This window comes from Lithobates pipiens, unplaced genomic scaffold (assembly GCF_037356315.1).
Source record: "Lithobates pipiens isolate NorthernLeopardFrog02 unplaced genomic scaffold, aLitPip1_a1.2 Scaffold_16, whole genome shotgun sequence".
Lineage (NCBI taxonomy): Eukaryota > Metazoa > Chordata > Amphibia > Anura > Ranidae > Lithobates > Lithobates pipiens.
Window position 1 is genome coordinate 357,918,389 of NW_027507748.1, and position 72,089 is coordinate 357,990,477.

Below are 72,089 nucleotides of genomic sequence, written 5' to 3' on the forward strand. Positions count from 1 at the left end.
TTTAGCTGAAATATCACTGGATGGATAGCCCCTTCAAATATTAAAAAAGTGTAGCTAAACACACACACACGCACACGCGCACACACACACACACACACACACACACACACACACACACACACACACACATCATATGCTCCCACTTAGTGGCATTGAAGCCTATATGCTTTTCCCCTTGTGTCGGGGAGGGGTGAAATGTACCCCCTGTAGCTGCCCCAAATATATATATATATATATATATATATATATATATATATATATATATATATATACACACACACACATATACACATACACATACACACACACACACACACACACACACACACACACACAAGCAGAGGGGGAAATCGTATGCAATTCTTGCAGAAATCGCAAGGCATTCCTGTTCAAACTGTATGCGATTCTTTGCAGTGTGACTTTTGCCCACTCATTTTGTATTGATGCAAATCGCACCGCAAAGCATCGGTTTCGGCATACTCACAAGTACTTGTGAAAATACTCTTTAGCGGCTAGGGGTGCAACGGATCAAAAAACTCACAAATCGGATTGTTCCCCGGATCAGATTAACGGATCGGATCATTTTTCGGATCAGCAAATAATAATTGAATTTGCAAAAACCTGTGAAAATTCCACCACCGTATAGTCCCCACTGTAATATCCACAATCTCCCCCCCTGTAATATTGGCTGAGTATGGCTGGGTATTGCAGGGTATGGCAGAGTATTGGCAGGGTATTGCAGAGTATGGCATGGTATTGAGGGATGGCTGCTTCCATCAGATCTATACCCTCCACTGTACAGATTAGTACTGGGAGAGGAGAGAGAAACCAGCGTCATGACATGACGCCGGTTTGTTTACAATAGATCGCTCCGTCGGAGCGATCACACTGTAAACGCCTGGGTGTAGAAAGATGGCCACCCCTTTGGAGCTAGGCCAAAGCCGTGGCATTTCCTAAGGCCGAGACCGCGGAGCGCGGCATGTGCTGATCCGAGCGGGGTGATCCGTTCGGAAAACAGATCGGCGACAATCCGTTGCACCCCTATTAGCGGCGCATCCCTAATACATACATTTAAAACAAATACATCCCATACATATATACAGTATATTTATATACCCATACATAGTATTATATGATAAATAATATCTCTGGTAGCACACACAAAAAAGAGACACAGTTTTAGTTATCTCCTTACATGTACATGTTTTTATTTATTTATAGAGAAACCCATTTTCCTGAAAAGCTCAGGGGCCTTAAAAAGCTTTGGCAAATACAAATGACAACTTTTTTAGGTTTTATACAAAACGATACCGCAGTTTAACAAATAAAACTCCAAGCAGCTGTTTGCCTCCTTATACCTGAAACAAATTGGTCAAGTACATAAAATATTGTTGGAATATAAAAACTTTAAAGCGAAACTAAACAATATCCTTATTCTCCAAAAAAATCACATGCATCCAGTATTAATAGCTCTGTAGTCTATTTTTATGAAATTGCATCTGTGTTTCGTAACATTGTCTGTGAGATCCTGAACATCTCCTTTTCCCCTCTTACTTGTTTTATTTATTTATTTTTGAGACAAGCAGTGCACATTAGTTAGGAGTCATGTGCACTGCCCTATGCACACTACACACCCCATAGTCCATGGTCATGGTCCCTAGTCTCGGGAGCGAGCAAGAGAGCATGGCTATGGTCTTACATTAAACTGGGACCATAAAGAACGTAGACACCCCTCTAACAGAAAGTTTTAAAGGTTTACAGCAGCAAAAAAAAAGGAAGGAATGTGGAGATTTGTAAGCAGCTGAAAAAATAGAAGGTACTTTGAGAATACATGCTAGAAGTTTCCTTTTTTTTACCACAGTGCTTAATGGCATTTTAAAACTGGAGACCATACAAAATAAAAATAAAGTGTTTATGCAAGTATTGCACAAAATCTAATTTATTGCAAATCAAAATGAATTAAAATAGCTTTAATATATTACTGTATAAATGTTTTTAAAATGAATGTACACATGGTGGTTACTAAAACTGGAGTGCGCAAAATTTGGTGCAGCTGTGCATGGTAGCCAATCAGCTTCTAACTTCAGCTTGTTCAATTCAAACCTGGAAGCTGATGCAGAGCTGCACCAGATTTTGCACTCTCCAGCGTTAGTAAATCAACCTCCATGGTGCCTTCATACTAACGTTCTGGGTTTGTCTTGGCACATTCACACATGGGGTTGTACCTTCAGTGAGCATTTACAGGACCCTGTCTGAGACCCATGTTTAAAACAACACTGTGATAAAGAAAGGGACAATGTCAGCTTTTATACATAAATTGGTAGTCCAGTTTTCGTATAACCGTTTTGCACCAACCGCCTCCCAGCTCTCTAAAGGGCAAGTTCACCTTTACAGAAAATCTGTAAGGTGAATTTACACTGGACCCTCTCTCCTCACCCCCCCCCCCCCCCCCCCCCGTCCAGCTGACCTTGAATGCCACAATCTCCCTCTGTAACACATTGTATAGCCGCTTTACCGGTCCAGGAATTTGAAATCCCCACAGCTCAATCTTCTAAAACCTCGTAAAAGGTACTATGGGTGGCATTTTAACTGGTCAGGGTCCAATTAGAACCTGTGTAGACCGTCCTGTCAGCAGGGGAGAAGAGAAGAGGAGAGAAAGCTGAAGAGATTACAAATCCTGGACCAAGCGGATATACGATGTGCCAGGGCGGGAGATCGCAGAACTCAAGGTCAGTGGGACTGAAGGATCAGGATGGGGAGAGGGTCCAGTGTAAGTTCACCTTACAGATTTTCTGTAAAAGGTGAATTTACCCTTTAAGAGTTCTAAAAGCCGGGAGGAGACAGGCAGTCGGCTGTCCCATGACACGAAAGCTCACAATCGCAAGTATGCATCGGGAGCCAACCAATCCCCGCCAGCTACTGTGCTGCGAGGATGCAGGGAACGCTCTCCAAGCATGGAAAGTTGATTTAAGAGGGCCGCATATATGCGGCCGATCCACATTAAGGCCCGCCCCCCAAGTGGCTGAATATATGCGTGTGGCTGCCTTCAAGAGGTACATTAAATAAGAAGCTGCTTTTGCTTTGCCAATTCTGCTCAATTTCATATATTAAAGAACTGGTAGCTTCCTACATTACTAGACCCCATGGGCAAGCTAGGAATGTTATTTGCCAATAGTCATCTTCTCAATGTCTTTGCTATTGAGTTTTGAGCTTGGAAATGATTTCTATGCAGGTAATATACTTTATACAATACACCGTTTCATACATAGGGCAATAGCGCACTCCATACTTATTCATTCACTAAGCAATAAGGTACTTTCAACAAACATCAAGCTGCATATAGGATCTGCTTAAGGTCTAGTGTACATGGGCATTTATGTTTTGTTCCTGAAATCAGTTTGTAAGCATTTTTCACTGATGTAGAATTAGGTGTTTAAATTGTATATTATGAAGGAGTATACACTTGTGTTTATATTAAATTGCGTTAGTTTGTCTTTATTCCTTTATATAGGCCGGTGTGAATGCATTTGTGAACATCTCTTCCCACACTAAATTTAAACTTGCTATTTACAAGTGTTTTTTTCTGAATTTTACTTGCTTTTGAGGCTGAAGCCCATGTATAATAGCCAACACGAACACAAATATAACAGAGCAGCCTGAACATAAAGCTGGTATATATATATATATAAAACTTAAAATGTAAAGCAGTTTGGAATTGCACCTGTCATTCAGAACACTATCTTTTTTATAACAAGCCAAATACAACTATATCAATTATAAAATAACATCTACTGATCATTTAAAACCAAGTACTCAAAATTTATTAATAAAATTAATCGAAATTTGAAGCCCAAATCCAGCCAACATTTGTTTTTTTTTTCTGAATAAACTAGGGAAGAGTAAATATTTGTCATTATTTTACCGCTGTAAGTGACCCTGTTGGGGAGATTGTATCTGACTTTCATTCCCTCTTACATCACAGCATAAAATGAAGGTAGATAGAAACACAGAGGTGTAAATACTAACCCGCCAGAAGTTCTAACTCGACACCACATTAATGAAAAAATGAATATTGTTGCAGTCTGTGTCCCCACTGGAAAGATTTCCCATCGCTTTTTATCACAAAAGAAAATGAGGGGAACTTCCCAATGCATACAGAGACTCTGTCCAAAACTGAAGAAAAGTTTTGGCTTAAGTTGGACTTTAAATTTGAATGTATTTTTCATCTTAAATGCAATAGGATAATTTGTGTAGTGCTCAAGCTCTCAAAAGCTCTGTTTAGTAAAGAGTAGGCATCATAATATTACAGTCGTACCAATGTTATCTGAAAGAGTGAGATGATACATATTTGTATGTAAGCCACTTTCAAGATTATAACCCTACATATTACAAAAGTGCTGTACAATTTAGTAGGAAGAATATTAGGTAAAAAGGTTAAATTACAGGTTGGCAATATGTAATTCTATTTACAGGAACCAGACTGACAGAAAATGTAACATGGTTTGTGTATACAGGAATTGCCACAGCATCTCTTTAAATGTAAGCATCTGTTCATCACATGGGGGAAGGATATATGTCAAGGAACAAGAATGTGAGGTTTTACAGCTGTCATGATTTTAAAGAAGGCGTCCCACAAACGCGGTGAGGAAGTCGTCATAGCTTAGCCGTACATTGCCGGATCGTGCTGTGTCCTTTTCACGGAATGATTCTGTCATACTCTGCAGCCTGGTACAGACCTGTATAAAGCCATCTAGCTGCAAGGTCATGTTGGCAGAGCGTGGAGCATATCGCGTCATCACTTGTTGCACAAACTGTGGACTCAGACTGTATCCCATCTGGGAAAGAGCTTTGAAGAGATAACATGCACAATGTAAAACAACTGACCATCAGGAAAATCATAAAAAAAAAAAAAATAATAAATAAAACAATGTGGGGTTATCACTAAAAATGCATGCCAGACCATTCTCCTCGTGCAAAACAGTCAATAAGTTTCAGGGTGGGAAAGGCACAGGTCAGGATGTACAGATACCGTGGCGTCACTGTAGAATCCACTGCTTCTGCTAGAAGATCTCTGTATCTAATTTGTTGAACCTGGAGGTCTACATCTAAACGTCCCACACCTGTGACACAGGTCCTGGGATATTGGATGTAGACCTCCTTGAACATCACTGGATGAAATAACCACTCCCACAGGTCCAGATGCTGCCTGCTGAGGAAATCTGTCAACTGTCCACACCTGGAATATAAAACAGCAGACAGGATGTGCTCTACCTCTCGACACAGTGAGGCCGCGTACACACGGGCGGACTGTTCGCCCAACTTTGTCCGCTGAACAGTGTTTCAGCGGACAGTCCGCTCATGTGTGGGCTTCAGCGGACAGTCTGACGAACAAAGTTTTTCGGAATTCCCGTAAGACAGTCCGCTGAAACTTGGTTTGAGCGGACAGTCCGCTCGTGTGTAGGCTTGTTCGTCAAACTAAGTTCCGCGCATGCTCAGAAAGGATTTACACGCCGAAGGTTGCATTGCAGTGTATAGGACGTCGTTTTTCTAGTCCCGTCGCACGTGCCGTTCACGTCATCGCGCACGCTTTCAGCGGACTGTTCGTTCATCGTGTGTGGTCAAGTCTGCTCATGCAAATTTTGAGCGGACTGTTTGTCGGATTGTTTGACAAACTAAGTTGGGCGAACAGTCCGCCCGTGTGTACGCGGCCTGAGACTTCTGGTTCCTTTCATATGGTTGATACATGCCTTTTTATTTTAGTAGACAAAAAATAAATAAAAAATGATACCACTCAAATGGGCCATTCTGTTATCCCAGCCATCTGGCCACAATGTTTGCAGGTGCTGGTGGGGTTGAATACTGGCTTGTTAGACACACTGAAGACTACAACAAATTTGCACCTGTCCGCACACTGCCTCGGCATATAGTGAGCTCCTCTTAGTTAAAAATGCCTTCACCTTGGTCTGCTACCCATGGGAGAACCCCCTCGCACATGTTTTGGCCAATAGGGGCTTAGAGGTGGCATAAACAATTAAGCCCCTACTGGGTGAAACACTTTAGAAGGGGTTTTCCCATGGGTAGGAGACAAATCTGAAGCAATTTTTTAGTAAGAGGAGTGTACTATAAGCAAAATCAGTGTGCAGATGGGCGACATTTTGTTGTAGTTCTTGAATTAAGTCTCTGCCATGGCTATCTCCAGCTAAATCCAGATGGAATGACCCTCCATCAGGATGGTCCAATGTTGCAGAAACAGCCAGATTACCTGAAGCGCCAGCAGGGTGCCCAGAACCCCCCCCCCCCTTATCTTTTTCTATTCTTTACTCCACATTTATATATGGTGACTATCTGCCCTGAGTGAGCCCTAAGCTATGGCTGGAAAGGGCATTTAACAGCAACTTTGACTGCAACCTTTACTCATAGCTAATATCCTCCAGATCCTTTATTAGCTTTGTTGCCCTTCTTTGTACTAGCTCCATTTCCAGTACATCCTTCCTGAGGACTGGTGCCCATAACTGGACAGCATACTCTAGGTGCGGCCGGACCAGAGTCTTATAGAGTGCCAGAATTATCGTTTTATCTCTGGAGTTGATCCGCTTTTTATTGCATGCCAATATTCTGTTTGCTTTGTTAGCAGCAGCTTGGCATTGCATGCCATTGCTGAGCCTATCTACTAGGATCCCCAGGTCCTTTTTCATCCTAGATTGCCCCAGAAGTCCTCCCCCCAATGTATAGAGTGCATTCATATTTTTGTCACCCAAATTATTTTACATTTTTCTACATTGAACCTCATTTGCCATGTAGTTCACAACCCCATTCATTTGTTCAGATCTTTTTACAAGGTTTCCACATCCTGCGGAGAAGTTATTGCCCTGCCTAGCTTAGTATCGTCCGCAAATACAGAGATTGAACCGTTTACCCCATCCTCCAGGTTGATTAAGAAAAAAGAAATGGGATTGATCCTTGATAAAGCTTTTCAATAAAAATGTTTGAAATAAAAGATTCCTGGGGAAGAAATACTCTGGCATGGGACTATACCAAAAGTACTCAAAATTAGTTGGTTCCAGAACTGTTGCAGTAACTGGAGAGTCAAGGCTAAATATTAAATTTAGAGCTTGGCCTACTGTTATCTCAACAACAGGAGGTCATTTAAGTATTCCTTAATGGGGATGCCACATGATTACAGCAGGGCTAGTACTGGGGCCAGCACCTTGGTGTCTAAAAAGTCTAGGAGGTCCAAGTGGATTACATGTGGAATTACTACACTTGAATGAAGACATTCAGTGCTTTCAGATCTAAGATGGGGCAGATGCCCCCATTAGGTTTTAAAACCGAACAGGCTGGAGAAAAACACTGGAAACTGTTCTGCCACAGAAAATTGGAGAATGACATCTTGATCCAGAAGCCCAGAAAAAGCTACATTGGGATCCACTAATCTCTGCAGTAGAAAGGGAAGGTTGGAGACGAAAAGGGGGAATAGCGGTAGCTTGTACCCTCTGTGAACAACTTTCTGCACCCAAGGATGTGATCTGTTCATGATAGCGAAGACTTTGTAAAGTGGGAGCACACCTTAATGCCATAAAAGGTTTGTCTCAGGGTTTGGTGGACATTGAGCCCAAGACCTTGCAGGTGGACAGGGAGCCAAGCTCTGGAAAAGTAAGGCCTCTGCAACCCATCAAACCTGTAGTTTAAAGTAACAATCGTTTGCATCTGGCATTTTATGATCAGCGAATCAACTGCAGTGGTGACAAGATCCCTTCTAATGGACTTTGACCAATCAGCCAGAGTTTGGCAAAGCAAATACAACAGGTAAGATAAGCTGAAAAGCAGGACATGCCAGTGAGAACAGAGCTGTAGGGGAGGCTTCCAACCATTAGTTGGGTCCCTAAAGACAGGAACATCCTCCACCAGAATAGTGGCTGCTCCGTTAAAGCAGGGCACTGCTGGATCCACACCGGGGGCAGACCACATTTTAACAAAGTCCCCTTCAAACGGATACAAAGCTGACAAGTGCTTGGGGACAGCAAATGTCTTGTCAGGGTGTTTACTATCTCTGTAGAGAAGGAATTAGAAAACCAGGAAGGCTTTGTCTTCTTAGAGACTAGGAATAGTACTAGTAGAAGCAACAAGCTGTTTCTCTAGTTTCAGAGTGTGGCACACCACATTAATAGGAACTTAAATAGTCTTTAATTTAAAAGCAATAAACAGAAGACTGTGAATCCTGAGGCAAAGTTGTCCAGCAAGGACAGGAGCGACTCAGAATCAGTCTCAGCGGCTGATGGCTCAAGGTAACATCATGGGCAAAACAGATACAGAATCTGCAGAACTGCACTTGTGGCCTCTGCAGTAAGAAAATAACTGGGTGGTGTGGGCTGTGATATCATGCATGATTGTAGTAAAGACCTTAGTTAATAGAACAGAAGAGTTAGCCACAACTATTGGAGGGAAGGCTCCAAAGATGTGATAGGCATAGGGCTAAATTAATCTAGGCCACAGACATTGTCTGCATTGGTTGGTCCGCTGCAAGCAGCATCAAAGCTATCACTAGAGTGTGAGCTAGGGGCACCCAGTACAGCATTAACTCCTTTAATACTGGGAACCAGTGGAAGGCAGAAATTGTAAAGTTTCCCAGTAATCCAAGCAAATGAGGTAGCTCCCAATTGGACTACTGATAGAGCAAGCACTGAGGCAATGACAACAGTTCTAGAACTGGAAAGCACTTAGTGGCTAACTTGTTACCAGAACGGGGTCTGCAAAGCACCTTATCTGGAATCCAGTGTACTGAAGGCATCACCACTACCTCTCATTCTAACAGAGAAGTTAGATTTTAAATTATTAAGTATATTAACTATATCTGCTCTCACAACTCTACACACCCTATGGACCACAGCAATCTTTACATTTCTACTATGGGCCCGTTAATTCGACAGTACCTTTGTCACTGCTTAAGATAACAATATTAATACATACCGTATATACTCGAGTATAAGCCGAGATTTTCAGCCTCTTTTTTGAGGCTGAAAGTGCCCCCTCGGCTTATACTCGAGTCACCGCTGTCTGACTGCTCGATCAGCGTATCGAGCAGACAGACGGCGGACATTAAAATTCAAAAGCCGCGCCTCCTTCTCCGCCTGTGATAGGCGGAACACTGAATTTCCCAGCAGTCAGTGTTCCGCCTATCACGGACATCCGTTCATTCTCATACTACGGACGAGTATGAGAGGATGTCCGTGATAGGCGGAACACAGGCTGCTGGGAAATTGAGTGTTCCGCCTATCACAGGCGGAGGCGGAGGCGCGGCTTTTGAATTGTAGAATGGCCGCCGAGAAGAGCGGCGATCCTGGAGCGGCGATCCATCGGCACGACACGGGACGGAGGAGGCACGGGACGGAGGAGGCTCGGGACGACGGCGGCTCGGGACGGAGGCTTGGGACACAGGTAGGCTGGACACACACACAAGGCTGCACGGACACACACACACACACACACAGGGATGGATGGATGGATGGATGGATACACACACACACACACACACAGGGATGGATGGATGGATGGATGGATACACACACACACACACACACACACACACACACAGGGATGGATGGATGGATGAATACACACACACACACACACAGGGATGGATGGATGGATGGATGGATACACACACAGGGATGGATGGACGGACACACACACAGGGATGGATGGATGGATGGACACACACACAGGGATGGATGGACGGACACACACACAGGGATGGACGGACACACAGGGATGGACAGCCATGTCTCACCCTCGGCTTATACACGAGTCAATAAGTTTTCCAGTTTTTTGGGGGTAAATTGGGGGCCTCGGCTTATATTCGGGTCGGCCTATACTCGAGTATATACGGTAGGTTATTTTTTATGGACATACAAGGCTTTAATTATGTGATATTGTCTTTTTTTTTTTTTTTTATGCAGAAAATGTCACACAAAAATAAATAAAACACTTTTTGATGTGTTCACAAAAAAAATAAAAAAATATAATAATAACAATAATAATAATAGCGTTACTGTAGAGAAAAAAAAAGTGTAAATTGTATTCTATAATTTGCCCTGTTTAACCACTTCAGCTCCGGAAAAAAAGTTTTACCCTGACAAGGCCATTTTTTGTGATACGGCACTGCGATGCTTTAACGGACAATTGTGCGGTCCTGCAACACTGTACCCAAATAAAATTGATTTCGTTTTATTCCCACAAATAGAGCTTTGTGAATCACATGCCTTCAGCACGAGGGGGGTGCTAAAGCACCTTGTCCCCATTTTAATGAGGACAATGGCTTTTTCCCCCACAGACCTGACCTGTGAATGAGTATAGTGCACTTATTCACCAAAAATAATAATGATTGACACTGGAATTCCAGCGTCAATCATTATGAACACCACCTGCCAACCAGCATCCAAAAAAAGAAATAAAAAAAAAAGGTTCAACACTTGGCTCCCGACTAACAGCTCTGCTTCCCGCTTTCCCTAAAGAAAATAAGGGGCGTGGTCACCTAGTAACATCATTGGGTGAATAGCTGTGCCACCAGGGACCTGACATTTTAATGAAAGGGGCTAAAACTTAGCCACCAAGAGCCACAGCAGGAATCAAAAGATTCCTACTGCTACAATTTGCACCAGCGCTAATTGCTGGTGTGCATGTAGCCTAAAAGCTGTCAATTGGTGGCGACTGGGGGGGGGAAGGAGGAATTGTACCAGTGAGGCAGAATGACAGGACGTGTCAACCAGTGGATAGAGAAGATCTATTACTGCAAACTGAAAAAACTCAATTTTAGCACATTTGCACTTCTAGTTCTCTCTTGTTAATCCTCTCAGAGAAGTCTACCTAGTGTAGCTTTCTGTGATTGTGTGGCAACAATGCTACACTGCTCATGAATTCAGAGTAGAGTCCGTACTCATGTAGGGTGTGCCTGCTTGCACTACAGTGAGATGAAAAGTTTTGCAGGGGCTTAGCTATCAGCACTGTCACCGCTGATTCACAAGCCTGTAGCATTTTTGCCTGCCCAAAGCTTTATAGATTGACAGCACTGTCTCTATTGCTGAAATCCACGCATGGTGAGTTGCAGTGTATGGGAGGATAATTGTGTGCCACAAAAATGTACAGGCATACCCCACTTTTAAGTACACAATGGGGTTTATTTACTACTTCTGCATAGAAACCAATGAGCTTCTAACCCCAGCTTGTTCTATTAAGCTTTGGTAATAAAACCTGGAAGCTCATTGGTTTCTATGCAGATGTGAGCCTGATTTTGCACTTTCCAGCTTTAGTAAATAAACCCCCTTGTGTAATTAAAAGTGGGGTATGCCTGTAGTAGGATTTGGCTCAGTCAGGGAAATTGTTTTGTTTACCTTATGAGGCTTATGCATCACATAGAACCTGGATTTCTTTAGACTGTCATACAGGAGCCTATGTTTGTACTTCAATGTTTTAAAAAAACAGGAATAAAAAAGAAAAAAAAATTATATAGCTCACCCCACTGATCTGCAGATGAATGGACCAACGTAAATACAAAGTAACATTAACATATTACTTTGTATATCAGACACATGCCAATGAAAACACTGATCAGGTGGTCATTTTTTGACAGCGGTGGCTAGTGCTGGCTGCTGTACTTACAAAAAAAAAAAAAACTTCCAGCTGTAATTTTTACAGACAGAAATGTGCAGTAAAAGCAGCGGATTGCGGTGGGGTAGCGAGCAGCAAATACTACGTATGCCCCGTGCACTTCAGTGAGGTTTTTTGGGCATAAGTAGCAGTCCTAATTTAACTGATTGGGTTTTCCGTTGCGCATGCATGGATGTAGCACGATTTTCTCTGCATGTTCCAGACAATGATTTATGGCTGAGACCTGCTGACTGGCTGTGTCTAATCACAGCACAGAGTCCTGAGTGTTTACACTGAGCAGTGATCTGGCCGTTTCTTTTCCCTGCAAAGCAAGGAGAAAAAAACAGCCAGATAGAAAAGTAAAAGCAGCACACATTACCCCTAGATGTTAACCCTTTCCTAGCCAGTGTCGTTATTAGTTTGTCAGTGTATAGTATTGTCAGTGATCACTGTATTAGTGTCACTAGCGATGTCAGTGGCAATTAGTGATGCTCCCAGATGGTGTCTGTTAGCGTCCGATTGCGCGCCACCCTATCACAGTCACACTATAAAGTCGCTGATTATCGCCATTACAGTATAGCATCTGTACCTGCGTGAATTGCAGTATATATACACACACACACACACACACACCATAGTTTGTAGACGTTATAACTTTCACACATAGAGACTGCTTTTTTTTTCTTTTTTACCAAAGACATGTAGCAGAATCAAGGGAAAGAAAAAGAAAAAAAAACAGGCAGGGCAAAAAATTATCAAGGCACCTCATCCCAGAGTAGTTAGATGAAAAAAGTAGAGGAAGACAAAACGGGATTATTACGGTGCTAATCACTTAGTTTGAAAGAGAAACCCCCAAATGGGGGGTACAGAGACACAGATGATGATATGTAGTTGTTAAAAATAGAAAAACTTTTTATTTATTAATTATACATAATTCTTTAAAATACAGAACAAATATTCAAGGTTACAAGTGAACCACTTTGATGATTAAGAATTAAATATCCACATTTAGTCAATTAATTCAATTGAAGTTACACTTGGCTATTCTGATGGAGTCCCAACATGTTTCGCCTAAACAAAGGCTTCTTTTTTTTTTTTTCTTCATTTCCCCCAATCTCACATTTCTTATGTTTTTTCGTTAAGGTTTAAGCTATCATAAATATTGCTATATGATTCTACATTGGTGTCCAGTATGTTCAATATTATGTTTGTGTTTTAATTTTTTCTGCTATATCCATGTTTATATGTGGGATTATATTTGTGTCTCCTGCATTTAAAATGTATAAATACTACAGATGTCCTATCCTCTATGAATTATTTTATTACTATCATATATTAAACTATATGTGTAATTTTTACATCTCCATATTGTAACTATGCTGTAAATTCTTCTATTGATTGTTTTCGCAACTTTTGGTAACTAAATGCAGCCCACTACTCTTTCTGTTATCTTAAATGATTAAATCTATTTATCGTTATAACTTTATATTTTCACCCAAAATAACTTTGACTTATTCACATCAGCATTATTATTACTATTTCCTTTCCCCGTGTGCCCAGCCTCTCGATAGTGAATTCTTTGGGAGCGGACTTTTTTCCCCATGATCGGTGTCTGTATGGACGCACGGGTCGGGCTGTGTGGAAGCCCGACCCATTAGTATGCAGGCTGCTATAACAATTAGCATGTCCCGGATGGTTGACCACTTGCAGCATTCCGCTGCCTCACAGCAAACATCCTTATGCTGTTACCTCCGCAAGCCCCATGAATGCCCGTAGCGGCGTAGGGGTTGCCGTGGAAACGGAGCCTCCGCTGCGGGGCATCATGGGGATTGTAGGCTCCACCACTCGGCACGCATGCACAGCGCTGCTCTACTGTCCGCTTTCACTTGGCGTACGTGACGTGACACCAAGTGAATGGGGGATAAATGGAACACTCACGCTGTGAGCCTGTGCTGGCTCTGCAGGACACTGTCGCCTGGATAGCACTACTTTAAGGTTAGTCCAAGGGTTTTAGTTTGGATTGCTCCACACCGTCCATATCTTCTTCCCCATAATTTGGTCATTTGAGTTTTTAACCTTATTTAATTATATTTGTATTTAATAGGATCGGTCTGAGCTTGTTGCAGGACTTTGTCATGCACCTGATCTATTGATAGATCCTCCAGCTGTAGTGCGTATCAGACTGGATCACAGTGGAGCATGTGTACTTTTAATACCTGTTAGTTATTGGGTAAGCCTCTTTGATACCTATCGAAGCAAATAGAGCATAACGCCACATTTATATTATAATACAAGCATTAACTCAGTTCTTGCTTGTTAATTCAAAGTTTAACATCTATCTGAATACTTGATTATCAATGAGACCCTTTTCATTAATATTTTAGGTTTTTGTACTCCAATTCTATCGCCAATAGGGAACTTTTCACCCCTTATTTGGGCACTAAGTCCCATGTATGATACACATTAAAGACTTACTCATTCAGGTAGGTCTTCAAAAACCTTCAATAAATTTATACAGTAAACACTTTTTTAGCTATGTAGCTCGTTAATGGGGGCCAAATGTACCCTATATATTTTAACATTAGTGGGCATTTGTCTATTCTATTTATCCCCTGCAGGCACCATTTGGGGACTTTCTAATTGGTCCGCTTTCCATGTCTTAAAGGCTTCTCTAATCAACAGCTGTGGCAGGGCCTTTGGTTGGGGGTAGGTAGGTATACATACATATTTCAATTATACAAAAGCTTTTCTAAATTCATCCTACTTTCAATATTAAGCTTTGTTTCGATTTCTTAATCCTTGCTAATATGAAGGGTTTGGGCTGCATTGATTTTTGAGACCTATTTTACAGTTTTTGCCTTGCTTTGTCTACAGTGAATCTTGCATTTCTTGTAACCACTCCACGTCAATTACTGGCTTCCCTGAAGAAGCCTTTGTTTAGGCGAAACATGTTGGGACTCCATCAGAATAGCCAAGTGTAACTTCAATTGAATTAATTGACTAAATGTGGATATTTAAATTCTTAATCATCAAAGTGGTTCACTTGTAACCTCGAATATTTGTTCTGTATTTTAAAGAATTATGTATAATTAACCACTTAAGGACCAGGCCTCTTTTTCAGACTTGGGGTTTACATGTTTAAAACAGTTTTTTTTGCTAGAAAATTACTTAGAACCCCCAAACATTTTATATTGTTTTTTTTCTAACACCCTAGAGAATAAAATGGCGGTCATTGAAATACTTTTTTTCACACCGTATTTGCGCAGCGGTCTTACAAGCGCACTTTTTTTTGGAAAAAATTCAATTCACTTTTTTGAATAAAAAAATAAGACAGCAGTAAAATTAGCCCAATTTTTTTTTATATTGTGAAAGATAATGGTACGCCGAGTAAATTGATACCCAACATGTCACGCTTCAAAATTGCGCCCGCTTGTGGAATGGCGTCAAACTTTTAGCCTCAAAAATCTCCATAAACGACATTTAAAAAATTCTACAGGTTGCATTTTTTGCGTTACAGAGGAGGTCTAGGGTTAGAATTATTGCTCTTGCTCTACCGATCGCGGCGATAACTCACATGTGTGGTTTGACCACCGTTTTCATATGCGGGCGCTACTGACGTATGCGCTCGCTTCTGTGCGCAAGCTAGTCGTGACGGGGTGTTTTAAAAAAAAAAATTTTTTTTTCTTATTTATTTTAATTGATTTTATTTTTACACTGTTTTAAAAAAAAAAAAAAAAATGGATCACTTTTATTCCTATTACAAGGAATGTAAACATCCCTTGTAATAGAAAAAAGCATGACAGGTCCTCTTAAATATGAGATCTGGGGTCAAAAAGTCCTCAGATCTCATATTTGGGCTAAAATGCAAAAAAAAAAAAAAAAAAAAGAAAAAGAAAATCTGACATCTAAAAAAAAAATATATACCTTTAAGAGGTATGGGCGGAAGTGACGTTTTGACGTCGCTTCCGCCCTCCTATGGTATAGAGACGAGTGGGGGCCATCTTAGCCTCACTTGTCTCTATGCCCAGCAGACGAAAGGACCCGATCGCCTCCGCTACCGACGGCTCCGGTAAGCGGCGGAAGGTGCGGGAGGGCGGCGGGAGGGTGGCACCTCTCCCGCCGCCGATAGCGGTGATCTCGCGGCAAATCCGCCACGGAGACCACCGTTATCGTACAGCCGACCGCCGCCTGAAGAGATGGATATCTCGGTTGTGGCAGCAGCTGCTGCCGTTACCGAGATATCCCTCTTCAAAAATAGGATGTACATCGTCGTGCGGCGGTCGGCAAGTGGTTAATAAATAAAAAGTTTTTCTATTTTTAACAACTACATATCATCTGTGTCTCTGTACCCCCCATTTGGGGGTTTCTCTTTCAAACTAAGTGATTAGCACCCTAATAATCCCGTTTTGTCTTCCTCTACTTTTTTCATGTAGCAGAATACATTTTGGCCTAAATTTATGAAGATATTCGATTTTTTTTTTTTATTGAACAGGTTTTATAACAAAGTAGAAAAATGACCAGTTACACTTACCGGTAATGGGTTTTCTAGGAAATCTTCCAGGACGGCACACCTGAGAGATGACTGGTCCACTTGACAGGAAACACAATCAACAAGTTTAAAAGTTCCCACCCCTCCCTCAGACCCTCAGTTATGGCAAAGGAAAACCCCACACCAGTGTCAGAGGGAACATTCTGTGAGGAGTGAATACACCACACCAACAAAACAAGGGTAGGGAAGTAGGCCTGCCGTCCTGGAAAATTTCCTAGAAAACCCGTTACCGGTAAGTGTAACTGGTCATTTTCTCCAGTCATCTTCCAGGACGGCACACCTGAGAGGATAAGCAAGAAGTTCAGACCTACCTTAGGGCAGGACAGCCGCTTGTAGGACCTTCCTGCCAAATGCCAAGTCCTGAGGGGACAACAGCTCCACTCTGTAGTGCCTCAGAAATGTCTTGTGGCTCGTCCATGTTGCTGCCCTGCAGATCTGGTCGATTGAGGCGCCGGCCCTTTCTGCCCAGGAGGTCGCCAGGGACCTGGTTGAATGTGCCATTAAGGTGGGTAGGCACTGGTTTACCTGCCTGCCCATAAGCTATAGTTATGGTCTGTCTGATCCTTCTCGCTATCGTTGGCTTAGAAGCTTGCAGACCCTTTCTCTTCCCTGAGAAGGTGATTAGTAAGTGACTGGATCTCCTAATGTCTCTTACTCTCTCTAAGTACACTAGGAGACAGCGCCTGACGTCTAAAGCCTTGTACACACGGTCGGAGAATCCGTCGGAATGTGTCCTATCGGACCGTGTCGTCGGATAATCCGACTGTGTGTGGTATGCATCGGACTGATTCCGTCCGAATCCCCGTCCGACCCAATTTTCCAACATGTTGGAAATATTTCCTGACCAACTGGGCCAGTCGGACCTAATCCGATCATGTGTAGAGCATTTTGATCGGACCAAGTGCCACGCATGCTCAGATCCAATTCCTACATCAAAGCTATTGGCTACTAGCCTGAATGTAGTCCCATCGTAACAAAATTACGTCATCACGTTCTGAAAGATCGGATTTTTCGCCAACTTTGTCCGACCGTGTGTATGCAACAGTTTCGGACAAGATCCGACGGACAAAATCCGACGGGCAGAATCCGACGGATTTGGTTGTGGAAATCTCCGACCGTGTGTACAGGGGCTAAGAGATGGAACCTTTCCTCTTCCTTATTCTTAGGATTCAGGTAGAAGGACGGGAGAATAATCTCCTGTGTTCTGTGAAACCCCGAAGCTACTTTTGGCAAATAAAAGGGGATCCTGACTGAGGATTACCCTATCCTCTAGGATACGCAAAAACGGCTCCTTAATCGAAAGAGCCTGTATATCACTATCCCTTCTGGCCGTGGTAATAGCCAGAAGGAAGGTTAACTTAAATGATAATAATCGAACGGAAACCTGAGCCACCGGCTCAAAGGGCCCTCTTGTCAGGGCATCTAACACCAGGGATAGGTCCCACGGAGGGCACCTGACCGACCTGACTGGGGTCACCCTTTCCCTGGCCAACAGAAATCTTTTTAATCCCTGGTCCACCCCCCTTTTGAAGAAAATCTAGGATAGTAGGTATCATCTGGAGAGCCCCCTTCTTAGACTGTAACCAATAGAGGTCGACGAATATGGGTTTTTCTCTGGCCAATGCCGATATTTAGAAATCATGGCGGCTGATAGCCGATATATGATGCCGATTTTTTTGGGCCGATATGTTAGGCCGATTTTATTTTATTTCTTTATTTTTTTCCTTTTTTTATATATTATTATTATTTTTTTTTTAATCCCCCTTGATCTAACACACCTTTCCCACTGGGGCGTTTTTCAGGCGCTTTTGGGCTAAAAATAGCGCCTGTAAAGTGCCTGCAAAATGGCTCCCCTGCAGTCTGTGTGAAAGACAGAGTGCTTTCACACGGAGGCGATGCTCTGGCAGGATCTTAAAAAAAAAAAGTCCTGCAAGCAGCACGTTTGGAGTGGTGTATACCGCTCCTCCACCACTCCTGCCCATTGATATGAATGGGCACCACTGCCGAAGCGCATGCAATGCGATTTGGCAGCAGTGCTTCATGGGCGCATTTAACCTCTTCCTTGGCCGCTAGCTGGGTTATATGTGCCCCACTAGCAGCCAAATAGCACCGCTAAAATGATGGTAAAGAGCTGCTAAAACTTGCATTTTACCATCAACGCCTGCCCGCTCCAGTGTGAACGCAGCCTTCATAAGTGATACAGAAAATTTCTTACATTTAAACATTTATTAAACAAAACAAACCTCCAATCAGTTTACTTGTAGGTATGATTTAGATAAAAAAAAAAAAAAAAAAAAACACCTATGTATTAAATAAAAGCAGGTAGTCAAAAAACTTTTGGACAAAAAAAAAAAAAAAAAAAAAAAAAAAGGGCTAACTTTACTGTTTTTATTTTATTTTTTAAATAGTGTATTTTTTCCCCAAAAAAATGCATTTGAAAGACCTCTGTGCAAATGCCGTGTGACATAAAATATTGCAACAACCGCTATTTTATTCCCTAGGATCTCTGCTAAAAAAATATATATAATTTTTGGGGGGTCTGAGTGATTTTCTGGCAGAAAATACTGGATTTTTACTTGTAAGCAACAAGTGTCAGAAAAGATTTAGTCTTTAAATGGTTAAACTGAGAACTTCTACACACAGAGATGACTTCATTCATTCAAGTGTAAACATTGTATCATTTTGTTCTTTTCTTGGCAGACTGCCCAGAGAGGAGGAAAGTCGTTTCTATGGCAACTTACACTGACTTCTATACAGAAGTCATTTCAAAGTCCCACTGCAGTTCTATATCGGCTTTTTACCAGCACAATCGGCCGATGCCGATTAATTAAAAAACGGCAAATATCGGACGATATATCGGTCGACCTCTAGTAACCAATGGGAGTAAACTTTCCAGACCTTTGCATAAATTCTCCTGGTGACTCCCTTTCTACTGAGGAGAAGACTATCTATCACTTTCTCCGAGCAACCCCTGTCACGGAGGATTTCCCTCTCAAGAGCCATGCTGTCAGAGAGAGACGTCCCTGGTCGGGGTGAAAGACTGGACCTTGAATGAGCAGGTCTCATTGTACCGGCAGGTGCAGCGGGGGCACTACTGAACAGTTCTGAATGGAGGGAAACCAAGCCCTCTTTGGCCACCAGGGTGCTATCAGCACCAGGTCTGTCCTTGACTGAGCCAACTTTTGTAGAACTCTGGGAATGAGTGCTAGTGGGGGAACAGCATATGCCAGCCTGAAATCCCACATCTGTACAAAGGCGTCTACCCCCTCTGCCCCCTGTTCCTTGTAGAGGGAGAAAAATCTGCGGACTTTCGCATTCCTCCAGGAAGCGAATAAATCTACTTCTGGCCTGCCGAAATGCCCGTACACCAGGGCAAAAACCTCTTTGTTCAACCCCCATTCTCCCTGAAGGATGGGTTGTCTGCTTAGGAAATCTGCCTGAAGATTGAGCGACCCTTTTATATGTACCGCTGAAAGTGAAAGGATCCTCCCTTCCGCTTCTTCTAGGATCTGCTGTGCTAACTTCCTCAGCCTGCCTGACCTTGTCCCCCCTTGGTGGTTCAGGTAGGCAACCGTGACCAGGTTGTGCGAGAGGACCTGTACCTCTCTGCCCTGAAGCTGCTTCTGGAAGAAGCTTAGCGCCTTGTCTACTGCCAGAAGTTCCCTGAAATTGGAGGACTCCCTGGCTTGGCTGCGGTTCCAGGACCCCTGGGTATACCGGTCTCCCAAGTGAGCCCCCCAACCCCAGGCGCTGGCGTCCGTGGTTAGGACCAGCGGGTCTATCTGGGACCAGGGGCGACTCCTCGACAGATTGTCTGAGTCGAGCCACCACCATAGAGAGATGGCGACCTCTTCTGTGAGAGACACTCTTCTCTCCAGTGCTTCTTCTCTTCCTCCCCAAGAGGCAAGAAGGAAGGCTTGGAGCTGCCGAGAATGGAGCTGCGCCCAAGTCACTGCCAGTATACAAGAGGTCATGAGACCCAGCAGTCTCATGATATACCTCAGAGAGGCATCCCCCCCTTTGAGGAGGGTGATAACTGCACTCTGGACTTTCGCTACCTTTTCTGCTGGTAAGAACACCTTCTGTGCCTGTGAGTCTATCAGGTAGCCCAGATAAAGCTTGGACTGAGATGGAGTCAGCGAGGACTTTTCCCGGCTGACCATCCAACCCAAGGTCTCCAGGGTCCGTAGCACTGTGTCCCTGTCTCTCAAAGTCTGCGCCTGATCCACACTGTAGACCAGTAAATCGTCCAGGTAGGGTATCAAACCTATTCCCTGGAGATGCAGGTACGCTACCACTTCGGCCATTACCTTTGTGAAAACCCTTGGATTGGCCGCCAGTCCAAAGGGGAGTGCCCTGAATTGCCAGTGTTCTACCTTCTGCTGCATGCGTATTGCGAAGCGAAGGTATTTCTGGTGTTCTGGAGCAATAGGTATATGTAAATATGCGTCTTTCAGGTCCAGGGCGACCATAAAAACTCCTGCCTGAAGATGTCTCCTTACAGAATAGATACTTTCCATTCTGAACTTTTTGTGTAATAAGTAACGGTTGAGTCCTCTTAAATTTATTATCAACCAAAACGTACCCGAGGGCTTCGGAACCACGAAAACGCAAGAGTAAAAGCCCTGGGCCAACTGACTGGCTGGCACCGGGGCAATAACGTCTTCCCCTGCCAGCTCTCATACTTCCCAGCAGACCCTCCGCCTTGGTAGGGTCCCTGGGGAGAAAGGTGACAAGAAAATTCTGTGGAGGGGACAGCTGAAACTTTAGTCTGTACCCCTCTCTTAAGAGGCTTAAAATATATGGACTCTGCGTAACCTTCTCCCACTCGGAAAGGAACCTGCAGAGCCTTGCGCCTACCTTTACAGTGGCGTCATTTGGCTTCCTTATGGGAAGAACCGGAAAAAAGGATCACACTTTTTTCCTTTCGCTTTCCAAGACCCCACTTCTTCTTGTGGTCACTTCTCCCCTTATGTTGACCTCTTGACTGGGGGCCACGAAAAAATCTCTTGCCCTTTTCTTTTTTTAGGCTTCACCGGGAATTTCTTTCCCCTCTCTGTGGACCAGAAGAGGACCTGATCCAAACCCGAACCAAAGAGCAGGGAGCCCTCAAAGGGAATCCCGCACAGACGAGAATTAGAGGTGAAGTCCCCGTCCCAGGTCTTTACCCATAGGGCCCTCCTAGCGGAGTTTAGAAGTGCCGCTGACTTAGCTGTGGTTCTGACAGTCTCCACTGCTGCATCTGCCACATATGCTACTGCTCTGTTGATTACCTCCAGCGAGTCTACAATTTCTTTAGCCTCTTTCCTACGCGAGACGTGTTCCATTAATCTGTCAAGCCTCCCGTCTGTATTTCTGGCTACACAGGCCGAGGCTAAGGTGGGGTCCATAGCCGCCGCATTTGCCTCCCAAGCCCTCCTGAGTAGGATCTCAGACTTCTTGTCCATCTGGTCCCGAATGCTTCCTGAATCCTCAAAAAGGACAGATCGGACCTTTTGGACACCTGTGCTAGGGCGGCATCCAGGAGAGGAGTCTTAAAAAACTTTTCTTCCTCCTCGCCCTTGAAAGGACACCTTCTCTTCCAGGCTTTTAGCCTAAGGTGCTTGCGCTTCCATTCCCTGAGGATTATATCCTTCAGGGACTGGTGCACAGGAAAGGTTCTGGCCTGTAACCTCCCTAGGCCTCTATATACCCTATCCTGGGCTGATACCTGAGTAGAAGGTACTTGTATATCCTCTGAGGCATAAATGGCTTTTAATAAGCCTTCCATGTCGTCTGTCGAGAACAAGAGACCCCCAGGCTTAGCCTCCCCCTAGCTATCCTGGTCCGAATCCTCCTCCCCAGTACTAAAACCCGACACTCCTTCACTACCTGAGCGGTCTCCTTGCCAGCGAGCTTAAAAATGCACTTATCGCAAAAGGGCTCGCTGGCAAGGAGACCGCTCAGGTAGTGAAGGAGTGTCGGGCCATACAGTCAGAGATGTTAGCCACCCTCCAGTCCTTCCGTACCACACTTGAGAAAGGTCGGGATGAGGGCCCCTCTGGGAGAGATACCCCTCTTTCACAAGAAGACTTATCTATGTCCTACACGGGAGGTTCCCAGGACCAGGTCTCCTTTCTATCTGAGGCAGAGGAAGGTCAGGTCCCAGATTTTAGTACTGGGGAGGAGGATTCGGACCAGGATAGCCAGGGGGAGACTCTGACTGTAAGGCCCGACACTCCTTCACTACATGAGCGGTCTCCTTAAAAATGCAAAAGGGCTTGCTGTGGTCTTGTGGCAGCTTAGAGTTACAATACCCACAGCGCCTGGACTTAGAAGTAGCCTTTCCCTTGGATCCACTGGCTGACCCCTGGGCAGAATCTTGGGTCCCTGGAGAGTGGAGACAATAAAAAAGTCCCAGTTAGCTACACATGTCCTAAAGGAGAAGGGGGGGTCTATCTCAGAGTACCCTGCTCCTACAATAAACAGCCGGATCACTCACCCCCTGTGGTGACCTCACTGGCTGTCTGCTCGGATGCCCCTTCCACGTCCATGGCATCTTCGCTGCCCCACAGGATCACTAAACTGGACCGGGTGCTGTCCTGAGCGTCCCCTCCTGTTTCCTGCCGAAGTGCTATGGTCGTGGGTCTGGATCTGCGATCAACCCGTCTCCAGCCCTGTCCGTGCTGTCTGGGTGCTTTCCACTGCACCAGTGGTCCGTCGCCCGGAAGTGACGTTCGGACGGCGCGACGGACTTCCGGGCATGCGCAGAGACGCTGGAACGCACGCCATTCGTATCCAGCCACTGCTGCACCAGAGGGGAAACTCACCACGCTCCACCAACGCTACCCGGGATGTGCCCTAAAGAAAAGGGGGGCCAAACAGTACGAACGGGGAGCAGCGCTGCAGAAGACAACTCCCCTGCCTATGCAGCCTGAAAAACTCTTCCTGCAACAAGGCAGGAACCCCCCCCCCGAAGGTCTCCTGTGACCTCTCTGGGACTATCGCAGGCTCCCTGCCTACTTGAGCCCAGCTGGGGGGAAAAGGTTTAAAGAAACAAGGGGTCTCTGACCCCTCTCTAAGGGTCCCCCCTTTAGGTAAGGGGGGCAAACCGTACAGATGGGGAGCAGCGCTACCAAGACAACTCCCCTGTCTTGTGAGCCTGCAATTAGTCTCCCTTGTACAGGAGAAGATCACCCATGGAGGTCCCCTTAGCGTCTGACCTCACTTGAGACTACCGCAGACCCCCTGTCTGCTCGAGTCTCAAAGTCTGGGGAAGGATTTAGAGGAAAAAAGGTCCCAGACCCCTCCAATTACAAAATAAAAAAAAAATGTAGAAACTTGGTTTCGCTGCCACTTGTGGGAAACACTATCAAGAACTGAGGATCTGAGGGAGGGGTGAGAACTTTTAAACTTGTAGTTGATTGTGTTTCCTGTCAGATAGACCAGTCATCTCTCAGGTGTGCCGTCCTGGAAGATGACTGGAGAAATATACGTTTTTTTTTTTTTTTTAAAAGGTTTTATTTTTTTTGTTTATATTGGAAAAAAATAAACCCAGTGATGGAGGAAATACCACCAAAAGAAGGGTTCATTTGTTGTGAAAAAAATAAATAAAAAATTATACAAAATTTAATTTTGGTACAGTGTTGTATGACCGCGCAATTGCCAAAGTTGCACAGCACTGAATAGCAAACAAAAACCCTGGTCATGAAGGGGGTAAAACATTCCGGGGGTCAAGTGCTTAAAATACTAGTTAAAGTGCAAGTTCACATTTACAGAAAATCCGTAAGGTGAACTTTTACTGGAGCCCCTTCCCATCACACCTGGTCCCGCTAACATGGAGTCTGGCGATCACCCGCTCTGACAGATCGTATAGCCACTTTACCAGTCCAGGGATTTGAAATCCCCCTAGCTTTCTCTCCTCTTCGCCATCAGTGATAGGATGGGCATTTGGTCGGCGTTGCCCATGTGACGGCGCCTACCAATTAGGTGCCTCCTGACGAGGTATGTTTAGGAGATTAAGCAGAGGGGATTTCTAATCCCCGGACCAGTGAGGCGGCTATACGAGCGAGTGATCGCCGTACTCCAGATCAGTGGGACTGGGGCGATGAGGAGGGGGTCCAGCGTAAATTCATCACACAGATTTTTCTGTAATGGTGAACTTACAGTTTAAGGAGAGATTTTTCTACCCAACATTTTTTTTTTCTAATTTAGTATATTATTTTCCACAAATTTTTATTCAAGCATCCCAAGAAATGCAATTACAAATATATACAAGTCATCTCACCTCACAGGGATACACATTTCAATATACAGGTTTTATGCAATGTTCCCTTTACACACCGTGAAACAAGCGGCGCGGATTATAGTGTAAATACACACCAATAACTGCATACTACAACAAAAATGAATGATAAATCAATGTGTATCCAGTGGCTGTCAAATAATATGCTGTGAGACAAAATAACTTGTAACAAGTAAATTGTGACAAATAAATTGTAGTAACTTATATGTAAAAAGATCACCCTGTGAAGTTCAGTGAATATCAAAGAATAACACTAAATTAAATAAATACACATTGATTTATCATTCATTTTTGTTGTAGTACACAGTTATTGGTGTGTATTTACACTATATTCAGCGCCGCTTGTTTCACAGTTTGTAAAGGGAACATTGAACATATTTTGTTTTTTATATAGTGGCGGCTTAAGATAGGCGATTCACTTGGTGTTTAAATTGAGCACAGTTGTGATACACAGGTGTGAGGGAGGGTTTTTGTGTATTTATTTACAATATACAGGTTTTACATGAGTAATATATTATTTTATTAGTAGTGGAAGAAATTACCTTGGTGCAGTTCTGCATAACTAATAGAGCCAGACCTGTCTCGGTCATATTGCTGGAACAGGCTTTTCCACTGCTGAAGGTATGTCCACAGAGCCGAAAATCCATACAGATCAATCTTACCAGACTGACCCCTATCAAACATGTCTGCAAATCAATATAAAAGTACGTTAAAATCCTAAAAACCTTTTATTTAAATGCAATTTGCAATACTACATCTAATCGACAATGCAGTATCCATATACATTCACACATCTGTGTTTTTTATGCATGACCATTTATCCCTATGCAAAATGCATCAAAACAGAGGTAAGCAAGCTCAATGGTTGGGTCTTAATGACCCTTGTCTATCAGACACAGACTGACTGAAAACACACTCTTTCTGCAGTTTTTAATGTCATGAAACAGTAAAGAGGTACACAGAGACCATTTAATCTTTACCTAGGCATTACATCAGATAAAGAATGTTTTTTAATACAAAAAATATGTGATTTGATAGTGCTGAGATATGCCCTATTGATTTATATGCAGTGTGGATTATGATAGGCCTAAAGCTATCATTCTTTTATTTTTACCCAATTCCCTAATAACACTCCTATGTGAGTCTAGCCATAAGTTGACTCTGGTTCACAGCCCTCAATTGATGACAGCTTGACGACAGCTTTAAATGGCCTGATCCTTTTTATTTGTTATTAACCAGTGACCTAACCCTTCTCAGCGATCTGCACTGTTGTAAAAGTAGATCTGGGCTGCTGAAGGGAACTGCTGGTTCCTGCTCACCCTCTTTAGAAAGTGGTTCCCCGTATGATCTTTTTTCTTATGCAGGAAGGTATACAAGCACGTCCCTGCAAATCTACTGCTTGATATACGGAAACCCAACATACACTAAGTTAACCAAGCTGTTATGGAGAGATGAAGGAATAATCTAGACTTAAAGCAGTATTGAACCAAAAAGCAATTTTTATTGCAGTTTATCAATTCATAGATGTGATGGCTGTATTCATTTCCTTTTTAGGCTTTCTTTCTTCTATTTTTATCTGGTGATCCATCCAGTAAGTCTGTTATTTTTCAAAAAGAGTAAGCTCTCCAGCAGAAGGGTTGAGAAAAATCATTTACTACTAGCAGGGGTGCTTACAATGATCAGCTTTTCTTTATTTATGTAAAACTTTTATCTCAAAAAGGAAAAATAAAAAAGGAAAATGTTTGCTAGAATTGTTTGAGCTGACGTTTGGCCTCAATTTACTAGTATTTACTATTTACTAGTATATTTAAATCTACTAGTACATTTAACACTACTCTCACCCCAGACAATTCTGCCATCTGCTGTGCCCCCTGTGCTCCTTCATCCAGAGTTGGAACACTAATACTGGAGGTGTGCTACAGGCCAGATCACCATGTAAAAAAAGGCCTAAAGAAAAGAAAAACAAATGCAGCCACCACATCTAATGATTGGTAATCGGCAGTATATTACATTTTTTGGTTTAAGGTTTAATACCACTTTAATATATTTACCATGTTGAGTTTTCGATGTGTTCTAAAGCAAAACTTCATATGCCTATTGTTTTTACCTTTAAAGTTGTTAGGCATGTATTGTGATAAACAATCTGTAGATTTCCTGTTTGATTATCACGTGTTTACACAACTTTGTCTAATTAAAAATGAATAAGGCCTCTTTCACACAGACTGTCCGTTCAGGTCGGCCTGTAATTTTTTTTTTAGGCGGACCTGAACGGACGCTCCATAGACCTCTATGGAGGGATGGATGTCAGCGGTGACATGTCCGCTGACATCCGACCAGCTCCGATCCAAAAAAAGGTGACAGAGGAAAAACCTACGTTTCCATCCGTCTGAGGATCGGTTCGGGTGACGATAGACTCTACGGTCTGTCCTCCGATCCCCCATAGGAGAGAGTGGCACTGTGACAGGTCCGTCCCTTCACAGTGTGCAGAGACAGACCTGTCATCTGCCTGCTCAGCGGGGATCGATGGAGCGTTCCCCCACTGAGCAGAACAGGCTCCGTACACAAACACGTCCGTGTGAAGTAGAGGTGCGCGATCGCAAAACGATCGCGATCTCGATTTATCCCCCCCACGCGATCTACGTTCTGGGTGACCTGCAATTTTCTTTTAGCGCCGCCGGTTCCACGTAACCAGTGTAGAACGCAAATGGCGGATATCGGAACTGACGTCAGCCACCGGAACTGACGTCAGCCATTGGAGCGTGCGATGTGGCGTGCCGCTGCCTTGTTGTGGGCGGGTACAGTGGCCGGGAAACAGCAGTGCGAGTACGCACTGCTATACACAGTAGCAGTAATAAAAGACAGGCAAGAGCACAGATTAAGTATTTCCGTGAAGGTAACCTAGATAGGACAAGGCTCCAGAGGGTTTGCAACGCCATTATTGAGTCATCAGGACATATTTACACACACGGATGAAATAAAAACACATTTAGGAAAGTGGAAGTGTTTTTCAAAAACAGATTGACATCTGGTCCTGCATAAATCAGCAGCCAGTGTAACCATGCCACGGCGCTGCCAAACAAATAAGTGTTTGGATAAAATGTGCAGATCTATTCTGTACCGAGGCAAATTCATTACTATATCTGCAAACATCAATGGACAATATTAAACTAACAAAGCTCTGATAACCTAATGTTCTCAGAGATTGTACATTTTTCAAATAAAACTGTTTTTTGAGAATCGTGACCTTCATTCTGAGCAAAAGAATCGCGATTCTCATTTTTCCCAGAATCTTGCAGCTCTAGTGTGAAGGAGCCCTAACTATGTTAAACGGATCCGTCTGCTGATCCCCGCTGAGCAGGCATATGATTGGTCCGTGCCCGCTCTGCATAGCACATTGCCCACTGTTTTCTATGGGGTGGCCAGATGGAAACGGACTGCCTGTTCACTTCCATCCAACTGTCATCTGATCCAATCCGGCAGACGGATAGGAAACAGATCCCCATCTGTCTGTTTTTGGTGGTCTAGATCGGATGCAGGCGGGTGTAAATGGACATGTGCGTTTACATCTGCCTCCTCAGAGAACAATGGGTGATCCAATCAGGTCCCCCTGAAAAATGGACAGGTTGACCCAGATCGGTCCGATGGTGTGAAAGGGGTCTAAAGCCCCAAGATTTTATAAATTAAAAAGCAATCACAAATAATACTTACTTTGCAGATAAATACTTACTTAGCATCATGGTACAGGTTTCATCATTAAATGTTGACCAGTTTGAGTTAACCAGTGCCTGTTTGAGCTCTTTTAATGTTATGTACCCACTCCTGTCACTGTCCACAGTCTGGAACCAGGCATAAGCTTCTGGGTTAACGCCTTGTGGTATATTCCCTAAGAAAAAAAGTTAAAGCAGAATTCAGAAGCAAACCTACAGTAGTTCTTTAAACCCAATGCCAGCCAAAATGTTTTTCTAAGTTTTAGACTGTGGAAGAAAGAAAACTCCTCTTATGTTTTGATTTGCAGTCTGTGTACTCATTGGTGAGAGCCACCTAAATTTCCTGTAAGGACGGAAAGTGATGGTAAATCTCCCCAGCGGATACACCATCTGCACCCACAACTCATTTTTATTTAAAATGGGAAGGGTTAGAATCTCTGTCAGATTATTAATACTATTTGAGGCTATCAAACCTAAAAAGGAGGTGAAATGCCCCCATTAGGGCCACTGACCGTATTAAAAACTTGACAGAATTGTTGATCATTCCCATATTTATCAATCCTAATAGACTCTAAACACCTACCTCAGACTTACCTGAAGGAGCTTGTCCATACTGGCCTTGTTGAGGAGCTCCATAAGGATTGGATGCCGGTACACCACAAGGTCCCCCAGGAGCATGGCTTCCATAAGTACCTCCAGGTCCCCCTGGCGCTGTAGCCCCGGCCATTGGCTGTCCATAACTACCACCTTGAGGAGGTCCATATGGTGCACCTGGTGCAGAACCACCATACGCAGGCTGGCCAGTAGGGCCACCTCCTCCATATTGTTGTCCAGGATGATAGCCCCCTTGAGGCGCCCCAGGAGCTTGTCCTCCAGAGCCATGGTATCCCTGTAAAACCATGAAATATACAGACCTAAGTACATTTTTGCAGCTGTGTAGCACATTTTGATAATAGGTACTGTCAAGATGACATTGTATGTTGACAATTATCTATCACGGCAAGAAAAATATTTAACAAACGTACAATAAAATGTGCCAGCACAAGATCAGTTCAAGTTTGCATTATTTATTTTGTAAATTTGATCAGTTAAAGTAGTGATAAAGGCTTCACAATGTAAATACAACAGTGCCACCTGGTGGAAATAACTAAATCACAACTAAACAAAGAAAAGAAAAGAAATATTGAATAATTATTACATATATACAGCGGTTAAAATAAGTATTGAATACGTCACCATTTTTCGAGGTAAATATATTTCTAAAAGGTGCCGTTGACATGAAATTTTGCCCACATGTCGATAGCAACCCATACATTACAAATGAACCAAAACAAATACGTTCAGAAATTAAGTTATGTGTATAAAATGGAATGACACAGGGAATAAAATATTGAACACACTAACTACAAAGTATTAAATACATTTCACAAAATCTTTTGTTGGTAATGACAGCTTTAAGACGCTTCTTGTATGGAGAAACTAGTCGCACGCATTGCTCAGGTGTGATTTTGGCCCATTCATCCACACAGTCTTCAAATCTTGAAGGTTCCGTGGGCCTCTTTTATGAACTCTGATCTTTAGTCCTGTCTATAGATTTTATATTAGAGCCAGATGATTGGCTGGGCCATTCTAGCACCTTTATTTTCTTTGAGACCAGTTGAGAGCTTCCTTGGCTTTGTGTTTGGGATCATTGTCTTGTTGAAATGTCCACCCTTGTTTCATTGTCGCCATCATCCTGGTAGATGGCAGCAGATTTTTTATCAAGAATGTCTTGGTACATGTTTCCATTCATCCTTCCTTCAATGATATGAAGTTTGCCAGTACCGTATGCTGAAAAACAGCCCCACACCATGATTTTCCCACCTTCAAACTTCACTGTTGGTATTGGGGTGATGTGCAGTGCCATGTGACCTCCAAACATGGTGGGTATTATGACAGCCAAAGAGTTACATTTAGATCTCATCTGATCAGACTATATTCTCCCAGTATTTTGCAGGCTTGTCTAAATGTTATGCAGCAAACTTTAAATGCGTTTCAACACGCTTTTTCTTCAGCAATGGAGTCTTGCGTGGTGACAGTGCTTACAGGCCATGGCGGTTGAGTACATTAATTGTTTTCTTTGAAACAATTGTACTTGCTAATTAAAGGTCTTTCTGAAGCTCTCCGCAAGTGGCCCTTGGCTCTTGGACATCTCTTCTGATAATTATTTTCAGTCCTCTGTCAGAAAATGTGCGAGTAGGACCTGGTCATGGCCAGTTTATGGTGAAATTACATTCTTTACACTTCTGGATTATGGCCTCAACAGTGCCCACTGGAACATTCAGAAGTTTAGAAATCCTTCTGTAACCAATGCAATCAGTATGTTTTGCAACAATAAGGTTGTGAAGATCTTGACAGAGCTCTTTGCTTTTACTCATCATGAGATGTTTCTTGTGTGACACCTTGGTAATGAGATATCTTCTTATAGGCTATCAGTTGAGACTGAACCAGCTGATATTAATTTGCACTGAAAAGCTGCAGGATTGCTTTCCAATTACCAATAGAGTTCAGCTGGTGTCTTGGCTTTCCATACCTTTTTGCACCTCCCTTTTCGTCATGTGTTCAATACTTATTCCCTGTGTCATTCCATTTAATTACACTTAACCTTTTTTTCTGAACGCATTTGTTTTGGTTTCTCAAAGCAAGGTCCATAAAGATATGGATGAGCGAGTTTGGGGTGGAACTTGACTGGCCTGCACAGAGTCCTGACCTCAACCCGATAGAACACCTTTGGGATGAATTAGAACAGGGACTGAAAGTCAGGCCTTCTCGTCCAATATCAGTGCCTGACCTCACAAATGTGCTTCTGGAAGAATGGTTAAACATTGCCATAGACACACTCCTAAACCTTGTGGGCAGCCTTCCCAGAAGAGTTGAAGCTGTTATAGCTGCAAAGGGTGGGCCAACTCAATATTGAACCCTATGGACTAAGACTAGGATGCCATTAAAGTGGATGTAAAATCCGATTCATGAAATCGGACCTTGGCATATATCTGTAGTATTTACTTATCTCTCTTGAAAGCACTACGTCCTGTGTCTTTCTGACGCTTCGTTCCGCTATTATCAGCATAAGGACAGGAGGGTCAGCAGAGTGGCTGCAAACGACCTTGTAGCTCTGGGATCGGAGACCAGAAGAACCTGTGTCAGAAGTATAGCAATTGCTATACTCCCGATATCAAATAAAAATGTAAATAGCAAAAAAATAGGATAGATCCGTAATGCGGCATACACCTTGTTGTACTTAACTACTTATAAGCCAGTACATATTAAAAGTGCTGTATTTCCTGATGTTGCCCTTTAACCACTTCACCCCCAGAAAAGAAAATATTTTTGTTTTTTTTTCTACTTTATATATGGAATTATACAATCCTGTCTTAAACCTCTTAAGGCCTGGTTCACACCTATGCGTTTTTGGTGCTTTTTGCAGAAACGCACTACAGTTAATTTTGGACACATTCACATCTATGCCTTTGTGCTTTTGGAAAGGGTCAGGAACTTTTTTTTTTAAATGCAAAACAGTATTTTATTTGCTTTTTTGTTACACAAACTTCAATGGAGAATCTGCAGAAAAGCATGTAGTGTGTTTTTTAATCTGCCCACAACAAATTGGGCAAAAAAAAAAAAAAAACAGCAAAAACATGAATTGCAACAAAATCCTGGTAAAATCTTTAGTGTGCAAAAAACACAAAAACGCACAGCAAAAAAGCACTGCAGGAATGGATCAAAAGCAAAATGCATAGGTTTGAACAAAGCCTTTTAGTTAAAGTGGTTGTAAACCCAGTAAAGCGACAGGCCTCAGGTGATACACAGAGTTTAAATAAATCCTCCTACACAAGTTGTACCTGAAGAGGCTGGTTGGGTCTGTGGGTCCCCTTTTCAAAGGGGGCTTCCATGTTCTGATAAGCCCCCTGCCCACAGACCCCCACAACCACAACTCAGGGTTGTGAGGAAAAGACCCTTGTCCCCATCCCTACATCCAGTCAAACTGCAGAATTTACACAGGATCTCTCAGCTTTTAAAAGTAGGGGGCGGAGAGCTGACATTACACTCAGAGATGATTGGGGGGATGAGACACAGAAACAGAACTGAGGCTGTCAATCAAAGGCTGTGCCCTCCCGTCACCTTTTTTCTCTTGGTGTCAGGAAAACTGGTCAGAAGTGGCTCATGCAAATAGTAGAGTTAGATAGCAGACAGGAACTGACACTTCATGCTCTGGATAGAGGCAAATACACACTATAGAGAGATATGCTTTGTTCAGATTTCATGTCTGAGCTTTAAAAACACTTTAACACAAATCTGCCAATTGCTGTATGATTTAGGTTCATATGTTACACAATGCCTACATTTGCCATGCCTGATCTTGTCTTGGGTAGGTAGTTCTACCTTTTCTCATAACATTCCGAGGTCAACTTGTCTTCAAATATAGCAGAATACATCACTATCAGTGATCACTACAAGGTGAATCATTAAAGTGTAAGTTCACCTTTACAGAAAAATCTGTAAGGCGAACTTACACAGGACCCTCTCACCCCCCCCCCCCCCCCGCATCACGGGTCCAGGGCTTAGAAATCCCCCCAGCTTTCACTTTTTCTTCCCCGCTGACAGGATGAGCTACGTGGACTCTGCCAATTTGACGGCGCTGACCAATTAGAATGCTCCTAAATATACCTCCTGAGGGGGTACATTTGGAGATTAAGCTGCAGGGATATCTAAGCCCTGTGATGCAGCTATAGCAGGGCGCAGAATGGGAGATCGCTGCACTCCAGGTCAGAGTGACTGGGGGGGGGGGGGGTGAGGGGGTCCCGTGTACACTTTAAGGTTTTCTGTAAACTATCACAAATATTCAGTGAATATCATATGATAGAAATAAATAAAACAAATCCTCCTACATGAGTTGTACCAGTTTATCTGTATTTTCTTCTCTACATCCATTTAAAGTACTGGACTTATAAGCTTGTCCAAGTACTCAGACAAAAGGGTGGGGGGCTGAAGTCACACTCTGCAGGGCTCAGTGAGTCGAGCTCTGGCAGCTGATTGGAGGGAAGAGACACCCCCCCCCTTCACACAGCACAGAGAGCTGAGGCTGTCAATCTGCTGGAGGTCCCTCCCATGTCACCATTTTTCTCTTGGTGTAAGGAAAACTTGTCAGAAGTGATTCATTAGACACCTAGTGCTCCTAATTGTGGCAATTACACACTAGAGGGATATTCTTGGTTCTTATTTCATGTTTGAGGTTTACAACCACTTTAATAAAGCAAAATAAGTTTAAATTATGCAGAGGGAAAGTTATAATCAAGGAACAAAATCCAGCAGTGACCCCAAAACTTGCAGACCTGCCAAACATGTCAAGAGTACATGCTATCATTAAAGGAGATTTGCTGCTGTGCTGTAAAAAAGTACAGAATGTGTAGGCAGTCTTCCCTGCATATGCTTACATGTCAGTAATTACATAGCAGCAGTTTGTTGCAACTTTAGAATCTTTTTTCTTAGCATCTTTAATAGAACAACATTAAAAAAAAAAAAGAAAAAGATCCAGCAATTTTAAGTAATACATTGTAGCTGTATACACAGAAATGTACACAGCTACCGGTAGCTACAGAAATTCGAATCAAATTATACACTAGTACACTATATAAAGACAGTATAGTGTGGAGTGGTCATCATTGAGCCACTCTGGGGAGATCTCAACCATGCAGCTCATGCAAGACAGCCCAATAATTTACAGGAAATGGAGGCTTTTTGCCAAGCGGAATGGGCAGCTTTACCATCTGAGAATATAAATTCCCTTCCACAGGCGATGGTCTCAGTGGAGAGCAGTGATAGTTTGAAGAAACTATTAGATAAGCACCTGAATGGCCGCAACATACAGGGTTGTACCATGTAATACTGACACACAATCACACACATAGGTTTGACTTGATGGACTTGTGTGTTTTTTCAACCTCACCTACTATGCAACTATGTAAACAGCCTTATCTACAAATACCACAAAAAACTTCAAGCTGTCATTGATGTTAAAGGGGGCAATACACTATTAAGAACTGGGGTAAGTAAACGTTTCATCAGCGTCATTTGGTTTCTGTTGTGATTATGATTTGTCGCTATGATTTAAAAAGAGTAAACACAGTTGATTGATAATAAATGGCTTCAGCCAAACACTAACCATGAGTGAAAGAAAAGTTTTTGTGTTATTTATATACTCTGAAAAATGGCCAAGAAACCATAAATTCTACCAGGGTATGTAAACTTATAAGTAAAAACAGTGTATTATCATGTATCTTGTCCTGATTGTGATTGTGCTGGCCAACTTACCAGGACTTGTGTAGTACCACTGCTTAGTCTGTGTTGTGTGTTTTTAAAACCATATTACTGAAATGGCCATTCCACTCCTAAGAACAGATATTTTGACCACACCTTAACCACTTCCCGACCAGCGCACGACGATGTACGTCGACAGAATGGCACGGGCAGGCATATTGGCGTACAGGTATGTCCAATATTCGATGCCGCCGGGAGCGCGCCGCCGGCGGCGCGCTCCCGCGCTGGTCGGGAACCCCCGTGAGTCCGGTCGCGGGACCCGCGGACTCGATCGCCGTGGGCATCCCCACGATCGTCTCACGGAGCGGCCGAATGGAGGAAATGCTGTATAAACAACATTTCTCCATTCTGCCTAGCAACTAGTGACGCTGATCTCTGCTCCATGTGATTGGAGCAGAGATCAGTGTACACTAAATGAAAGCCCAACCCCCCCACAGTTAGTAACACACCCCTAGGAACACTTAACCCCTACACTGCCACCCACTGGTTAACCCTTTCACTGCCAGTGTCATTTACACAGGAATCACTGCATTTATATAGCAGTGATTACTGTATAAATGACAATGGTCCCAAAAATGGGTCAAAAATGTCCGATGGGTCCCCCACAATGTCGCAGTCACAATAAAAATCGCTGATAGCCGCCATTACTAGTAAAAAAAAAAATAATAAAAAATTATTAATAAAAATGCTATAAAACTATCCCTATTTTGTAAACGCTATAACTTTTGCGCAAACCAATCAATAATCGCTTATTGCGATTTTTTTTACCAAAAATATGTAGTAGAATACGTATCGGCCTAAACTGAGGGAAAAAAATATTTTTTTATATATTTTTGGGGGATATTTATTATAACAAAAAGTAAAAAATAATGTGTTTTTTTCAAAATTGTCGCTCTATTTTTGTTTATAGCGCAAAAAAATAAAAACCGCAGGGGTGATCAAATACCACCAAAAGAAAGCTCTATTTGTGGGAAAAAAAGGACGTCAATTTTGTTTGGGAGCCACGTCGCACGACCGTGCAATTGTCAGTTAAAGCGACGCAGTGCCGAATCGCAAAAAGTGGTCTGGTCTTTGACCAGCAAAATGGTCCGGTCTGCAAGTGGTTAAAGTAGAACTAAAGACAAATTATTTGGTCATTTTGGTGGGGTTTTATTCCTGTCAGTTTTTTGTTACCTATATCCCATTGGGAGATTTTCCTTCACCTCCTGTCCTATTGCCAGAAGAAGTGACAACCAATTCCTGCAAAGTGAAAAATCCCTGGTTGTCACCAGAACTAGTGTCCCCACAGGAAGATTTCCCCTCTATCCCTGTTCTGGTGACAACCCAAAATTTGAGATTTCGCTTCCAGTAATATCAGTAAACAGGACGAATACAGAGGATTGGGATAGGAGCGATTCTCCCTAACAGGGGCACAGACAGCAGCAAAAACTTCATAGGTGTTTTAAATTGACTCTAAAAGTAAAACGGACCATACAACCATATAGATTATCTGCAGATTTTCTATGGTTAGATGGAAAAAGTCCAACAGATTTCTCCATGTAGGCATCTCCCCACTGGGCCAAGCTTCAGTATCTTGCTAGTCTTCCCCACTGGCTCTCAACCTAAACAGTGCCTGCACCCAATCAGAATGTTCAGGTATTGTGAGAGCCAGCAGGGTCGACTAGCAAGATATGGAAGCTTGGGCCAGTGGGAGATTCTTCCATCCACACAGTTCAGCGTAGATGGAGGAATCTGTTCCACTTTTTTCCATCTGATCATAGGAAAAATAACAAACAATAGTTTTGCACAGAGCAGCCCTGATCCTCCTCTTTTTGGGTCCCCCATTGGTGGTCCTGGCTCCTTTCCCCTTCTGAGTGTCCCCAATAGCAAGCCTCTTGCTATGGGGGCACTCAAGCAGGCTTGCGCCCAAGTCGCACTCCTGTGAATGGACACTGTCAACTCACACCGAGAGATCAGCTCCATCCCCACTCTCTCCTCATTGGCTCACTGGCTGTGACTGATAGCAGCAGGAGCCAATGAGAAAAGAGAGACCCAAGAGAGCTACTCTAATGTACATCGCTGGATCGAGATGGGGATCCGAGGGGACTGTGGGGAGCTGCACTCATAAGGTTCTTTACCTTCATGTGTAGAAAGGCATGAAGGTAAAAAAAAAAAGAAAAAAACTTGAGCCTTTACAACCACTGTAATCCCGTTCCACTCTATCCAAAACGTAGAAAATGTTGTGCTTTCAGCTGTACTATGGGAAAGATTTAGCGACTTTTTATTTATTTTTATGTTCTTTACTAGTAATTGCGATCAGCAATTTTTAGGGGGATTGTGGTAGACAAATTGAACACTAATGCCATGTACACACAACCGGACTTTGACAGCAAGGTCAGACGGAAGAATACGTCGGACAATTAGACCGTGTGTGGGCTTCATCGGACCTTTGCTGTCAAAAAAAATCAAACGGACTTAAGACTTAGAACATGGTTCAAATCTTTCCGACGGACTTGAGTCTGGTGGAAAAATCAGTTTGTATGCAAGTCCAACGGACGAAAACCGACGCTAGGGCAGCTATTGGCTACTGGCTATGAACTTCCTTATTATAGTCCAGTCGTACGTCATCACGTTCAAATCAGTTGGACTTTGGTGTGATTGTGTGTGGCCAATTCCGTTTGTTCGGAAAGTCCATCAGAACTCTGCTGAAAAGTCTGTCGGGAAGACTGTCCAACCTAGTCTACTGGAAAGTCCGATCGTGTGTGCACGGCATTAAGTGATAAAACCCAGGTTTTACATCCATAAAAACACAGCGGAAAAAAAAGACAAATTTAAACAGTTGCGGCTCAAGCCAGCTGGCTGTGATGATGTCACAAGTTATGCTGAGTGGAGCATAACTTGTGACATCATCATGCTGTACAGCCATCTAGAATCGCGGCTGTTTCAATTTGTCTTTTTTTCAGAATGTTGGAATACTCTATTAGTTGAAGAGCTGATGCCTCTTTGGAATGCAGCGAATAACATATGGACTTTTTATTGTTTATGGTCTAATGTGTGTGTGTGTGTGTGTGTGTGTGTGTGTGTGTGTGTGTGTGTGTGTGTGTGTGTGTGTGTGTGTGTACACACACACACACACACACACAGATATATATATATATATTTATTTATATTTACACATTAAAGGCCTTTATTGATATCTCTTTTTTTTGGCACATTTATTATATGCACTATGGAGCTTGTATTATTTTGTATGCACAGATCTACTTATATATTTTTTCATATATGTGCCTTGTGTATGCACGCTCTTTTTAGTTTTCCACCTATAGGAACCACCTCACAGGAAGTCTCAAACCTTTTTTTTTATTGTGCTGCAGGGAATAGCATGGCACCCCTGCACATATGGTAAAGAACAGAATGCTTTGCCTGCGGGTTGGTAACGCAAACCCAAAGTGTCAACCCAGAATTAGATGTGGTGGCTGTATTAGCCACATTAGGTTTGCTTCATTTGTTTTCTTTATTACGACGTGCTGATCCTGCCTGTAACACGCTTCCTGTCCTAGGGTGACAACACTCACTGTAATGGATCAGGACAATAGAAAGAATAGAAGTGTATCACACCTGGACAAGCCCTGTCATGGTGTATATTATTACCATCCCCCTTACTAGAGCCCGATCTTACCTGACCGTACGGATAACTCGCCATATCGCCCTCTAATACTCCTCTGGCGGGTGACTTGCTAACTCAATCAGTTCGGTTAAGAAACTAGGAAGTGGCCTCCCAGTAGGTTATTGTTATCTGTCAAATTGCCACACATTGGCGTCTCTTAGTTTTCTGTCTCCACTATGAGCGCCATTTTACTGGGGCCAATTGCCTGAACACGCGTGTAATTAGATCTTCAACAAAATGGCTACTCCTCTTGCTTATGAAAGACCTTTAGAGACCAATCTGCATCAAACTCAGCCACCCCGTCGTTAACGCAAAGGATGCCGGGAAGAATGGCGGAAGTCTTGTGTGATTATAGGTTATCATAGTTACATGTGGGTAGTTTAGGCAGAGCTGCAAAGGATGACGGGAAGTGTGGCGGAAGACTTTCGTGATTATAGAGTACCATAGGTACATGTGGGAAGGTTAGGCAAGAGCCTCAAATGATTGTGAAAATTTCTGCAACCCATGCAGAATCTCGACCGCGTCACTTCCTGTGCGTCTCCGTCACTCGAAGTGTGGCGGAAGTTTATCGTGCTATAATGGAAATCACACGTAGGTAGTGGCTCACAGCAAAGCATGTTGGGTGGTGTGGCGGAAGTGTCTCTTGGTTATAGCGTTCCATAGTATCGTTCACACGTGGGAAGTGCAGCGAAAGCCAGGGTTGTCAGTCTGCCCGTGAGACATGGTGCGCAAACTAAAATACCATGAGCAGAAGCTGCTTAAAAAGGTGGACTTTATCAATTGGGAGGTGGATAACAACCTGCACGAGGTGAAGGTGCTGAGGAAGTACCACCTGAACCGCAGGGAGGACTACACTGCCTATAATAAGCTGAGCCGCCATGTAAGGGAGCTGGCCCACAAGGTTAAAGACCTGGATGAGAAGGATCCCTTCCGGGCTCAGAGTACCACCAAGCTGCTGGAGAAGTTGTACGCTATGGGCCTCATCCCCACCAAGCAGGGCCTACATCTGTGCGACACGGTGTCCGCCTCGTCCTTCTGCAGGAGACGGTTACCCTCCATTGTGGTGAAGCTAAGGATGGCCCAGAACCTGAAGAGCGCCATCACCTTCATAGAACAGGGCCATATCCGTGTGGGGCCTGAAGTGGTGGCTGACCCAGCTTTCTTGGTCACCAGGACGATGGAGGACTTTGTCACCTGGGTGGACTCTTCCAAGATTAAGAAACATGTCATGAATTACAATGAGGAGAGAGATGATTTTGATCTTGGTGTGTAGAGCTGATGTCAACCATCGCTAGTTGTTTGGACTTCGCTCAAACAGCTCTACTCTCTTGGAAATCTACTTGTAAAAGTATGGTAGATGGTAAACGGCCACCGATCAAGTACTTTTCAAATGATTTAAGAGCCTTCTGTTTTTTGTTCTTAGTCTGCCGTGTGCATCCGACATTGGCTTTGTAGTAGACTGTTTGTTTTATATCTGTTGCTTACTATAAATATTTTCCTAGCAACCGAAGATGCTTATGCTGTTTTCTTTTTCCTATGTTAATGTCTGCAAAATGTTTCTTAGTGAGGTATCCCTGTCTTGTTCAAATTTATCATATACAGTATGTTTAGCAGAACTTTCCACTCATGATTTATGTATTCGAGTAACCTCACTTTTGTTAGGTCATCCAGAGGAGATTTTTTTTGTATCTATGTACTTTGCTAGAATTTGTGCCTGACACACACACACATATATATCTCCACAGAAATGGGTCTTTATCCATGGGGCTGCATATATGCAGTACTGTAAACTGAAAGAATGCTCAGATATAGAGTTGGGAGGACCGGTTCCTGATTTTTGTTTATGGCCTGTGATTTAAAGACGGTGACATTTTTATTTTTTCTCCTCTTGAATGAGGAGGAGGGGGGAGAACACTATCTTTTCTCCTTGCTAGTGGAGAATTGTAAGAGAGAGTTTAAAACAGATCAGAGTTTGATCTACCTTGGGGTCAAAGGTCATCATGCCCAGAGTCAATGTCAGGTTTAGTGCATTTACCACCAAAAGAGCCCGATTTGTCCGTATAATTCACCTGGATCCACTAAGTTGTGCTTATAATGTACAGTTACCGCATGCCAGATTTGCAAAACCAAGTGTTAAGATTTGTTTTAACTCTGTCATGAACAAACTTTGTAGAAGATTCCTACTTTTTTATTTCTCTTAAGGCTGGGCTCACAGCCAGGTGTCCAGTTCTTCCCCGTTCAACATTTTGGCCTGAATTCGGATCTGAAACAGACCAAAAGACTCACAGGGCTCCTGTGCAAATTTGCATTGGAGCCATAGCGGAGATATGTGAACTGGCTCCATAGAGAGCCAGTCACAATCGCCTACCATGTGAATTGGATTCAGGGAAATTCGCATAGGTGTGAACCCAGCCTTAAGGAGAAGTCCATGCAAAACCTGCTCTGTGCCACATTCTAAACCTAATCTATCCCTGTAAAGCAAAAATTACTGTACTTGCTTATCCTGCAGTTGGTCCTGGTCCCAGCATCAGCCGTGGCTTTGCTGTGTAGGCAGGTGCAGGAGTAACATCTGACAATGGAAGCCCCATAGTAATTCTATGGGTGACGTCACTTCCTATTCATTTCAAAGCCATTGTTGGTCCTCTCCTGCACATAGCATCTGCCACTGGAGTCTGGCCTGGATCTGGTACAGAATAGGTAAGTACAGCGAGTTTGTTTCTTTACAGGGCTAGATTAGGCGTAGAATGTGACACAGAGCAGGTTTAGCATTAATTAGGTTTTGCCTGGACTTCTTAAAGAGGCATTAAACCCCAAACCAAACATTTAATATCTTGCAGCTTACTAAACACTAGATGTGGTAGTTGCATTTGTTTTTCGTTTCAAGGCTAGGTTCACACTTATGCAAATTAGTTGTGGGTTTCACTGTGTCCAATTTGCATGACAGGAGAGCGTGCCCGGTTCACACAGCTCCGAGGTGGCTGTGGACCGCGTTTGGAAAGGGTCCTGTGTCATTCAAATTCAGGTGCGAATTAACCTCCCTGGCGGTACGATTATTTCGGATTTTAGGTGCTAAAAGCGGTACCATTATTTTGCATGAAAATTTTATTTAATTTTATATTGTAGTCCTGTAATTCTTAGGAATAACTCTCTTAAATCTGTCCAAACCAGAGTCTAGCAGACATCCCGGGTATGATAAAGTTTGAAAAATGAAATCATAAATTATAATATAATAACTATAAATAATTGTACCAAATAATAATATAACAATAATAAAAATTATTCAATAATGTAATCAAATCAAAAACACTGAAATGTGCTCAGTTGCAGAATTGTCACTGTCATTACTTTTCAGTATTTGATGACGGATCTCCCCACAAATCGCTATCGCTCAATTCTGCGAGTGATTACAATTTATTATCGCTGTTTTCTAGCTGGTCTAAAACCATTTTTGATGTAAAATGACAGTTTGGTTGCTATGGACAATCTCCAGTTTCCAGGCATAAAGAACAGTTTTTATTATATAAAACTGCATGCAGAGCACTGGACAGACCACTAGGAACAAAGGGGATGTGAAATATTTACATACAGCAATGTAATCTGTAAGATTACATTATACTGTGTGTTTCACTTTTTGAATTTGGCACCGATCTCCGTCCCCGTGCGTCGCAACGGTCGCAGGGCATGGAGATCGGCTCCGTGATAGATCGAGCGAGACACGGCTCGCTCGCACAGCGGGGAGACAACGCTGGATCCGAGGGAGAAGGTAAGTAAACCTCCTCCTGGATCCAGCGATGCAGTCCCGAGTCTGGCTCGGGGTTACCGCTCTTGGTATAAAAATTCCACCCCGAGCCAGACTCGGGAATACCGTCAGGGGGTTAAGGCAAAAATTCGGACCTGAATCGGTAAATATGAACGCATCGGACTCTGCTGTGAGCCACGGCCACAGCATATGTGTGAACCCGGCCTAAGGCTTTTTTTTTTTCTTTTTACTTCTGTTCTCATCGGTGATCTGACCAGTGACAAACCTCCTCTGTTGGAGTGCCCCCCTCTGGATGAATGAGAACAGTGGCATCTTTGGGCAGCCGCATTTTCTATCAAGGTGTGGGGAGTGTTAGTGTATCTAAATCTGCTAGTATATCTAACAAATTGAAGCCAAATTCCTGCTCCCTGTACAGTTAAAAGCAACATTTTATCTTTTGGGAATAAAGGTTTTACATAAATGAAAACCGCTCCTTTTAAGCACCCCTGTTAGTGTTAAATGGTTGATCTCAACCCTCTTAATGGCTTCTTTTGAAAAACAACTGACCTGCTTATGTGATCATTAGATGAAAATAAAAGAAAACTAAGGCCATCCATACACGGAGTGAATTTCTTTCTTCAGCTTTTCCTATAACAGCCGCATCTGATAATTGTAAGGAAATCCAGCAGGGTGGTTGTGCCCAAGTTGATCGATCAATTAATCAACTTGGTACATTCAGCCTGCCCATTAATGGTTCGAATCTTGGTCAGTTCAGCAGGATTCAAATGATGTATGGCTGGCTTAAGACAGGCATCACATCTACTGTATGAATTAGTGCTAATAAAAGCGACAGTGTCTGCATGCCTTTTAAAAAGTAATTTAACGCAAATGCCATCGTTTGATGGCCTATATTTATTCATAAGTCGATTAGCCTGTTGTGTTGCTTGTTTTGACAAGTTCACGGTACTTGATAATGCACTTTTCTCTGCATGGAAGCATTCTTTATTAGCCATAGCTGTTAGGTTACATGTGATGGCCTTTGTGCTACTCCGATTTAATAAAATATTGGAATACAAAAGTAATTTAACCCTTAGGGCTCGATTACACTTGCTTCAAAATGTGGAATTGGATATGCTTTTTTTTAAAGTGCTCTGAATGGCAATCAAAGCAGCCTTCACTAAATAAAATGGTTAGCTTACAGTCCTGTTCACACCTTGCTTGAAGCACCTGCAGCTTTTGAGAGGCTTCCGTTCAGGTTTAGCTTTGCTTTGGAGCTATTGCATGTATGAGATATCCCAGAATGTACTGGGAAACCATAAAGCGATTCATCCAGATTTAAAGCTAACAGAGCCACCGATGGACTTTTAATTTAAAAATTAGGTGTACTACTAAGGAAAATAATATATTGAAAATAAGTGCAATATTTATATATATATATATATATATATATATATATATATATTATATATATTATATAAAAGGCTATTCTGTCTCCCTTTTCACTGTATAACTGGTTATGCTTCCAGAAGTAATGTAACATAAATATTTAGCTTATATGCTATACAGTTAAAGGGGTTGTAAAGCTTCTTTTTTTTCCCCTAAATAGGTTCCTTTAAGCTAGTGCACTGTTGGTTCACTTACCCTTTCCTTCAATTTCCCTTCTAAATGTTTTTTTTTTCTTTCTCTGAATTTCTCGCTTCCTGTTTCTCCTCGGTAAACTTCACACCATCAAAAATCTAAGGAAAACGTAAGTGAACCAACAATGCACTAGCTTAAAGGAACCTATTTAGAAAAAACAAACAAACCTTTACAACCCCTTTAAAAGGTATGGACACCTGACCATAATATCTAGATGAGCTTTTTAGACATTCCATTCCAAATCAGACATTTTGCCATTAACACCCCAACCCTACTTTGTGGCCATAACGGCCTCCATTCTCCTGGGAGCATTTTAGAGTGTTTCTGATATTGTAAGACAACAGCTGGCTCTTAGGAAAGACATCATCAGCAGTCACTTCTGGTTCATGTGTATATATGCTGGGAGTGTCTGGTACAGATGTCATATCTGGTGTGCATCATTGAGCAGCAGGAAGGTAAGTGGGTTCTGGAGCAGATGGAACATAAGGTGTGCAAGGAACATAAGGTGTGATAGCACGTTCAAGGTGAGTGGGGACCAGCGAGAGAGAATCGAGAAGCAGAGATGGGGACCAGAGCAGGAGAAACTGCTGTCAGAGGATCAGCAGAGCTGGGGTCATGGGCATCTTGCACTTGCCCTTTTTTCTGACTTTTGCTGAGCTGAGTGACTGCTGGCTGGTGCTGCTCTGATCCGATGTGATGGCTCCAGCCTCCAGTGAGTAATCCCTACTGTGCAGTGCAGACCATCACTGTGAAACTCAAGATATGCAGTATCTCACAAAAGTGAGTGCACCCCTCACATTTTTGTAAGTATTTTATTATATTTTTTCATGTGATAATGCTGAAGAAATGCCACTTCTACAATGTATAGTAGTGAGCTTGTATAACAGTGTAAATTTGTTGTACCCTCAAAATAACTCAACACACAGCCATTAATGTCTAAACCGCTGGTAACAAAAGTGAGTACATCCCTAAGTAAAAATGTCCAATTTGGGCCCAAAGTGTCAATATTTTGTGTGGCCACCATTATTTTCCAGCAGTGCCTTAACCCTCTTGGGCATGGAGTTCACTAGAGCTTCACAGGTCACCATTGGAGTCCTCTTCCATGATGACATCACAGAGCTGGTGGATGTTAGAGACCTTGTGCTACTCCACCTTCCGTTTTGAGGATGCCCCACAGATGCTTAATAGGAATTAGGTCTGGAGATAATCTTGGTCAGTCCATCACCTTTACTCTCTGCTTCTTTAGCAAGGTAGTGGCTGTCTTGGAGATGTGTTTGGGGTTGTTATGTTGGAATACTGCCCTGCGGCCCAGTCTCCAAAGGGAGTGGACCATGTTCTGCTTCAGTATGTCACAGTACATGTTGGCGTTTATGGTTCCTCAATGAACTGTAGCACCACAGTGCTGGCAGCACTCCTGCAGCCCCAGACAGTGACACTCCAACCATCATGCTTGACTGTAGGCAAGACACACTTGTCTTTGTACTCCTCACTAGAGATGGCCTTGCGGTTCGCCCAGCGGTCGGCTCGCGGCGAATTTTGCTCGTTCGCGATTCGCCAAACCGGCAGACTTCTGGCGCTGTTCGCGGCGGCCATATTTGTTTACATTGTGAAGAACTTTTACCCATGACACATCCATCATGGGGTACAGGACAGCCAATTGAGACATTTCAGCACATGGACAATTGGACATACCCCCTACCTTATAAATAGACCTGATATGGCAGCCATTTTACATTCTGTCTTTTGTCAGTGTAAGGACAGGACGCTGTGTGGAGCAGGGACAGTTAGTTTAATCATTAACTATTACTATTAGGTCCACAAAGCTCCTTTTAAGGACTGGTATGGGTGTACAGTATATAGGGTTGTAATACACTTAGAATATACTTTCTTTCAAAGATACAATGTATATTCTGGTGCACTGCTGCTGACTGCTGTGCTGCTGATTGCTGAGTGCACTGCTGACCGATTCTGCAGCTGTCTTTTGTCAGTGTAAGGACAGAACGCTGTGTGGAGCAGGGACAGTCAGTTTAATCACTAGCTATTACGTCCACAAAGGTCCTTTTAAGGACTGGTATAGGTGTACAGTATATAGGTTTGTATTACACTTAGAATATACTTGCTTTCAAGTATATTATGGTGCACTGCTGACTGCTGTGCTGCTGAGTGCTTGCTGACCGATTTTGCAGCTGTCTTTTATCAGTTTAGGGAGGGACAGTTTCGTGTTTGGAGCAGGGACAGTCTGCAAATCACTAGCTACTAGGTCCACAAAGGTCTTTTTAAGGACTGGTATAGGTGTAGAGTATATAGGGTTGTACACGTATAATATACTTTCTTTCAATATAGAAAGCATATTATACTTGACTGCTGAGCTGAGTGCTGACCGATTCTGCAGCTGTCTTTTATCAGTGTAGGGACTGAGGGACAGTCTGCAAATCACTAGCTACTAGGTCCACAAAGGTCCTTTTAAGGACTGGTATAGGTGTACAGTATATAGGGTTGTACACGTACTGGTATAGGTGTAGAGTATATAGGGTTGTACACGTATAATATACTTTCTTTCAATATAGAAAGCATATTATACTTGACTGCTGAGCTGAGTGCTGACCGATTCTGCAGCTGTCTTTTATCAGTGTAGGGACTGAGGGACAGTCTGCAAATCACTAGCTACTAGGTCCACAAAGGTCCTTTTAAGGACTGGTATAGGTGTACAGTATATAGGGTTGTACACGTATAACATACTTTCTTTCAAATATAGAAAGCATATTATACTTGACTGCTGAGCTGATTGCTGCCCGATTCTGCAGTTGTCTTTTATCAATGTAGGGACTGAGGGACAGTTTGGTGTTTGGAGTAGGGACAGTCAGCAAATCACTAGCTACTAGGTCCACAAAGGTCCTTTTAAGGACTGGTATAGGTGTACAGTATATAGTGTTGTACACGTATAATATACTTTCTTTCAAATATACAAAGTATATTATGGTGCACTGCTGTGCTGCTGAGTGCTGACCGATTCTGCAGCTGTCTTTTATCAGTGTAGGGACTGAGGGACAGTTTGGTGATTGGAGCAGGGACAGTCTGCAAATCACTAGCTACTAGGTCCACAAAGGTCCTATATTATAGTGCACTGCACTGCTGTGCTGCTGACCGATTCTGCAGCTGTCGTTTCTCATTGTAGGGAGGGACAGTTTGGTGTTTGGAGCAGGGACAGTCTGCAATTCACTAGCTACTAGCTAGCTACTATTAGGTCCACAAAGGTCCTTTTAAGGACTGGTATAGGTGTAATATTTGGTGTGCAGTATGTAGGGGTGTAATACAATAAATACATAAAATTCTTGCACATATAGAAAGCATAGTATAGTGCATTTCCACTGTGCAGCATTGTGACTGCTGAGCGGTTCTGCAGCGATACTACAAAGAGTAACAAATGCAATTTAAAAAAAGTATTATAACTGGTGTGATAGACCAGTGGCTCCCCAAAACGACCGATTGAAGCGGGGTGTTATATACCTTCTTCCACATACATACTGCACTTCTCTAGAGACTTTTGTCACAGGGTCATTTAAAAAATGAAGGGCAGAGGAAAAGGCAGGCCCTTCTGCAGGGGTGGTAGGGGTAGGGCAGGAGCAACAGGCTTGAGCCAAAGTGGGAAATTGGAGAAGGTGCATTCAATTACGTCAAAGGACACACCAGACTTGGTTGAGTGGCTCACTCAGCCTTAGTCTTCTGCACCCTCCTCATCCTCTCGATCTGCACCCTCTTCTTCACTTTCTGCTGTGTGCACCCCCAAAGACACTACCACCACCACCAGCATATACCCTCCGCTTGAGTCACAGGAATTATTTTCCGATCCATCACAAGACATTGCCGATGCGCAGCCATTCTTGGCATTGGATAAAGAAGAGGAGGTAGCCACAACCACCACTCAGCAGTCTGACGACAGTACCCAGATCAGCCCAAGGAGGAGGTTGGTCCCTGGTGTTGCTGCCTACTCCAAGATCTCTAATTATAGTGGTGGGGAAGGTGAATACGTGTACAGGCATACATGTATCTGTGGAACATACATACATACATACATACATACATACATGTATCCATGTCACATACATACTTGTATCTGTGGAACATACATACATGTATCCGTGTCACATACATACATGAATCAGTGTAACATACATACATGTATCCGTGTAACATACATACATACATACATACATACATACAAGTATCCGTGTAACATACATACATGTATCTGTGGAACGTATATACATACATGTATCCATGTAACATACATATATACATACATACATACATGTATCCATGTAACATACATACATACATACATACATGTATCCGTGTAACATACATACATGTATCCTTGTAACATACATACATACATACATACATACATGTATCCATGTAACATACATACATACATGTATCCATGTAACATACATACATACATGTATCCTTGTATCATACATACATACATACATACATGTATCCGTGTAACATACATACATGTATCTGTGGAACGTATATACATACATGTATCCATGTAACATACATATATACATACATACATACATGTATCCATGTAACATACATACATGTATCCTTGTAACATACATACATACATACATACATACATACATACATACATGTATCCATGTAACATACATACATGTATCCATGTAACATACATACATACATGTATCCTTGTATCATACATACATACATGTATCCATGTAACATACATACATACATACATGTATCCATGTAACATACATACATACATGCATCCATACAACATACATACATACATACATGAATCAGTGTAACATACATACATTTATCCGTGTAACATACATACATACATACAAGTATCCGTGTAACATACATACATGTATCTGTGGAACGTATATACATACATGTATCCATGTAACATACATGTATACATACATACATACATGTATCCATGTAACATACATACATACATACATACATACATGTATCTGTGTAACATACATACATGTATCCATGTAACATACATACATACATACATACATGTATCTGTGGAGCGTATATACATACATGTATCCATGTAACATACATATATACATACATACATACATGTATCCATGTAACATACATACATACATACATACATGTATCCGTGTAACATACATACATACATACATGTATCCGTGTAACATACATACATGTATCCTTGTAACATACATACATACATGTATCCTTGTATCATACATACATACATGTATCCATGTAACATACATACATACATACATGTATCCATGTAACATACATACATACATGCATCCATACAACATACATACATACATACATGAATCAGTGTAACATACATACATTTATCCGTGTAACATACATACATACATACAAGTATTCGTGTAACATACATACATGTATCTGTGGAACGTATATACATACATGTATCCATGTAACATACATATATACATACATACATACATACATACATGTATCCATGTAACATACATACATACATACATACATACATACATGTATCTGTGTAACATACATGTATCCATGTAACATACATACATACATACATACATGTATCTGTGTAACATACATACATGTATCCTTGTAACATACATACATACATACATACATGTATCCATGTAACATACATACATACATGTATCCATGTAACATACATACATACATGTATCCATGTAACATACATACATACATGTATCCTTGTATCATACATACATACATGTATCCATGTAACATACATACATACATACATACATGTATCCATGTAACATACATACTTTCATGTATCCATGTAACATGTATACATACATGTATCTGTGTAACATACATACATGTATCTGTGTAACATACATACATACATGTATCTGTGTAACATACATACATGTATCTGTGTCACATACATACATGTATCCGTGTCACATACATACATGTATCCATGTAACATACATACATACATACATACATGTATCCGTGTAACATACATACATGTATCCTTGTAACATACATACATACATACATACATACATACATGTATCCATGTAACATACATACATACATGTATCCATGTATCATACATACATACATGTATCCTTGTATCATACATACATACATGTATCCATGTAACATACATACATACATGCATCCATACAACATACATACATACATGAATCAGTGTAACATACATACATTTATCCGTGTAACATACATACATACATACAAGTATTCGTGTAACATACATACATGTATCTGTGGAACGTATATACATACATGTATCCATGTAACATACATATATACATACATACATACATACATACATACATGTATCCATGTAACATACATACATACATACATACATACATGTATCTGTGTAACATACATACATGTATCCATGTAACATACATACATACATACATACATGTATCTGTGTAACATACATACATGTATCCTTGTAACATACATACATACATACATACATACATACATACATGTATCCATGTAACATACATACATACATGTATCCATGTAACATACATACATACATGTATCCTTGTATCATACATACATACATGTATCCATGTAACATACATACATACATACATACATGTATCCATGTAACATACATACATTCATGTATCCATGTAACATGTATACATACATGTATCTGTGTAACATACATACATACATGTATCTGTGTAACATACATACATGTATCTGTGTCACATACATACATGTATCCGTGTCACATACATACATGTATCCGTGGAACATACATACATGTATACATGTAACATACATACATTCATGTATCCATGTAACATGCATACATGTATCCATGTAACATACATACAAACATGAATCCATGTAACATACATACATACATACATACATACATGTATCCGTGTAACATACATACATACATACATGTATCCATGTAACATACATACAAACAGGAATCCATGTAACATACATACATACATTAATGTATCCATGTAACATACATACATACATACATACATACATGTATCCGTGTAACATACATACATACATGTATCCATGTAACATACATACATGTATCCTTGCATCATACATACATGTAATCTTGTATCATACATACATACATGTATCCATGTAACATACATACATACATACATGTATCCATGTAACATACATACATGTATCCGTGTAACATACATACATTCATATATCCATGTAACATACATACATGTATCTGTGTAACATACATACATACATCCATACATACATGTATCCATGTAACAAACATACATACATGTATCAGTGTAACATACATACATGTATCCATGTAACATACATACATACATACATGCATCCATATAACATACATACATACATACATGAATCAGTGTAACATACATACATGTATCCGTGTAACATACATACATACATACATACATACATACATGTATCAGTGTAACATACATACATGTATCCGTGTAACATACATACACGTATCCTTGTAAAATACATACATACATACATACATACATACATACATGTATCCATGTAACATACATACATGTATCCATGTAACATACATACATGTATCTATGTAACATACATACATACATACATGTATCCTTGTATCATACATACATTCATGTATCCATGTAACATGCATACATGCATGTATCTGTGTAACATACATACATACATACATGTATCTGTGTAACATACATACATACATACATGTATCTGTGTAACATACATACATACATACATGTATCTGTGTAACATACATACATGTATCTGTGTCACATACATACATGTATCTGTGTCACATACATACATGTATCTGTGTCACATACATACATGTATCTGTGTCACATACATACATGTATCCGTGTCACATACATACATGTATCCGTGGAACATACATACATACATGTATCCATGCAACATACATACATGTATCCATGCAACATACATACATACATACATACATGTATACATGTAACATACATACATACATACATACATACATACATGTATACATGTAACATACATACAAACATGAATCCATGTAACATACATACATACATTCATGTATCCATGTAACATACATACATACATACATACATACATGTATCCGTTTAACATACATACATACATACATACATGTATCCATGTAACATACATACAAACATGAATCCATGTAACATACATACATACATTCGTGTATCCATGTAACATAATACATACATACATGTATCCGTGTAACATACATACATACATACATGTATCCATGTAACATACATACATGTATCCTTGCATCATACATACATGTATCCTTGTATCATACATACATACATGTATCCATGTAACATAAATACATACATACATACATAAATGTATCCATGTAACATGCATACATACATGTATCTGTGTAACATACATACATACATGTATCCGTGTAACATACATACATACATACATACATGTATCCGTGTAACATACATACATTCATATATCCATGTAACATACATACATGTATCTGTGTAACATACATACCTACATACATACATCTGTGTAACATACATACATGTATCCATGTAACATATATACATACATGTACCTGTGTAACATACATACATACATGTATCTGTGTAACATACATACAAACACGTATCCATGTAACATACATACATGTATCCATGTAACATACATACATACATGTATCCATGTAACATACATACATACATGTATCCATGTAACATACATACATACATACATACATCTATGTAACATACATATATACATACATACATACATAAAGCTCATTATAACAAATATAAAGCATGTTAGTGTAGATGAATACCTTCCCAAATGACAACCATGTTCGTTAAGAAGCATGTCATTCCAACTATAAAGTATAGTGGTGGAAAGGCTCACTATCCCAACTGTGAAGCATGGTGCTGTGGAGGCACACCATCTCATCTGTGAAACATGATGGTGGAGAAGCACAACATTTTAAACTGAAATGAAAACTGGTGCAAAGCTCACCATCCCAACTATAATGCATGTTGGTGTAGATGCATAACATTCCAACTGAGAAGCATGGTGGTGAAGAAACACCACCAAGAAACACACTATTTCAACTGTAAAGCATGGTGGTGGAAAAGCTCACCATCCCAACTGTGAAGCATGGTGGTCTGGAGGCACACCATCTCAACTGTGAAGCATGGTAATGGAGGAGCATGCCATTTCCAACTGTGAATTATGGTGATGGAAAAGCAGAGCATCCCATCTGTGAAGCATGACAATGGAAAAGCTCAATATCCCAACTGTGAAGCATGGTGGTGGAAAAGCTCACCTTCTCAGCAAAGAAGCATGGCATCCCAACAATGAAGCACGGTCATAAAGGAGCACAGCATCATCGTCTCAACTGTGAAGTATGGTGGCAGAGAAGCACAGAATCTCAACCGTGAAGCATGGCGATGGAAAACCTCACTATCCCAACTGAAGCATGGTGGGGGAAAAGCTCACCGTCTTAACTTTGAAGTATGATGGTGGAGAAGCACATCTTTCCAACTGTGAATCATGGTGGTGAAGAAGCACAACATCAGAACTGTAAAGCATGGTGGTATAGAGCCACACCATCCTAACTGTGAAGCATGGTGGCGGAAAAGCAGAACATCCCAACGGTGGAGCATGGTGGATGAGATTCACACCATCCAAACTGTGAAGCATATCATTGGAAAAATTCACTATCCCAACTGAGGAGCATGGTGGTGGAGAAGCACAACATCCCAACTGTGAAGCATGGTGGATGAGATTCACACTATCCAAACTGTGAAGCATGGTGGCGGAGAAACATGGCATCTGAACTGTGAAGCATGGTGGTGGAGAAGAACACCAACCCAACTCTGAAGCATGGCAATGGAAAAGCTCACTATCCCAACTGTAAAGCATGGTGGTGGAAAAGCTCACTATCTCAACTGTGAAGCATGGTGGTGGAAAAGCTCACCTTTTCCAACTGTGACGTATGGTGGTGGAGAAGCACACCATCCCAACGGTGGAACATGGTAGTGGAGGAGCACAACATCAGAACTGTAAAGCATGGTGGTATAGAGCCACACCATCACAACTGTGAAGCATGGTGGTGGAAAAGCAGAGCATCCCATCTGTGAACTATGGTGGCGGAGAGGCATGACATCCCAACTGTGAAGCATGGTGGTGGAAAAGCAGAGCATCCCAACGGTGAAGCATGGTGGAGAAGCACAACATCCCAACTGTGAAGCATGGTGGATGAGATTCACACCATCCAAACTGTGAAGCACGGTGGCGGAGAAGCATGGCATTTGAACTGTGAAGCATGGTGGTGGAGAAGCACACCAACCCAACTCTGAAGCATGGCAATGGAAAAGCTCACTATCCCAACTGTGAAGCATGGTGGCGGAAGAGCTCACCTTTTCCAAATGTGGCGTATGGTGGCGGAAAAGCACACCATCCCAACTGTGAAGCATGGTGGCGGAGAAGCACACCATCCCAACCATGAAGCATGGCAATATAAAAACTCACTATCTCAACTGTGAAGCATGGTGGTGAAAAAAGATTGCCATCCGAACTCTGAAGCACGGTGGTGGAGAATTACACTATCCCAACTGTGCAGCAAGATGGCGAAGAACTTTTGCATCCCAACTATGAAGCATGGTCATGGAGGAGCACAACATCCCAACTGTGAAACATGGTGGTGGAGAAGCACGCCATTTTAAACTGTGAAGTATCGTGGTAGAAAAGCAGAGCATCCCAACTGTGAAGTGTGGTGCAGAGAAGCATACTTCACACACATGGTGGGGAAAAGCTCACCGTCTTAACTGTGAAGTATGATGGTGGAGAAGCACATCATTCCAACTGTGAATCATGGTGGTGAAGAAGCACAACATAACTGTCAAGAATGGTGGTATGGAGCCACACCATCCTAACTGTGAAGCATGGTGGTGGAAAAGCAGAGAATCCCATCTGTGAAGTATGGTGGTGGAGAGGTATGGCATGCCAACTGTGAAGCACGGTGGTGGAAGAGCACAGCATCACAACTGTGAAGCATGGTGGTGGAAAAGCAGAGCATCCCAACGGCGAAGCATGGGGACAGAGAAACACACCATCCAAACTGTGAAGCATATCATTGGAAAAATGTACTATTCCAACTGAGAAACATGGTGGTGGAGAAGCACAACATCCCAACTGTGAAGCATGGTGGATGAGATTCACACCATCCAAACTGTGAAGCATAGTGGCGGAGAAGCCTGGCATCTGAACTGTGAAGCATGGTGGTGGAGAAGAACACCAACCCAACTCTAAAGCATGGCAATGGAAAAGCTCACTATCCCAACTGTGAAGCATGGTGGTGGAAAAGCTCACTATCCCAACTGTGAAGCATGGTGGTGGAAAAGCTCACCTTTTCCAACTGTGACGTATGGTGGTGAAGAAGCATACCATCCCAAGGGTGGAACATGGTAATGGAGGAGCACACCATTTCCAACTGTGAATCATGGTGATGGAAAAGCAGAGCAACCCAACTGTGAAGCATGGTGGTGGAAGAGCACAGCTTCACAACTGTGAAGGATGGTGGTGAAAAAGCAGAGCATCCCAACGGTGAAGCATGGTGACAGAGAAACACACCATCCAAACTGTGAAGCATATCATTGGAAAAATTTACTATCCCAACTGAGGAGCATGGTGGTGGAGAAGCACAACATCCCAACTGTGAAGCATGGTGGATGAGATTCACACCATCCAAACTGTGAAGCATGGTGGCGGAGAAGCATGGCATCTGAACTGTGAAGCATGGTGGTGGAGAATCACACCAACCCAGCTCTGAAGCATGGCAATGGAAAAGCTCACTATCCCAACTGTGAAGCAGGGTGGTGGAAAAGCTCACTATCCCAACTGTGAAGCATGGTGGTGGAAAAGCTCACCTTTTCCAACTGTGACATATGGCGGGGAAGAAGCATACCATCCCAACGGTGGAACATGGTAGTGGAGGAGCACACCATTTCCAACTGTGAATCATGGTGATGAATAGCAGAGCAACCCAACTGTGAAGCATGGTGGTGGAAGAGCACAGCTTCACAACTGTGAAGCATGGTGGTGGAAAAGCAGAGCATCCCAACAGTGAAGCATGGTGACAGAGAAACACACCATCCAAACTCTGAGGCATATCATTGGAAAAGCTCACTATCCCAACTGTGAAGCATGGTGGTGGAAAAGCTCACTATCCCAACTGTGAAGCATGGTGGTGGAAAAGCTCACCTTTTCCAACTGTGACATATGGTGGTGAAGAAGCATACCATCCCAACGGTGGAACATGGTAGTGGAGGAGCACACCATTTCCAACTGTGAATCATGGTGATGGAAAAGCAGAGCAACCCAACTGTGAAGCATGGTGGTGGAAGAGCACAGCTTCACAACTGTGAAGCATGGTGGTGGAAAAGCAGAGCATCCCAACAGTGAAGCATGGTGACAGAGAAACACACCATCCAAACTCTGAGGCATATCATTGGAAAAGCTCACTATCCCAACTGTGAAGCATGGTGGTGGAAAAGCTCACTATCCCAACTGTGAAGCATGGTGGTGGAAAAGCTCACCTTTTCCAACTGTGTCGTATGGTGGTGGAGAAGCACACCATCCCAACGGTGGAACATGGTAGTGGAGAAGCACACCATTTCCAACTGTGAATGATAGTGATGGAAAAGCAGAGCAACCCAACTGTGAAGCATGGTGGTGGAAGAGCACAGCATCACAACTGTGAAGCATGGTGGTGGAAAAGCAGAGCATCCCAACGGTGAAGCATAGTGACAGAGAAACACACCATCCAAACTGTGAAGCATATCATTGGAAAAATTCACTATCCCAACTGAGGAGCATGGTGGTGGAGAAGTACACCCTCCCAACTGTGAAGCATGGTGGATGAGATTCACACCATCCAAACTGTGAAGCATGGTGGCGGAGAAGCATGGCATCTGAACTGTGAAGCATGCTGGTGGAGAAGCACACCAACCCAACTCTGAAGCATGGCAATGGAAAAGCTCACTATCCCAACTGTGAAGCATGGTGGTGGAAAAGCTCACTATCCCAACTGTGAAGCATGGTGGTGGAAAAGTTCACATTTTCCAACTGTGATGTTTGGTGGCGGAGAAGCACACCATCCCAACGGTGGAACATGGTAGTGGAGGAGCACACCATTTCCAACTGTGAATCATAGTGATGGAAAAGCAGAGCAACCCAACTGTGAAGCATGGTGGTGGAAGAGCACAGCATCACAACTGTGAAGCATGGTATTGGAAAAGCAGAGCATCCCAATGGTGAAGCATGGTGACAGAGTAACACACCACCCAAACTGTGAAGCATATCATTGGAAAAATTCACTATCCCAACTGAGGAGCATGGTGGTGGAGAAGCACAACATCCCAACTATGAAGCATGGTGGATGAGATTCACACCATCCAACCTGTGAAGCGTGGTGGCGGAGAATCATGGCATCTGAACTGTGAAGCATGGTGGTGGAGAAGTACACCAACCCAACTCTGAAGCATGGCAATGGAAAAGCTCACTATCCCAACTGTGAAGCATGGTGGTGGAAAAGCTCACTATCCCAACTGTGAAGCATGGTGGTGGAAAAGCTCACTATCCCAACTGTGAAGCATGGTGGTGGAAAAGCTCACCTTTTCCAACTGTGACATATGGTGGTGAAGAAGCATACCATCCCAACGGTGGAACATGGTAGTGGAGGAGCACACCATTTCCAACTGTGAATCATGGTGATGGAAAAGCAGAGCAACCCAACTGTGAAGCATGGTGGTGGAAGAGCACAGCTTCACAACTGTGAAGCATGGTGGTGGAAAAGCAGAGCATCCCAACGGTGAAGCATGGTGACAGAGAAACACACCATCCAAACTGTGAAGCATATCATTGGAAAAATTGAATATCCCAATTGAGGAGCATGGTGGTGGAGAAGCACAACATCCCAACTGTGAAGCATGGTGGATGAGATTCACACCATCCAAACTGTGAAGCATGGTGGCAGAGAAGCATGGCATCTGAACTGTGAAGCATGGCAATGGAAAAGCTCACTATCTCAACTGTGAAGCATGGTGGTGGAAAAGCTCACTATCCCAACTGTGAAGCATGTTGGTGGAAAAGCAGAGCATCCCAACGGTGAAGCATGGTGACAGAGAAACACACCATCCAAACTGTGAAGCATATCATTGGAAAAATTCCCTATCCCAACTGAGAAGCATGGTGGTGGAGAAGCACAACATCCCAACTGTGAAGCATGGTGGATGAGATTCACACCATCCAAACTGTGAAGCATGGTGGCGGAGAAGCATGGCATCTGAACTGTGAAGCATGGTGGTGGAGAAGCACACCAACCCAACTCTGAAGTATGGCAATGGAAAAGCTCTCTATCCCAACTGCGAAGCATGGTGGTGGAAAAGGTCACTATCACAACTGTGAAGCATGGTGGTGGAAAAGCTCACCTTTCCCAACTGTGACGTATGGTGGCGGAGAAGCACACCATCCCAACGGTGGAACATGGTAGTGGAGGAGCACACCATTTCCAACTGTGAATCATGGTGATGGAAAAGCAGGGCAACCCAACTGTAAAGCATGGTGGTTGAAGAGCACAGCTTCACAACTGTGAAGCATGGTGGTGGAAAAGCAGAGCATCCCAACAGTGAAGCATGGTGACAGAGAAACACACCATCCAAACTGTGAAGCATATCATTGGAAAAATTCCCTATCCCAACTGAGGAGCTTGTTGGTGGAGAAGTACAACATCCCAACTGTGAAGCATGGTGGATGAGATTCACACCATCCAAACTGTGAAGCATGTTGACGGAGAAGCATGGCATCTGAACTGTGAAGCATGGTGGTGGAGAAGCACACCAACCCAACTCTAAAGCATGGCAATGGAAAAGCTCACTATCCCAACTGTGAAGCATGGTGGTGGAAAAGCTCACTATCCCAACTGTGAATCATGGTGGTGGAAAAGCTCACCTTTTCCAACTGTGACGTATGGTGGCGGAGAAGCACACCATCCCAACGGTGGAATATGGTGGTGGAGGAGCACACATTTCCAAGTGTGAATCAAGGTGATGGAAAAGCAGAGCAACCTAACTGTGAAGCATGGTGGTGGAAGAGCACAGCATCCCAACTGTGAAGCATGGTGGTGGAAAATCTCACTATCCACACCGTGAAGCATGGTGGTGGAAAAGCAGAGCAACCCAACTGTGAAGCACACCATCTCAACCATGAAGCATGGCTATAGAAAAAATCACTATCCAAACTGTGAAGGATGGTGGTGAAAAAAGATTGCCATCCAAACTGTGAAGCATGGTGGAGGAGAAGCACATCATCCCAACTGTAAAGCATTGTGGTGGAGGAGTACAGCATCCCAAATGTGAAGCATGGTGGTGGAAAAGCAGAGCATCCCAATGGTGAAGCATGGTGACAGAGAAACACATCACCCAAACTGTTAAGCATATCATTGGAAAAATTCACTATCCCAACTGAGGAGCATGGTGGTGAAGCACAACATCCCAACTGTAAAGCATGGTGGATGAGATTCACACCATCCAAACTGTGAAGCATGGTGGCAGAGAATCATGGCATCTGAACTGTGAAGCATGGTGGTGGAGAAGTACACCAACCCAACTCTGAAGCATGGTGGAAGAGCTCACTATCTAAACTGTGAAGCATGGTGGTGGAAAAGATCACCTTTTCCAACTGTGACGTATGGTGGCGGAGAAGCACACCATCCCAACGGTGGAACATGGTGGTGGAGGAGCACACATTTCCAAGTGTGAATCATGGTGATGGAAAGGCAGAGCAACCCAACTGTGAAGCATGGTGGTGGAAGAGCACAGCATCACAACTGTGAAGCATGGTGGTGGAAAAGCAGAGCATCCCAACGGTGAAGCATGGTAACAGAGAAATACACCATCCAAACTGTGAAGCATATCATTGGAAAAATGCACTATCCCAACTGAGGAGCATGGTCGTGGAGAAACACAACATCCCAACTATGAAGCATGGTGGATGAGATTCACACCATCCAAACTGTGAAGCCTGGTGGCGGAGAAGCATGGCATCTGAACTATGAAGCATGGTGGTGGAGAAGCACACCAACCCAACTCTAAAGCATGGCAATGGAAAAGCACACTATCCCAACTGTGAAGCATGGTGGTGCAAAATCTCACTATCCACACTGTGAAGCATGGTGGTGGAAAAGCAGAGCATCCCAACGGTGAAGCATGGTGACAGAGAAACACACCATCCAAACTGTGAAGCATATCATTGGAAAAATTCACTATCCCAACTGAGGAGCATGGTGGTGGAGAAGCACAACATCCCAACTGTGAAGCATGGTGGATGAGATTCACACCATCCAAACTGTGAAGCATGGTGGTGGAGAAGCATGGCATCTGAACTGTGAAGCATGGTGGTGGAGAAGCACACCAACCCAACTCTAAAGCATGGCAATGGAAAAGCTCACTATCCCAACTGTGAAGCATGGTGGTGGAAAAGCTCACTATCCACACTGTGAAGCATGGTGGTGGAAAAGCAGAGCAACCCAACTGTGAAGCACACCATCTCAACCATGAAGCATGGCTATAGAAAAAATCACTATCCAAACTGTGAAGCATGGTGGTGAAAAAAGATTGCCATCCAAACTGTGAAGCATGGTGGAGGAGAAGCACATCATCCCAACTGTAAAGCATTGTGGTGGAGGAGTACAGCATGCCAACTGTGAAGCATGGTGGTGGAAAAGCAGAGCATCCCAGCTGTATAGCATGCCGATGGAAAATCTGCATAGATACATGTATGTATGTATGTTACATGGATACATGTATGTATGTATGTTACATGGATACATGTATGTATGTATGTTTGTTACATGTATGTATGTATGTATGTATTGTAGACATGTCACTGGAGAAGTGATCGAGGGGGTGTACATCTCACCTAGGTTGCTACACAGTGTGAGATGGTAAATCCAGGATGGATCAGTTTCTCAGCAGCGATATGCTGCTGAGTTGTTATTTAATTTTGCCGGGCCTGGGTTTATATGGAATGGCAGGTAGGTTTGGTAGAGGGACCTGTCATTCCACACCCCCCGATCCAGTTCTGGGTTTTGGATCAGGTGAGCTTTGATCCTAATTAGCCTGGGAAGGTAAAGGCTCTGCTGGGCCTGCAGGTGATTGCTCTCAGCCAGGGAATGAACAGTCTATGTGTTGAAGGAAGCTGCATGCGCAGCCACTGCTGGAGCTAAAACTCACCCTGCGATATCCAGGCGAAAGACGCTGTGTTCATAAGTGTCAGATAGGTGAGAAGAACCTGTTAGTAAGCGCCCAGCCGGGCTAGGTCTTTTATTTTTGTTGTACTTAAAAGCACGGTGTTGATGTATACTTTTGTTTGCTGGACTGTTTGTACCACGAATAAACGCCAAGATCTGCTTTATAAATTCCAAGTCTGCTGTGAACTGTGTCCAAACACACCCTACCCCGGGAAGATCCCTTACAATTGGTGGAGAATGCGGGCAACACGGTTGCTAGGGGCAACGGTGTGGACAGACTTGGCTACAGCTGCTGATGTCCTGGGTGAAAGCTGCAACTACACTCCAAGAACAGTCCAGCAACATGGAGGAGATGCTGAAGCAGTTTATGCAAGTGAGTTTGCAACAACAGCAGGCTCAGACAGAGGCCAATAGACGACATGGCTGCACAACAACAACTTATCGAGCACCTGATAGCAAATCGAGAGGCGCCTGTGGTTGCTAATCCACCCACAGTGATGGGAGCCGCTCCAGAGATTTTTTTTGGGAGAAGGACTGTGCAGAAAGCGCTGCAAAAGATGACTGCTGAGGACGATGTTGAAGCCTATCTAACAGTATTTGAGCGCGTGGCTGAGCGAGAGAAGTTACCAGCCGCTGAGTGGGCAGAGGTAATTGCGCCCTATTTAACAGGTGAACCTCAAAAGGCCTACTATGACCTCAGTGAGCAAGAGGTTAAGGACTATACTCGGCTAAAAGAGGAGATACTTGCCCGACTAGGAGTTACTACTGCAGTCCGTGCCCGGAGGGTACGCAACTGGAGCTACAGTCTGGACAAATCAGCGAGGTCCCAGATGTATGACCTAATCCATTTGGCAAGAAAGTGGTTGGAGCCAGACACTTCTACTCCTGCACAAATCCTAGAGAAGATCGTGATGGATCGCTACCTCCGAGCGCTTCCTACTGACCTGCAACGCTGGGTGGGACAAGGTGATCCTAAGAATGCAAACGAACTTGTCAACCTTGTGGAGAGGTTCCAGGCGACTGAGGACTACCTCCGTGATGTTCCTGCAGCATCTTCACCTCTCCGGAGCGCCAGATCGGTACCGTCAGCTGGTAAGAGACTTCCATCTATTGGGGGAGTGTGGAGGGCTGCTGATGGGGGGAAAAGGGCTCAAGTGGTGTCTCAGGGACAAAAGACTGGTGATGGTCCCGGGTGGCTAAGGGGCTCTAAAAAGGACTCCTTGCCAAGGGGACCAGGCCCTATCCAGTGTTGGAGATGCCATGAGGCGGGACACGTGTCTGCCCATTGCCCTCTTACCTCTGAACCCATGGAATGTGACGCTAGCCGGCGTCAGTCGCTATTTGCGGAACCATCTTGTGCTGCAGTTCCTGGACTAGAGACTGAACCGCAAATCTGCAACATCACAATCAATGACTTTCCGGTTAAAGCGTTAATGGACTCAGGAAGCCTTGTAACCTTGGTGCATGCTAGCCTGGTGACTGGGGACTTAGAGTCTAAAAAGCATATGAGTGTTGTGTGCATACATGGTGATACAAAAGTGTACCCTATAGTGCTGGCTAAAGTCGGGACTGAACAAGGCACCGTACAATATGAAGTGGGTGTGGTTAAAAACCTCATGCATAATGTAATATTGGGGCGCGATTTTCCATTATTCTGGGCTCTCTGGGAAAAAAGAAAAATCCCCAAAAGGAGTGAGGATACCTCTAAGGGGGTTGCCTTGTCCACTGTGAATGATAAAAGTGTGCAGGATGAAAATGATTGTTTTCCTTTGCAGGTCCTGGCTGGGGAGGAGGAGGCTCCTCCCACTGAGCAAAATATACTAGACTTAGAGGTGTCTAGCGATAATTTTGGGACTGCACAATTACAGGACCCCACTCTCAAAAATGCGAGAGAGCAGGTTGCTGTTATGAACGGGGTACCTCAGGAACCAGATGCTGAAAAAAGATTTCCACATTTTTCGGTGACTAATGATCTTTTCTATAGAGTCAATAAGATTAAGGATGAGATTGTGGAACAGCTTCTGGTACCTAAGCCGTACCGGCGTCAGGTGCTTGACATGGCACATAACCATGTTCTTGGGGGACACTTGGGGACTGACAAAACGCGAGAGAGGGTTCTCCAGAGGTTTTTTTGGCCGGCCATATATGATGACATTAAAAAATACTGTGAGTCGTGCCCCACATGTCAGGTTAGTGCCCCAGTGTCACATTTTCGCAGTCCTTTGGTTTCACTCCCTATTATAGAGGTGCCTTTTGAGCGTATTGCCATGGATTTAGTGGGTCCCATTGTAAAGTCAGCTAGAGGACACCAGTATATTTTGGTAGTCATGGATTATGCGACCCGCTATCCTGAGGCTGTACCCTTAAGAAACACTGCATCTAAAACAATTGCACGTGAGTTGTTTTATATGTTCTCTAGGACTGGGATCCCCAAAGAAATCCTAACTGACCAAGGTACGCCATTTATGTCGAAAGTAATGAAGGAATTATGCAAACTATTTAAAATCTCACACATCCGTACCTCTGTGTACCACCCCCAGACGGACGGATTGGTGGAGAGATTTAATAAAACTTTGAAACATATGTTGAAGAAAGTGGTGGCAAAAGATGGTCGTGACTGGGATCATTTATTACCCTACCTCATGTTTGCTATTAGGGAGGTGCCCCAAGCGTCCACAGGGTTCTCACCATTCGAGTTGGTCTATGGTCATCACCCTAGGGGTCTACTGGACATTGCAAAAGAGACATGGGAGAATGAGTCCACCCCATACAAGAGTGTTATTGAGCATGTAGCACAAATGCAGGACCGTATAGCCACTGTAATGCCCCTGGTAAGGGAACACCTCCAGAGGGCTCAAGAGGCCCAAAGTAGAATTTACAACCGGTCCGCAAGAATCAGGACATTCAACCCAGGCGATAGGGTCCTTATACTAGTCCCCACTGTTGAGAGTAAATTCTTGGCGAAGTGGCAAGGTCCTTATGAAATTGTTGAAAAGATCAGTGAGGTGAACTACAAGGTGCACCAACCAGGTAGAAGGAAGCCTTTCCAAGTTTATCACATAAACTTGATCAAGCCCTGGAAAGACAGGGAATCCTTGGTGGCGACAAATACTGTTAATGATTTGTCACAACCAATCCCTCCAGTCAAGGTAGGTGATACTCTATCAGTGTCACAGAAACAGGAGGCTCAGGAATTTTTACAGAAAAACAAAAACAAGTTCTCTGACCTCCCAGGGCGTACACACCTCATCCATCATCACATTGAAACTGAGCCTAGAAGCAGAGTAAACCTTAAGCCCTATAGGATACCGGAGGCACGTAGGGAAGCCGTATCTGCCGAGGTAAAACGTATGCTTGCTCTGGGGGTAATTGAGGTGTCACAGAGTGAATGGTCCAGCCCAATTATGCTAATCCCAAAGCCCAATGGAACTTGGAGGTTCTGTAACGATTTCAGAAAGTTGAATGAGATCTCCAAGTTCGATGCGTATCCTATGCCCAGGGTAGATGAGTTGATTGAGAAGTTGGGTAACGCCAGGTACATAACCACCCTCGATCTCACAAAGGGCTACTGGCAGATTCCACTTTCTGGTGAGGCTAAAGAGAAAACTGCATTCTCCACCCCTGATGGGCTATTCCAGTATGTAGTGATGCCATTCGGGTTACATGGAGCGCCTGCAACTTTCCAGAGGTTGATGGACTTGATTCTGCGACCACATCGTGATTACTCAGCTGCCTACCTCGATGATGTGGTCATTTTTAGCCCTGATTGGGAAAGTCACCTCTGTAAGGTACAGGCCGTGTTGGATGCCATAAGTGATGCGGGGTTGACCATAAATGCCGAGAAGTGTGCTCTAGCCCTAGAAGAGGCCAAATATCTGGGCTACATTATTGGGAGAGGGTTGATTAAGCCACAGCTAAATAAAATTGAGGCAATACAGAGTTGGCCTAGACCCCTGACAAGGAAACAGGTTAGAGCTTTCCTGGGTATTACGGGGTATTACCGTAGATTTGTGCCGAACTTTGCCTCAGTTGCTGCTCCACTAACTGACTTGACAAAGGGCGGAAAGACAGCAATGGTCACGTGGACCCCAGAGGCCGAGAAGGCTTTCCAAAGCCTTAAGTCTGCCTTGTGCCAACCACCTGTCTTAGTTACCCCCGATTTCAGGCGAGAATTTCTGGTCCAGACAGATGCCTCTAACACAGGCTTAGGTGCAGTACTCTCACAAGTAGTGAATGGTGAGGAGCATCCAGTGACGTACTTGAGTAGAAAACTAACCCCGGCCGAGAAAAATTATGCCATTGTGGAGCGAGAATGTTTGGCAGTAAAGTGGGCCCTAGAATCTTTAAAGTATTACTTGCTAGGCAGGAAATTCAAGTTGGTGACAGACCATGCCCCCCTAACATGGATGAAGTTAAACAAGGAGAGAAATGCAAGAGTGACTAGATGGTTTCTCTCCCTACAAAACTTTAATTTCACTGTGGAACATAGGCCAGGGAAATTACAGGCAAATGCTGACGCATTGTCAAGGGTAAGTTGTCTGTGGGGACAAAAGGCTCAGCCCTCTGGTCTGAAAAAGAGGGGGGGGTATGTAGACATGTCACTGGAGAAGTGATCGAGGGGGTGTACATCTCACCTAGGTTGCTACACAGTGTGAGATGGTAAATCCAGGATGGATCAGTTTCTCAGCAGCGATATGCTGCTGAGTTGTTATTTAATTTTGCCGGGCCTGGGTTTATATGGAATGGCAGGTAGGTTTGGTAGAGGGACCTGTCATTCCACACCCCCCGATCCAGTTCTGGGTTTTGGATCAGGTGAGCTTTGATCCTAATTAGCCTGGGAAGGTAAAGGCTCTGCTGGGCCTGCAGGTGATTGCTCTCAGCCAGGGAATGAACAGTCTGTGTGTTGAAGGAAGCTGCATGCGCAGCCACTGCTGGAGCTAAAACTCACCCTGCGATATCCAGGCGAAAGACGCTGTGTTCATAAGTGTCAGATAGGTGAGAAGAACCTGTTAGTAAGCGCCCAGCCGGGCTAGGTCTTTTATTTTTGTTGTACTTAAAAGCACGGTGTTGCTGTATACTTTTGTTTGCTGGACTGTTTGTACCACGAATAAACGCCAAGATCTGCTTTATAAATTCCAAGTCTGCTGTGAACTGTGTCCAAACACACCCTACCCCGGGAAGATCCCTTACAGTATGTATGTATGTATGTGTGTTACAGGGATACATGTATGTATGTATGTTACATGGATACATGTATGTATGTATGTTACACAGACACATGCATGTATGTATGTTACAGGGATACATGTATGTATGCTACATGGATAAATGTATGTATGTATGTATGTATGTTACATGGATACATGTATGTATATATGTTACACGGATACATGTATGTATGTATGTATGTTACACAGACACATGCATGTATGTATGTTACATGGATACATGTATGTATATTACACGGATGCATGTATATTACATGGATACATGTATACATGTATGTATGTATGTTACACAGATACATGTATGTATGTATGTATGTATGTATGTTAAACGGAAACATGTATGTATGCATGTTAAATGCATGTTAAATGGATACATGTATGTATGTATGTTACACGATACATGTATGTATGTATGTATGTATGTTACATGGACACATGCATACATGTATGTTACATGGATACATGTATGTATGTAAAATAGATACATGTATGTATGTATGTATGTATGTTACACGGATACATGTATGTATGTATGTATGTTACATGGATACATGTATGTATGTATGTATGTTATAGGATACATGTATGTATTTATGTTACACGGATACAAGTATGTATATATGTATGTATGTTACACAGTTACATGTATGTATGTATGTATGTTACATGGATACATGTATGTATGTATGTATGTATGTTACCTGGATACATTTATGTAAGTTACACAGATACATGTATGTATGTATGTATGTTACATGGATACATGTATGTATGTATGTATGTATGTATGTATGTTACATGGATACATGTATGTATGTATGTATGTATGTTACATGGATATATGTATGTATGTTACACGAACACATGTATGTTACATGGATACGTATGTATGTATGTATTTTACACAGATACATGCATGTATGTTACACGGATACATGCATGTATGTTACATGGATACATGTATGTATGTATGTATGTTATACCGATCCATGTGTATATATGTATGCATGTATGTTAAATGGATACATATATGTATGTATGTATGTATGCTACAATGATACATGTATGTATGTATGTATGTTACATGGACACAGTCATGTATGCATGTTACATGGATACATGTATGTATGTATGTATGTATGTAGGTATGTATGTTACATGGATACATGTATGTATGTATGTTACATGGATACATGTATGTAAGTATGTATGTGTGTGTGTGTGTGTGTTACAGGGATACATGCATGTATGTATGTTACATGGATACATGTATGTATGTATGTATGTATGTTACATGGGCACATGCATTTATGTATTTTACAGGAATACATCTATGTATGTATGTTACATGGATACATGTATGTATGTATGTATGTAGGTATGTATGTTACATGGATACATGTATGTATGTATGTTACACAGATACATGTATGTATGCATGTTACATAGATACATGTATGTATGTATGATACACAGATACACATATGTATGTATGTATGTATGTTACATTGGTACATGTATGTATGTATGTAACACGGACACATGCATGTATGTATGTTACATGGATACATGTATGTATGTATGTATGTAAGTTACATGGATACATGTATGCATGTATGTATGTATGTATGTATGTTACACGGATACATGTATGTATGTATTTATGTTACATGGATACATGTATGTATGTTACATGGATACATGTATGTATGTATGTTACATGGACACTTGCATGTATGTACGTAGGTATGTATGTTACATGGATACATGTATGTATGTATGTATGTAAAATAAATACATGTATGTATGTATGTTACACGGATACATGTATGTATGCATGTTACATAGATACATGTATGTATGTATGTTACACAGATTCACATATGTATGTATGTTACATGGACACATGCATTTATGTATTTTACAGGGATACATGTATGTATGTATGTTACATGTATGTATGTATGTATGTATGTATGTATGTATGTTACACAGATACACATATGTATGTATGTATGTATGTATGTTACATTGGTACATGTATGTATGTATGTAACACGGACACATGCATGTATGTATGTTACATGGATACATGTATGTATGTATGTTACATGAATACATGTATATATGTTACATAGATACATGTATGTATGTATGTTAAATAGACACATGCATGTACGTATGTTACATGGATACATGTATGTATGTATGTAAGTTACATGGATACATGTGTGTATGTATGTTACATGGATACATGTATGTATGTATGTTACATGGATACATGTATGTATGTATGTTACATGGATACATGTATGTATGTATGTAAAATAAATACATGTATGTATGTATGTTACACGGATACATGTATGTATGTATGCATGTTACAGAGATACATGTATGTATGTATGTATGTTACACGGATTCACATATGTATGTATGTATGTTACATGGATACATGTATGTATGTATGTTACACGGATACATGTTTGTATGTATGTATGTATTTTACACGGACACATATATGTATGCATGTTAAATGGATAGATGTATGTTTGTATGTATGTTACATGGATACATGTATGTATGTATGTAACATGGATACATGTATGTATGTATGCATGCTACACAGACACATGCATGTATATATGTTACATGGATACATGTATGTATGTATGTAACATAGATACATGTATGTATGCATGTTACATGGATACATGTATGTATGTATGTTACATAGATACATGCATGTATGTATGTTACATGGATACATGTATGTATGTATGTATGTATGTTACATGGATACATGTATGTATGTATGTATATAATTATGTATGTATGTATGTTATACCGATCCATGTGTATATGTAGGCATGTATGTTAAATGGATACATATATGTATGTATGTATGTATGTATGTATGTATGTATGCTACAATTATACATATATGTATGTATGTTACATGGATACATGTATGTATGTATGTTACATGGATATATGTATGTATGTATGTTACACAGATACATGCATGTAAGTATGTATGTTACATGGATACATGTATGTATGTATGTATGATACACGGATGTATGTATGTATTTATATTACACAGATACATGTATGTATGAATGTTACACAGATACATGTATGTATGTATGTATGTATTTATGTATGTATGTTACACAGATACATGTATGTATGTATGCATGTTACATGTATGTATGTATGTTACACGGATACATATGTGTATGTATGTATGTATGTATGTATGTTACATGGATACATGTATGTATGTATGTTAAATGGATGTATGTACGTATGTATATTACACAGATACATGTATGTATGAATGTTACACGGATACATGTATGTGTGTATGTATGTTACATGGATACATGTATGCATGTATGTTACATGGATATATGTATTTATGTCACACGGATACATGTATGAATGCTACATGGTCACATATATGTATGTATGTATGTATGTTACATGGACACATGAATTTATGTATGTATGTATGTTACACGGATACATGTATGTATGTATGTTACATGGATACACGTATGTATGTATAAAGTCAGTTGGAAGTCAGTTAGAAGTCATTTAGAAGTCTAATGGAAGTCAGTTGGAATTTATTTGGAAGTCAGTTGGACGTCAGTTGGAAGTCAGATATAATTTACTTGGAGGTTATTTGGAAGTCTGTAACATACATACATACATACATATATACATTTATCTATGTAACATACATACATACATGTATCTGTGTAACATACATACATGTATCTGTGTAACATACATACATACATACATACATACATGTATTTATGTAACATACATACATGCATGCATGTATCCATGTAGCATACATATATACATACATGTATCCATGTAACATACATACATACAAACATACATACATACATACATATATTCGTGTAACATACATACATACATACATACATGTATTTATGTAACATACATACATGCATGCATGTATCCATGTAGCATACATATATACATACATGTATCCATGTAACATACATACATACAAACATACATATATCCGTGTAACATACATACATACACACATGTATCCGTGTAACATACATACATAAATGTATCCGTGTAACATACGTACATGGATTAATACATGTATCCATGTAACATACATACATACATACATACATGTATTGATTTAACATACATACATACATACATACATGTATCCTTGTAACATGCATTCATATATGCATACATACATACATAGATGTATCCGTGTAACATACATGTGTCCATGTGACATACATAGATGTATCCATCTAAAATACATACATACATTCATGTATCTGTGTAACATACTTACATACATGTATCCATGTAACATACATACATTCATGTATCCGTGTAACATACATGTATCCATGTAACATACATACATACATACATACATACATACATGTATCCATGTAACATACATACATACATATATAAATACATACATGTATCCGTGTAACATATATACATACATACTTTTATCCATGTAACATACATACATGTATCCATTTAACATACATACATACATACATACATACATACATGTGTCTGTGTAACATACTTACATACATGTATCCGTGTAACATACATACATGTATTTTTGTAACATACATACATAAATACATACATACATGTATCTGTGTAACATACATTTATCTGTGTAACATACATACATACATGCATGTATCCATGTAACATACATACATAAATGTATCCTTGTAATATACATACATACTTACATGTATCCGTTTAACATACATACATGCATACATACATGTATTTGTGTAACATACATACATACATACAAACATACATGCATGTATCCGTGTAACATACATATATACATACAAAATACATACATGTACCCATGTAACATACATACCTGTGTCTGTGTAACATACATACATAAATAAATGTATCCATGTAACATTCATACATGTATCCATGTAACATACATACATACATGTATCTGTGTAACCTACATACATGTATCCATGTAACATACATACATGTATCCATGTAACATACATACATGTATCCGTGTAACATACATGCATACAAACATACATACATGTATCCGTGTAACATACATACATGTGTCTGAGTAACATACATACATACATACATACATAAATGTGTCCATGTAACATACATACATACATACATACATACATACATACATGTATCCATGTAACATACATACTTACATGTATCCATGTAACATACATACATGTATCCTTGTAACAAACATATATACATACATACATACATACATGTATCTGTGTAACATACATACATACATACATCTATCCTTGTAACATACATACATGTATCCGTGTAACATACATACATACATACATACATACATGTAACATTCATACATGTATTATACATACATACATGTATCCTTATAACATACATACATACATGTATCCGTGTAACATACATACATGTATCCATGTAACATACGTACATACATGTATCTGTGTAACATACATACATACATACATACATGTCTCTGTATAATATACATACATACATGTATCCATTTAACATACATACATGTATCTGTGTAACATACATACATGTATCTGTGTAATATACATACATACATACATGTAACATACATACATACATACATACATACACGTATCCGTGTAACATAAATACATATATACATACATGTATCCATGTAACATACATGCATGCATGTATCGATGTAAAATACAAACATGCATACCTACATGTATCCGTGTAAAGTACATACATACATGTATCCATGTAACATACATGCATGCATGTATCGATGTAAAATACAAACATGCATACATACATGTATCCGTGTAACA

The 72,089-nt window shown here is 42.0% G+C and overlaps 2 protein-coding genes across 2 annotated transcripts; one reads left to right on the forward strand and one right to left on the reverse strand.

Annotated features, from left to right (window-relative positions):
• Positions 1-1,177: 1,177 nt before the first annotated feature.
• Positions 1,178-38,360, reverse strand: PEF1 (penta-EF-hand domain containing 1). Its single transcript, XM_077481946.1, has 5 exons — positions 38,199-38,360; positions 28,778-29,072; positions 28,204-28,359; positions 25,019-25,162; positions 1,178-4,846 (listed from the first exon to the last, which is right to left on the reverse strand). Exons 1-5 carry the CDS (start codon positions 38,220-38,222, stop codon positions 4,617-4,619), a joined length of 849 nt encoding a protein of 282 aa, XP_077338072.1. The 5' UTR covers positions 38,223-38,360; the 3' UTR covers positions 1,178-4,616.
• Positions 38,361-38,788: 428 nt separating this feature from the next.
• Positions 38,789-39,696, forward strand: IMP3 (IMP U3 small nucleolar ribonucleoprotein 3). The gene has a single exon (XM_077481948.1). It carries the CDS (start codon positions 38,908-38,910, stop codon positions 39,457-39,459), a length of 552 nt encoding a protein of 183 aa, XP_077338074.1. The 5' UTR covers positions 38,789-38,907; the 3' UTR covers positions 39,460-39,696.
• Positions 39,697-72,089: the final 32,393 nt, after the last annotated feature.

Coding starts and splice junctions, on each gene's coding strand:
- PEF1 (XM_077481946.1), bottom strand. CDS start 38,222: ATGGCGAGTTATCCGTACGGTCAG. Junction 25,163..28,203: donor AACCTGTACCATGATGCTAA/GTAAGTATTTAT, acceptor ATTGATTTGCAG/ACATGTTTGATAGGGGTCAG. Junction 4,847..25,018: donor TTATGCAGAACTGCACCAAG/GTAATTTCTTCC, acceptor ATCTCTTCAAAG/CTCTTTCCCAGATGGGATAC.
- IMP3 (XM_077481948.1), top strand. CDS start 38,908: ATGGTGCGCAAACTAAAATACCATGAGCAGAAGCTGCTTAAAAAGGTG.